Source organism: Cajanus cajan, chromosome 3 (assembly GCF_000230855.2).
Source record: "Cajanus cajan strain Asha chromosome 3, NIPB_CcT2T_4, whole genome shotgun sequence".
Classification (NCBI taxonomy): domain Eukaryota; kingdom Viridiplantae; phylum Streptophyta; class Magnoliopsida; order Fabales; family Fabaceae; genus Cajanus; species Cajanus cajan.
The window spans coordinates 25,350,436-25,422,524 of record NC_138519.1 but is presented as its reverse complement, the minus strand read 5'-3'; the positions used below and the strand labels follow the sequence as shown (position 1 = coordinate 25,422,524).

Here is a 72,089-nt window from a genome sequence, read left to right as displayed (position 1 = left end):
TCTAGTTAGATTGAAAACTGAACGTAATCTCAATGGCTAAAGTGAACCAGTATAAAAATTACCTGGTGTTCGTCTACCTCTTCTATTGCACTCTTTAATATTAGTGTTACAACTTCACTACTAAAAAAAAGTGAGTTTTTGATATATATTATTCAACCTTCCCTTCTAGTGTATGTATTTTCTCCACATGAATTTTCTTCTTTGATTAAGGAGGGACAATATTTGTTGGAGGCTCCAAGGTAGTACCCATTGAACCAATGGGGTTGTAGTGGTGGTAGCAATAACAACCTCAACTTTAATACATTCTTTTCGGACTTGTTGAAAAAAGGGAACATTGGCGCCAAAAGAAGCTATAATACCTATACAAAAAAGAAAGTCAAAATCAAAATAATAGTCAAGTATGTAAGGTAAATGAAACAAAGTGTACCTTCAAGGTATCGGTTGGGCTCAAGAGATTTAAGTAAATCTATGAATTGACAGCATGGAAGATTTTGGGGAAAAGTCTTTAAGAATGATAAGTTGAAAAGCTCTTCGACTGATAGGAAAGTTATAGGAAGTGTATTATAATGAAGTTGAATCTAAGTCCAATATAAGGGGAAATTGTTTTATTATCAAAAAAAATATAGAAATGGCACTTCAAATGTGTTCCTATTTTGAAAAGTCTTGCTTTGAAGATTTTATACAAAAAGGTTAAAGTCTTAGGAGTTTTTGGGAAGGAACTTGGGATAAAGAAACACTTTTGAATTACTCACAAGGCTGACAATAATAGTGAAAATGAAATAAATTAGAGATAGCTTTCACATGAGTGAATTAATAAAGACTCCAAAAAAGCTTGCATGACAACCCAACTATTTGAGTGAAGTTGGATAGGTGCAACGTTAAAAATCTTAATAATACTAGAAAAAAAGGATAAAAGGAAAGGTAATATCAAGTCTCAGGAAAGGCAGTCAAACATATAAAAAAATGTTTTAGTTTAGAGAAAGGTCTTTGTACAATGATGTAATCATGATCAAGAGAAGCATCGGTCTTACAACAATTAGCAAAAATTGGGAAAGGCTTCTCTTCAGTAGAAAAGGTGGAAATTTTTACAAAATTAACAATTTTCTTAAGATTCTAGGGTTGCTAAACCTAGAATTATAGTTGGCTACTTCTTTATGAACCCATTCAAACCCAGGTACTATTTTGAACTTACTATCATAATGGAGATCTAAACTCTTGTCCTTGGCCAAAGGATCTAAACTCTCATCCTCGATTGAAGGTTTTAAACTTTCATCTTCAGCCGAAGCGTCAAACTTTTATTGGTTTAAGTCTTTGGCTAAGGATGAAAGTTCATTAGTAACTTGTTAAGAAGAATTATCATTAGAAGAAGACAAACAAAAAAAAAGTAGAGAAAGTGGAATCAAAAGATGGAGATGAATAACTCATTTTAGTTGGGATATGATGAGAATAAAGGAGTCTTCAGACTAGAAGGTAAAAGACAAATTGAGAAGAAAGCACAGCCAAAAAGAATGTTCAAAAGAGTCCTTAGTCTCAAAGTAAGAAATTTGGTAAAAATGTATCTCTATCGATAATGGGGTAAAAGAATAGGTTGAAAAATCATATCCTTTCATTTTTCCTTGATCCAACGGGTATAAACACAAAACTTTACATATATCAAAAAATGTAACTCTTTGTTTTTCATTTTTTGAGAAGGAAATACAAAAAGGTGTAACAACATATTGAGTAAAAGATGACAATGTCAAAGGTCATAAATTAGATGTAAAGTTTAAGGATCAAGTAAGAAATGAAGCGGCTATTAGGTTTTCTTTAATTTTTGTTATTAATTAATCAATAAAAAAACTTTCAAAAGCATGGAGACCTACATACAAAAGGGACTTAATTGAAGGGTAAGGCCGAGGACTCCTCAGTTTACACCAAGGATCAAAGTAATCCTTAAAAATACAAAGACTTCATTAAAGGTATAATGATGGTTGATTGGCCTAGCATATGGGCACAAGCCCAACAAGATTAGTATAAATAATGATGTGTAAGAGAGACAAAGTAGGTTTTGTATTTATTACAACATTGATTACATTAATTACTTTAAAGTTGAGGATTGACTTAAGCATTAGAGTGTCTTTTACAAGTACCTCCCTATTATCTTAACAAATAAGTATATCCGAAGACGTTGCATTACATATACACAGGTAAAAACAATAGAATACCCTTAAGATATTCAATACTGAAGACTACGGAGATATGCAAGATAAGGGTTATAGGATAAAGATGTCAGAAGACAAAATTACTTATGTGTCCTCATGTAGGTACACGCTCTATTAGTAATATTAAATTATATATTTATTCAATCTTTAAACGTTATCAAGAGGATTAAACTACTTAAAAAATAAATCATTAAGGTTGGCTTAGTGATAAAAAGTTTGAATAAATACATGAAATCTTAGGTTCAATTCTTATTACTGTTATTGTAATATTTTCTATGAATAGAAAATAATCACATAAAGAAGTAAATCAATTCAAGGGTTTTCTTAAATAACCAATTTGAAGAGTGCCTCAAATATTTTTTAAATATATTTCTCTACAAACACTTGCAATAAGATAAGAAGGTAATAAATTTCTCTCATAAACTAAAATCAACTTCAAATGTTATAAAAACCAACTCCAATGGGTTGAACTGGAAATTAATGTTCTAACTGCTCTAACATGTAATCAATTTGACATGACTTGAATGATTTTTCAAACGAAACCCAACTCATAAAGTTTATCCACCTTTTCTTTTAAACACTTGAAACTTTATTGCATGTTATCCCATGTTTTCTGCCTGCCCGATCCACCCATGGGTTTTGATTGAGAGAGAAATAAAACCGATGTACATGTGGTAGCTTGAGAGAGAAAAGTATAACTTTTATAGGTTAAACATATATTTCAACCCCTATTCATGTCATGAAATCTAAATTTGATTTGTATATATAAATACTTATTAAATCAATTTTTGTTCGTTCAAGCATTATTAGTTAAATTCTTGTTGATAAGTTATTTTATAAAGATATATTTTTATTAGAGGAACATAATTTAATTTTATTCATAAAATCCTTATTTATAGAGAAGTTGTGATATAAGAATCAAATATTGATATTATTTTATAATAAAAATAAGGAAATAAATCTTAAATAACTAAAATAAATTAAATATAAATATTCAAAAAATAAATAAAAAATTTCAATCAAAACTAATTTATTCTCCTAAAGATATTTATATATATTTCCAACACTTGTTAACATACGTTGAATGTTAATTCTCTTATGCATTATTAACTTAACCTTTATGCATGTAACATATTCTTAATTAAGTACACATGTAATGTATTCTTAATTTATTCCTTAGTTGTAAGAACTAAATTTAAAATGTGCTACATGTATAAAGACTAAATATAGAATGTGTATAGGGATTAATAGTAATAAAGACCAAACCAATAACATTTACATGTATAGATACCAATTTAATAATTTTTATGAATGAGAACTAAATTAAGAATACACATACATACTAAATTATATATTAACCATTTTTATATTATTTTAATATAAAATTCTATATTAAATAATAGACTAAGTTATATAACCACTAATACTAATTGAGCCGATGATTCACTAACCTAATACTTTAAATTGTAAATTACAGATCCGATTTTTAAAACACTGCTTACATATCTTAATTTTTGAATGTATGAGTTTATTTATAACTATATAAAGGGGATACTACTTTTGGTGTCCACATTTTTCAAAACAATTATACTCTTGTGTTGTATTTTATTTTTTTCCTACTAATTTGTATTTACAAATAAAATAAAAAGATATAAATATAAAAAATAACTATCCACTTTTTTATATAAAAAAACACTAATTTATTTTATTTCTTTTCACGAAAGTGCAAAGTATTCTTTTTCACCTATTAGTTTTTATAAAAGTTTTGTATTTCAATTATTTTAGCATTATGAGTAAAACTCAATTCATTTTACTTTCTATGTTTGCATAAAAATATTTGAAGTTTATCTAATCATTTTTTTATCCAATCTAATTATTGTTTTGTTCGATTAAAATGCATGAAAATCGCAATGTATTTAAAAACATTGTTAATAGAATGATATTTTTCAACTGTCTTACTTGAAACAATACAATCCACATAAAAAATTTGTTACAATAGCAACTCATCTTTGTCTACATCAATTAAAAAAGAATTAAAAAAAATGAAATCATCATCGGACTCATTCACATAATGATAGACTTAAAAGAGATAACAGAACACCAGTTTGGATGAGAGACTATATCTAGGTCTACTTATGTTTATTTCAGCTTGTTTTTACGTTAGAATAATCTCATCCATACATGTGTGAGAGTTTACTCCATTAGATCTTTTGTATGGAACTATGTGTAATTTTTTTGTTCAATGAAATGGAAGAATATTTTTCCTGAATTAGCTTATTTTTCTTAGTTAATACTAGTGTATGGAACTATGTGTAATTTTTTTGTTCAATGAAATGGAAGAATATTTTTCCTGAATTAGCTTATTTTTCTTAGTTAATACTAGTGTAGTAGTAATTTGATCCTGGTACTTTCATTGCTACCGTTCATGACTTCCCAAAAAGAAACCAAGTCAAAACCTGCTGAGGAGGCCATGTTGCTTTTCACCGAAAAACTTATTGTCCTACAATCTCAGATGGACTAACAACATCACACCCAAGAGGCTCACCTAGGGATGGCAACAGGGCGGGGCAGGTACGGGTTTCATGATACTCGTCTCCGTTCTCGCGAGCCAAACTCATTCCTGTTCTCGTACCCGTACCCGTTGAATATGTAATTTTCATCCTCATCCTCGTCCCCGTCGAGTATCGGGTATATCCGTACCGGTACATGTACCCGTCAAATTTTTTATTTTTTATTTTTTTAAAAAATATAATATTTTTAAATTACTTTTTTAATTATATTATAATTAAATTATTTCTCTATCTCATATTATAATAAATAATCATACATAAAAAAAAATACTAAAATTCTTTAATATAATTAAATTGAAAGTGAGTATTAAATTAAAAATGGGAACGGGGACGGGGACGGGGCGGGTAAATACATACCCGTACCCGATTTAATATATCGAGTTTTACCCGTACCCGTACGCAGTCAAACCGAGTATTCCCCGTCAAAATTGGGATAGGTTCGAGTATTACCCGCGAGTACAGGTATATTTATCATCCCGCTCACCATGATTCACTCACCATGATCATGGCCACATTTTTGGAGCATTTTCCGTCCCAACTTTCACGCATATTCCCATAACCCCATTCCAGCAACAACTATCCCTATCCTTATAGCACCTATTTTCACATCTCAGATTTCATCCACTATTTCCCCAAAATCCTTCGTCTCCACCCCCATTTCCACCCCCCTTTGTTTTCTACAGGCCATCCTATCACTACCACTATACCCTCATCTAATTCCTTGGGTCCTTCATACTACTCAACAGAATCCATATCCTCCCCATCTTAACCCATGCCCCAATAATCTCAAACCTCCTAAACTACAATTAGCCACATTTGACAACCAAGATCCATTTGATTGACTTTTTCAAGCCGATCAATATTTCATACTTTAGCAAGTACCTTAGGAACAACAAGTGCCTATTGCAACCTTCTGTATGCATGGTGATACCCTAGCATGGTTCAAATGTATGTACTATAATCAGCAGTTAGCGATTGAGTATCTTTTAGTTGCACTTTGGAAATGTGTTTTGATCCTTCTTCATATGAAAATCACCAAGCTACCTTGTTCAAATTGAACGAGTTAGGTACTATTACTGATTACCAAGCTGCTTTTGAAAAACTCAATAATCAGGTAATTGATTTAGATCCGATAGCAATCCAAAATTGGTTTACATCAAGCCTTACCCTTGAAATTAAAAAGGAGCTCACAATTTTGAAACCACAAACCATTTCCTAGGCTATTGATTAGTCTTACTAAATTAGTTGAAGACAAACTTAATGACCCTATCACATAATTAGTAACACATGATAAACGTGTATGTAACACTCCAACTAGATATTTAAAATTACTGAAGCTAATTTAAAAAGTAAAACGATAAGAACACACAAAATAATTAGACCAAGAAGTAATTTTTTGTTACCAAAAGCCTAAGTAAATTCCAAACAAAAACATTTGCTTTCAAATTGCTATTTTACCTAACAATAATCCCCCATCTCAAATTATCTTCCACAATGTTTGGTTGTAAGAAAAAAAAAAGTAAATAAAAATAGAGTAAAAATTAATTTATTCAATTTAAGAAAAATAGTTAAGAAATAAAAAACAATAATATTAGAATTGTTTAATCTGAATGATGAAGAAAGAAATTATAATAAAAGAAAGATTACTATTTTACTATTCTAAAATTAACATACAATATATTTTTAATCGATTATATATTATAAAATTTTTCTAGTTCTAGGAATGGAACAGACTCGAAGAACTTGAGGAAGAATATGGAATCATGCAAGAAAGGTTCCAAAACGACTGTATTAAGATGAGAGCAGATTACAAGAATTTGACGAATGAATTACCATATCCTAAGCTAAGATCAGAGTTGCCATATATAGCAAAATTGAAACAACTAACACATAACAGATTTTATACAGCATGTTAACCAACTAATAGATTTTGATCAACCCAGTTTCTGACACGTGGCAGCCTAATATTTCCTAACATTGCCCTTCCCTTAAAAGAATCCTTGTCCTCAAGGATGGAAAGCTGGATATTTTTCTTCAAATCATAGTAGTATTCCCAAGTTGCATCCTCTAGAAGATGGGTGTTTCCATTTCCCAAGTTGCATCCCTCTCCTTCTTACTGTCATACGATCCAAAATAGTTTCAGGCTCCTTTTCAGCAAAATCGAGTTGCCCACATGTTTCTTAAGTTGAGACACATGGAATACATTGTGAACCTTACTGTGAGCTGGGAAGTCTAGCTTATAAGCTACAGTGCCAATGCAATCCATGACCCTAAAGGGACCAAAATACTTCGGACTTAGCTTAGCATTGCCCCTAAATGCCATAGACACTTGTCTATATGGGTGCAACTTCACGTAGACAAAATCTCCTGTCTTGAATTGTCTGTCACTCCTATGCTTGTCAGCAATCTGTTTCATCCTTTCTTTGGCTCTTTTAAGTGGAATTTGATTAACTTCATCATCTCTTCCCTTTTGATCAAACTCTTGTCCACCAATGCCACTTTTGATTCTCTTGGAAGGTAAGGAAGATTGATGGGGGTTGGCTGTCCATACATTATTTCATAAGGAGTAGCTTTAGTAGCAGTGTGGTAGGAGGTATTGTACCACCATTCAACTAAAGGAAACCACTTTGACCAATTGTGAGGAACATCCATACACATACACCTTAGGTAAGTTTCCAAGCATCTATTTACCACCTCAGTTTGGCCATCAATCTGAGAATGGTAACTGGATGAAAGCTAAACCTGGACCTCTTGTAAGGACATGAAATCTTGCTAGAACTGACTAACAAAAATGGAGTCTCTGTCACTAGTGATGGTACTAGGAGAGCCATGTAATTTAAACACATTATCCATATAAGATTGAACCACGTCACTAGCTGTATAAGGATGAGACAAAGCCATAAAATGTGTAGCTTTGCTCAACCTATCTACCACCACAAATATCACTTGCTTGCCAAACGAACTAGACAAACCCACAATGAAATCCATAATAATATGCTGCCAAATTTGTTCAGGAACAGGAAAAGGTTGAAGTAATCCAGGAGATGTTGCAGTGTCATATTTACATTGCTGACAAATTGAACATTGTTGGATGAACTTCTTGACATCTTTGATCAACCATTTCCAATACACAATAGCTTTAGCCCTCTTCATGGTAGCATTGATTCCTGAATGCCCTCCTCTAGCAGAAGTATGCAGCCACTATAATATACCATCCCTTAATGATGGATCATTACCAATTACTAATTTGCCCTTTCTCCTCAATTTGCCCTGCTGCCATTTATAATGTTTGTGAGCAACCGATCCCTCTTGTATTTCCTTGATCAACTTCTGTAAGTTAATATCGTTCACCCATGACAAGTGAATTTTATCTATCAATTCATATTGTAATTGATGAGTACATAAACTACTGCACTCAGCCACCTCTCTTCTTGAAAAAGCATCAGCAACTACATTTTCTTGCCTTTTTCTATATTCAATTGAGAAGTCAAACTCCATGAGTTTAACTAGCCACTTCTACTAGAAATCAGTTGACAACCTCTGATCCAATATGTATTTAAGGTTGTAATGATTCGTTCTAACAATAAAATGTCTATTCAAAAGGTAATGTCTCCATCTTTGAACAGCAAAGACAACGGCTAACAATTCCTTCTCATATGTAGACAGTGACTGTTGTTGTAGATTAAGGGCTCTGCTAATATAAGCTATAGGGTGTTGCTCTTGCATAAGAACTGCCCCTATCCCACAACCCGATGCATCAACTTCCACCACAAATACTTTAGAAAAATTTGGAATAGCTAAAACTGGGGTGCAACTGAGCAATTCTTTTAGTCTCTGAAATTTCAATTTAGCATCTTGAGTCCAGCTAAATCCATCTTTTTTCAACATGTCAGTCAATGGTTTTGCCACTACTCCATATCCTTTCACAAACCTCTTATAATAACCAGCAGGACCAAGAAACCCTCTCAGTTGTTTAATAGTCTATGGAAGAGGCCAATTGAGCATAACTTCTATTTTATTCGAATCTGTAGATACCCCTGAACTAGAGATGAAATGACCTAGGTATTCTACTTTATGGACAGCAAAATAACATTTACTCCTCCTAGCAAACAAGTATATTTGCTTCTAAGAGTAACTAACACCTGCTTAAGATGATCCAAGTGCTCTTCCAAGCTCTTTCTATACACCAAAATATCATCAAAGAAGACCAATAAGAACTGCCTTAAGAAATTTTGAAATATAGCATTCATTAATCCTTGAAAGGTTGCTGGGGCATTAGTAAGGCCGAATGGCATCACTACATACTCATAGTAACCTCCATGAGTTCTAAAAGTTGTCTTGTGCACATTAAGTGGATCCATCCTCACTTGATTATATTCGAATCTAAGGTCAATCTTGGAGAAGATTGAAGATCCATGAAGCTCATCTAACAAATCATCCACCAAAGGAATAGGAAACTTGTTCTTCACGGTGTTCTTGTTGAATTCCTTGTAGTCTATGCACAATCTCTATGAACCATCTTTTTTTCCCACAAACACCACAAGATTGGCAAATGGACTGCTACTATTTTGAATGACTCCAGATTTCAAATATTCTTGTACCAATTTTATCAATGGTATCCTTTTGGCTTTTTGTATACCTATAAGGTTTTTTATTAACCAGATTAGCTACATGAATCAGTGATATTTTGTGATCATGACCTTCCCTAAATGGTGGCAATTTAGTTGGCTCCTGAAAAATGTCCTCAAACTGTTGGAGAAGTTGTTCAATTGCAAGCGGTACTACTAACTGATCTGCATGAGTGGTGAGTGATTGCAACAAACCTCCCTCTTCCTCACAAAGTTGTAGTACTGAAATGTGTACTCCTGTAGCTAAAGCCTTGTCTAATTGTTAATTATTGGCAAACTTGATACCACTAGTAGATGCTCCTCTCAAAACATGTCATTTTCCTTTGATTCTAAATTCCATAGTCAACTTGTCAAAATTCCAGACCATCACCTAATGTAATCAGCCACTCTATCCCTAACACCAGATCACAGCAGCCAAGTGGAATCAAAAACATATCTGAAGTAAATGTTTTCTGCTAGATAGTCCATGTAAATCCTTTAACCATTGAGGAAACTGTTAGCTTAGAACCATCAGTTACCACCACGTGTATTGGCTTCTATTCCTCAATTCTACACCCCAATTTCTAAGCCATGTCAAAATCTAAAAAATTGTGTGTAGATCCACTATCAATCAAAATGTATATAGGTTTCTTTTGTTGGTACCCTGTAATTCTCATGGTCCTAAAATTTGCTACACCAGTCAAGGCATTAACTAAAATCTGAGGTGACCCCTAATCAAAATCAGCAACAAAGCTAATAACAGGATCTGCAGACTCAACTAATTCCTCCTCCTCCTCCTCAACCTCCAAAACATGCACCTGAAGCTTTTTGTGTTAAACTATGCTCTTGAGAATATGGCTCATCACAAAAATAGCACAGTCCCTTAGCCCTTCTTTCACTCATATATGCAGGTGTCAAACTCCTATTAGATTTGACTTTAGTACCATTTCCAACATTAGAACCCGAACTAGAACTCGCAATGAATGCCATAGGTTTAACAGTGAATGTAGGTTTGGATCCTAAAACTCCTTTTTGAGGCTTAGCCACCAAATTAGTTTGAGTAGAAGGGGAATTGGCAGCTTCATACATTCTCGCCAACGTAAAGGCTCTTCTAATAGTGGAAGGCTGAAACATACACACTAACATTTGGATTTCATTCTTTAAGCCCCCTAAGAAACAACTCAACATATATTCTTCACTAAGATTCAATCTATTAACAATGGAATCAAACTCCTCATGATATTCACAAACAAATTTCTTTTGCCTCAATCTCATCAATTCAGCCATTGGATCATCACACACCACCCCAAACCGCTCAATCAACAGCTTAGTATATTCTTTCCACGAAATCAAAGGAGAATAAGTTGCAGATCTAGCTAAAGTCGTGTGCCATTGTAATGCCCGACCCTCCAAGTGAACAATTGTCAATCTTACTTTAACATCATCAGGTGTATTATCAATTAAAAAATAATTTTCACATTTATATATCTACTGATTGACAGCCTCACCGAAAAAACGAGGAAAGTCTATTCTTGCTAATCTTGTTCTGCAAGAATAAGATGAAACAAAAAGACGTGCACCACCAGACATAATAGTTGTGGAAGGACCATGAACATCTTCTAAATTTTATTTTAACAATTCTTGAATTTGATCTTTGAGGGAATCACCAAGGGTTTTCTGCATCGCCCCAACAAGCTCCATTAAACGAGACTCTAATCTTGAACACATGCATTCTTCCAAATCCTTGATTGTCGCTGCATTACGAGCAGTTTCCGCCATTGGTGAGAACTCCGAATGGATCGTGAAGGCTGATACCAATTGTTATAAATTTTTTCTAGTTCTAGGAATGCAACAGACTCGAAGAACTTGAGGAAGAATAGGGAACCATGCAAGAAAGGTTCCGAAATGATTATATTAAGATGAGAGCAGATTACAAGAATTTGACGAATGAATTACCATATCCCAAGCTAAGATCAGAGTTGCCATATATAGCAAAACTGACACAACTAACACATAACAGATTCTATACAACATGTTAACCAACTAATAGATTTTGATCAACCCAGTTTCTAACACGTGGCAGCCTAATATTTCCTAACATTATAATTTAAAGAGTAAGTACTTTATTATATATTTATAGTAATAGTACAAAAAGTTTTCTTAATATCTGGTAAAAAAACAACTTATAGCGTAAATCATAATTTATAAGAGTAAGTAGTTTGATATATTTATCGTATAAAACAACACTAGCCTTTACGTAATAACTTTCTCGAGCAATTCATTTAATATATATATATATATATATATATATATATATTAAAGCTTCATTTAATGTATTGAAATTTTACGTAATCAATTACAGCATCACGTATACATGTAATTGAGAATGAATTTCTCATAATCAACTACTTTATGAACAACAATTGATTTAAAAAAATCCACAATCGATTACATTCTCCCCAAGCAGCCACAAGGTATAGGAAGAGGGGCAACAAGGTCATGAATGGGTTTACACGCGTATAACTCATTTCTAGTTTATTTCTCAATAAAACTGCTAAGAAATAAAAAATAGGTGAAACCCGTGCCTTTTTTATTTCTCAATGACAATTTCTTACTAAACAAAACAAGTAAGCTTATTTATCTACCTCTATTTCCCCGAACTAGACGGAGCGTTAAGGTAAGACTATAAGACACATCTTAACTTGAGAAAAATATTGATTACACTAATTCTTTGACTACAATATCCTTATTAAAAGACTTAGGGTGTAGTTGTAAATTACTTAGTATTTAGGCAACATAACAATAAATTATGGTATTGCTGTAGAAGAACAATTATTCCTTTATTGATATTCTTAAGTGACATATTTGCCTTGCCACAAATCAAAACTCCCAAATAGATAATTTGAGGGAATAATAAATAACCTTATCATATTACATGTTTTACAAATGAATCCATATATAATTAAGGCTACACAACACTGACATATAGAAAAGAGTAAATAGTGATGATAGAGAGCACAGTGATCTCACAAACCTATCACTATTGCTGGAGCTTGAGTACTGGGAAGGCAATAACATCTCGAATACTGGGAGAATTTGTCAAAAGCATCACGAGCCTATCAATTCCAAGTCCCTGGAAAGAATATCTTCTTTGTAAATTGCAGTTAAAAAGCTACAACAGTAAACAAAAACATTTCGCTATTCCAACACTGGGACAAATAATGCAACACAAATTAACATTATAATGCAGAAAAGTGAAAACATTAACTTGCATACACCATGTTTGTTGATTATTATACTTATTGTATCACTCATACACATGGTTAAAAATCCAGTAATACTTCATAATTCATATATTTAATACGCATGCTCTTCACTAAGAAATGATATAACCTGTTGACACATAAATTTAAAGATAAAAAGTAGACGCAAGTACACAATGAAAATCATAATTGACCTCACAATACTCTATTATGAAGACAACTTTGAAATGAATATGCTATAAACTAAACATGACTTTCCTTTTAAAAGATGACACTAATCTGGAATTTGACCTGTCATGAAGTTGATTTCAAGATGTGATCGCTGATTGCATTGGACATAAATCGTGCCTCTAATCGGTGACAATGTTAATACCAATAAAACTGTATTCATTCACATCAAGAGCAATCCCATAACTATAAAAAAAAGACATGCAGACAGATTACAATACCATTCCAGAAGCTGGAGGCATTCCATATTCCAAAGCTGTTAGAAAGTCATCATCAAGAGTCACTTCATACAAGTCATCATCATCTTCCATTCCATCCTTTTTATCATCTTTTGTTGAAACAGCTGCTCTCTTCTTTTCATGCTGCCTAATTTGATCTTCTAAGCGTCCTCTCTGCCAAGTACAAAAAATGCAACCAATTTATTTACCATCAAAGACTCAATCTTCCATAATTAGATTGAGACAGAGTTAAGTTGTCCACAAATAATCATTATATTTTATTCTTTTTCCAGACAAGTTGGCCTGAACATAGTCCATTCTCTATTTATCGTAGCAGTAGTAGACTAGTAGTAGTGTTTGGAACAGATTAACAAAAAATACTCTAATCTTCTAGCATATATTAAAATAAGCGCCAATTTGATTATAATACAGCACCAAGTTTGACTTGTTTCCTGCTTGAATGTCGTAAAAAATTTAAACATGATGCTCAATTTGTTATCCAATATGTCATCTATCTTGTTAAGGTGTCATTGCAAATAAAAAGGAACAAGACAAATAAAATCCTCTAAAGTAACAACCACACAAACCTTAGAATTTAAACTTAGAGCTTAACTCAATCCTACCAAATCAACTTGTAAGATGGGGGCAACCCAAGCTTTAATCAGTATTAATTAGGCTACATCTCTAGTTAGTGTGGGATCTCAACTGCCTAAGAGTTGATCCTGGTTGCTGCTCTCTACGATACTTAACTCAGCCTTTCTAGTTCCCCCTTATAGGTAGCCCTTTCTGTCCTAGGGTGACCTCAATTAAGGTGGCTTTCTGATGCCCCCACACACCCCTGGATATAGGCCTCAAGCGTGGCAAATTGACAATGCATGTTGCTCAACAATGGATCTAGGATAAGTTCTCATACCATATTAAAATTTGAACATAAAATCTAACTCAACTCCACAAAAACCTCAACTTCACAAAAACGGTTTATAAGGTAAGCACTGCTCCCAAGTTTTATCTTTAATTGATGTGAGATCTCAACCACCTAAGAGCTGCATCCCAATGGCTTCACTTTATAACACTTTCACTCAATCTTTTTGGTCAGGTATACGTTTCCAGTTTCTGGCCAAGGAGTGACTTCAATTAAGGCAACTTTCCAACAAACCTAAACCTACTTCAAAACTCACAAGAATGGTATTTTATATTCATCTTACCAGGGTATTATTTCCCCCTTTTTCTGAAGTTGTTTATGATGAGAAATAGTTTATGGCAAACACAATATTAAGTGTTCGGTCTAAAATCTACATGCAGATTCTATACGGAAAGTTTGAAATCTTTGGCATCTTACCTGATCTAAAGGATCAGTCAATTCAGAGAATGCATTGCCCAACTCACGACCACAAATGAAAAGTTCAAATCTCTCTGTCAAACCTGTGGATCTAATGGAGGATCAAGCGTAAGATAGAAGATAATATCTAGAGACAGAAAAGGTGTATACTTTCTTATTGAGTTTGGTTATGATGTCTTTTTTACAATAATTTATATCACTGTATGCCAGAAAATACGCAGTCAAAAATGAATATAAAAATTCTATGATAAATAACAGCTACCAGAATAAAGGAAAAGAATAGTTGGTCTATCTTTAAATCATAAACCCAGAAAATCCGAATTGTGTTTATCTTTTCATATTTGCACAACCTTCTCAAAATTGATGTCAACATGATGATGGAACAAGGGAATGGTTCAAGGGCAACAGAAAAATCATGGGAACATTTCAAGTTCCATTAATACTAAATTATAATGACAATACAAGAATAATGGATGATGAATGCTAATCTAGGAATAATTTCCTGAATGGATGGGATAATTCTACTGTGATGTGATGATGATGATAAAGGCAAAGCCCAATGATAATAGGAAATATTAACTTCATTCAGAAGTAGAAAGTTGTTAAAGAATGTTATACTCTTTATGGACCCTAAGGTCTAACAGACTAATATTTCATAGTAGGTTGGGCAAAAACACCTAAAATAACAGAAAATAACATTATTTGATATTTTTGAAGATGTTTCTACCTTCTGTGTGGTTTGGCCAGTGGAGATATCTCAATTGGATAGTCCAAAACAAATGTAGGTTGGATGAGCTTTGGTTCTACAAAAATCTCAAAAACCTAAATAAACAAAAACAATCTGATCAGTGCATGCAAGTAAAATTGACAATATAATAAATGCAGAAAGTGCAAAGGAATATCAATATATAGATCATCACCTCAAAAGAGCAAGTGTGATTAATTGCAAAGATGGTTAAATTTATCAAATGAAAAGAATAAAAATGTTCATATGAGGACAGGAGAAAGAAAAAAGGTGAAGCAAATCAACCTCATTGAGAACATGACCAACGGATTGGCAAGCTTCAATAGAACCTTTATCCTTGTTATCAAGATTCTTTCCGAGGGTATCCAGAGTAACTCGCTTTGCAACCTCTAGATCATTTCCCAATTCATTGAAATCAACCCCGGCAGTTTCTTTAACAAGGTTGTGCATAGTCTCCCTCCTCCAAGGTCTTTCCAGACATATCTCGACTCCCTGTACGGAATCATTACACCACCTTCAACAAACTTGTTATAGAGAAATAAATTTCAATAAAATGTCATCACTCATCAAACATCAGTGCAAGAGAACTGTGAGCGCAAACACAATAATTAGTAATAAATAATATAAAAAATAAAAACTTCATAAATTGAAGTGAATATAATACAGTTAGGATGGTGTAAAAAATTCTTTATCGCTAAAGACCATGTTGAGGTTCACTAAAAGCCAGTAAAACTTGCAATGCCTGTAAATTAAAAACTTGAAAGGGAATGAAAAGACCAGCTGAAATTTAAACATTTTTTTGTTCAAGCGAAGCCATCATTGAAGGAATTACATGAGAAGGGTAATGTCTGAAAAATTTAAAAATTCCATTTTAAGTTTTAAAGCAATGCATATACATAATATCCTCTATTGGCAGGATGAAAACAAAAGGGCAGCTGGGGAGAATGAGCAAATTTGAATGTAAAATTGTAAATATATATTTATTTGAAAGGAACTAATTTGATAGTATGTGCAATTAAAATTAGAAACGAAAAAAGAGATGTTAACATAAAAAGGGATATTCAAAAGTTGTACATAAACAGGGGACGTATCAAGTAAGAGAAAATAATATAAAATTTGTATAATAATTATGTACAAAATCGTTTTTTGTCTTTGTCTCTCTTTATCACATTATTTATTAATAATGAAGAGGAAATAAAATAAATTTTGTATTCAATGAAAAAAAAAGACTTTTTTTACTGAATAGATAAAACAAGATTGAGAACTTATTTACATTTTTGATAAAATGATAAAAAAAAATCAATTTTTAAAGAAAAAAGTTAATGTTATGGTTTCGGAATTTATCCTTGTTAGAGCCAGTATTTTATATTGCTTTTATATTGAGTACTCATATTCATTGTTAAGAAGATAACATAAACTATATAAATTTTGATAATAATGTAAATTGTTTTTCAATAACATTTTTGTTAAATTTGAATAAGGGATTTTTTTTATTATGTGCCTATAGGCACAAGATAAAACGTTAAAAATAGAAAGTTCTTATCACAAAAGAAAGTATTTATAATATCAAAAACACAAAAAATATTCGATACTTGCTTTTCTCAAGTAACTTAAAGTAATTAATAAGGTGTATTTAGTACTTTCATACAATGTGCCCATGGGCACATAATAAACAGCCCCTTCGATTAATAATATATTTATTTAAATTTAATCATAACAATCAAGAATCCTTTTTTATGTCAAATTAAACATTGATATACTAAACTATTATAACAATAATATGGAGGGACTCCTAGTCCTCCCTTGTCGCTCAAAGTCCCAAATATTTGCACCCAAAAATTGGGAGTCAAGGAGGGAACAGTATGAACCTTCCTCATTAAAAATCGAATAATAAACAATAAAGTAGCATGTTTTACTCCATTTACTTATGGAACCTCTGACAAATTCAATTCTAGGTTATATTTAGTAAGAAAAATGTCTACCTGATAATCAATGGAAAGCTTCCCATGAACTGCAAGAGCACATCGAGTGACGATCTCCTCTGCCAAATTCATCATGCTTTGATAATCTGAGTATGCTTCATACATCTAAAGTTTAACTAATATCAATACATAACAAGAACGTAATAGAAGATATAATGAGAATTATTATAAAATACAAATTGAAATATCAATCAATCATTGTTAAAACAACTAGCTTGAAAGTTTAAGCTAGGAAATGATTGGAGAAATGTTACATATGCTCACACCATGTACTAAAACTAACTAAAGATGCTTTGGGTACATTGTAAACAACAATTGGTGATCCATTTCAGGATTTGACAAAGTTGGTTGTCGACTAACTGACGCAAACCTTTTATTTGATCTTGGGACTGGTGATGTATAAATATTGGCAACTGTTAAGATAATTCTATAAGATATAGTCTAGATATACTAATTTATCTTCTCCTAATTTCTAGTTTAGTTTCCTTAGTCAGTTTTATCTAAATCCCTAAACTTTAGGGATTGATTATGTTTTATGCCTATTTATTTTATTGTACCTGCAACGATTTTACACTAGTGCAGATGTCACTTTCTTTGAAGATACACCATATTTTATTGCCACAGATGTGCCTCCGGTTGACTCAGATCTCCTCTCTCAGGTATTGCCTATTCCTCATTTTGATCATAGTGTGCCTCCTACCACACCTGCTACTTTAGAGGTATCAGATCCTCCCGCACTACCAGGGTCTGACCATCCTCTACACCGATTTGGAATAACCTATGAGCGTCGATCACATACTGTTGTTCCTCCCAATGATTCTTCAATTGAGCCATGTGATTCTACTCCTGCTTCAGTCTCCTCACCTACTCCGGCCCCACCTACCTCAGTTGACTTGCCCATTGCTCTTTGTAAAGGTAGTTGTTCTACTTGTAATCCTCATCCTATTTATAATTTTCTTTCATATCATCATTTGTCTCCTACCTATTATGCTTTTGGCTCTGCTATTTCCTCTATTACCATTCCCAACACAGTACAGGAGACCTTAACCCATCCAAGATGGCGACAAGCAATGATTGATGAGATGACAGCTTTAGACTCCAACCACACTTGGGTACTTGTCCCACCTCCACCTAGAAAATCTGTTGTTGGTTGTCGGTGGGTATTTAATGTTAAAGTGGGCCCTGATGGAAAGGTGGATAGATTGAAAGCTCGTCTTGTGGCTAAGGGATACACGCAAGTATATGGTTTGGATTACAGCGACACCTTCTCTCCAGTTGCGAAGATGGCCTCAATTCGTCTCTTCTTAGCTAGGGCTGCTATGAGGCATTGGCCTTTGTTTCAATTAGACATCAAAATTGCCTTCTTACATGGGGATTTGGAGGAGGAGATTTATATGGATCAACCTCCTGGGTTTGTTGCTCAAGGGGGATCTGGTCTTGTATGTAAATTACAAAAGTCCTTGTATGACCTCAAACAATCACCTCGTGCTTGGTTTGGTCGGTTTAGCAAAGCTATACAGGAATTTGGAATGATCCGCTGCGAGACAGACCACTCTATCTTCTTTAGACGCTCATCGACACATAGATTTATCTATCTTGTTGTTTATGTAGATGATATTGTGATTACAGGTGATGATCAGGAGGGCATCAAGGCTCTGAAGCAACACTTATTTAAACACTTTCAAACTAAGGATTTAGGTCCCCTACGTTATTTCCTCGGAATTGAGGTTGCTCAGTCAAAGTCCGGTATTGTTATTTCTCAGAGAAAATATGCCCTTGATATTCTAGAAGAGACTGGACTTACAGATTGTAAGCCAGTTGACACTCCCATAGATCCTAATGTGAAGCTTATGCCTAATCAGGGGGAGCCTTATCCTGACCCAGGGAGATATCGGAGATTAGTGGGAAAATTGAATTATCTCACCATGACCAGACCTGATATATCCTTTCCTGTCAATGTTGTAAGTCAGTTTCTTAACTCTTCCTGTGAGAGTCATTGGCTTGCAGTTGTTCGAATCCTTAGATACATCAAAAGATCACCTGGAAAAGGACTTGTTTACAATGATAGAGGACATACAAACATTGTTGGATATTCAGATGCAGATTGGGCAGGTGATGCAAGTGATAGGCGGTCAACATCAGGCTATTGTGTCTTCATGGGTGGTAATCTTGTCTCATGGAAGAGTAAAAAGCAAAGTGTTGTTGCACGATCAAGTACAGAAACAGAATATCGTGCTATGGCTCACACCACATGTGAGCTCTTGTGGCTAAAATTCTTAATTCAAGAGTTGCAGTTTTGCAAGGTTGGTCATATGGAACTAGTTTGTGATAACCAGTCAACTTTATACCTCTCCTCTAATCCAGTTTTTCAGGAGAGAACAAAGCATATAAAGGTTGACTGCCATTTCATCAGAGAAAAGATCCTCTCCGGTATCATCAAGACCTCCTCAGTTTGCTCCAAGGATCAACTTGTAGATATCTTTACTAAATCTTTACGAGGTCCTAGGATAACATATATATGTAACAAGCTAGATGCATATGATATATATGCTCTAGCTTGAGGGGGAGTGTTAATATAATTCTATAAGATATAGTTTAGATATACTAGTTTATCTTCTCCTAATTTCTAGTTTAGTTTCCTTAGTCAGTTTTATCTAAATCCCTAAACTTTAGGGATTGATTATGTTTTATGCCTATTTATTTTATTGTACCCATTCAGATTCAATAATAAGAATTATTCATATGTTGGGGAGTCTTTAACACCGGGGAGCACTCCACATAATGGGTAGTGAGTAAGTCACACAAGTGAGCTTGACACCACAACATATCCTAAAATCTTAAGGCATTAGGTAAGTGGGTCTTTCTCACTTGTATATTACTCAACATGCCCAACTCTAACCAATGTGGGACTTTACTTCACACTTGAATTCCAACATTCCCCCTCAAGTGTGAATCCCTTCCACATGGTCACGCTCCTCCTCAAGCGGAAGCTTTTTTCTTTCGTCCACGAGTATTTAATGGTGGCCTTACTTGCACTATCGTTGCACTTCAACGAAACACGTCCTCCACACCTCTAGGGAGATTTTCAGTACAAGGGATAATCCTACTTTTGGATCTCCTGCCAATTCCATTTAGGATCTCACTCTTGGATCCAACCAATACTCGTCTTAGCCGATGACCAGTCACTTGGTCGAACCACCGGCTCTGATACCAATGTTGGGGAGTCTTTAACACCGGGGAGCACTCCACATAATGGGTAGTGAGTAAGTCACACAAGTGAGCTTGACACCACAACATATCCTAAAACCTTAAGGCATTAGGTAAGTGGGTCTTTCTCACTTATATATTACTCAACATGCCCAACTCTAACCAATGTGGGACTTTACTTCACACTTGAATTCCAACAGCAACAAAGCATGATATACAGAATAACAATATTCAATAAAAAAATAGTGTTATAGAGCTAATAGAAATGGATTATTATCAGATAAAAAAAAATTAGAGCAGAGCTCCTTATAATTAAAGAAAAATCACTGAAAACAGAGAATAGAAATTAAATATGAAAACCAAGACTGTCACCAAGCTAGTGCAGTTGTCCCCTATAGCACCACCAAAATTTCCATACCCCCTTTTCTCTTCCACCCCCCCCCCCCCCCCCTCTCTCTCATGCAATGTTCTCTCCCCCCACCTGATTCCTGAATCTCCTTACCTCACATGCCACCTGTCTATTCTGTTATGACATTCTTCTTCTATGCTAACCTAATTTCCCACCTCCTGCCCTCTTCAGTTTTTCTTCCTTATTCCTCTCATAAACCAACAGCTAGTTGTGATTGGACCCAGGTTTCCTCTTCTGCTATGCACATGCACTATGGCCAATCATAATGGAAACTTACAAAGTTCACCTTCTAAATCTAAACTTAGATTTACCTCTATAGTTGTAAATTCAGGATTATGTCGAGTTGAAATTCCTTCATTTCTAAATATTCGACCAATCTCATATACTTTTTCAAAACCACCCACCTGCCATAAAGAAAAAAAGCATTAAAATGGTTAACAACTTCACTGGATCAATAACATCTATGTTTATCTAGCCAATTTCAAATTTATAGCTTGAAGAATTCCCCTATATGCCACGTTTAAGACACAGGATTTTCAAAATGTTTGCAGCTAAAATGAATGAAATTATCCTTAAGCAGAAAAGACAACATTTTCTAATTGTTAGTATTGTAAAGAGCAATATATCAGGATGCCTGTAGAATTTTCAAAATTTGATAAAAGAAACAAGATCTTGACTAGTAATCTTATTCATATGCACTAAATTCAGGGTGAATACTTAACCTATCTTCCTTTTTTAAACATAGCGTTATGCCCCAACTAAGGAAAACTATAAAGAGGCTAATCCCTCAATACTTCCTGAGCAAAAAGAGTAAAAAATAAATAAAATAGAATGCTTTTGTAAGCTCTTGTCAGAATTTAGGCCACAGAAGGCCTTCACAAATAACAAATATTTCAAATCTCACCAGCATTCTCTTTAGATGTAATTCAGTTGCAATTCTCAGATATAAGTCCCTTCCAAGAGAATTATGGTATGTAATAAACGGTCTGGCTTCTGCTCCCCCAGCTGCACCCTAATCAATGAAATTAATCAGGGGAAAAAAACTTCCATGTACAAATGCCAGACACCCTATATATCATATCAATAAAACGACAAAAAAGACATTTCAGAAAGTAATTACATCATTAATCACTTATAAACAAGGACCAATATTTTAAAGGTGTCAAGTTACAACTTTGACAAACTTCTTGCAATTTTTTTACTATATTCAAGGCACCAAACCAAAATACTCAAAATAAGAGAGTTAGTGAATTGCAACAGAAGCAAACACAAGAGCAACAAGACATTAATTAAATACCATTATACCATCACGGTGGCAAAATAAATTTCTAAAACAAATGGCTATTAGATAAATAATTAGCAATAATATCACTATAGTTATAATCAAATGTTTGGTACTGATTGATAATGAAGGATTCAAATAAATTCAGGAGATAGGCAAAACTAAAACAGAGGTATCTTGGGTTGCACTTATAACCAGAATAGTTGAATATTAGCTGTGTGAAAATCACAGCCAATAATGATATAGTCAACATTCAACAGTATAAGTCCGACAAGTTCCACAATGTCATTTAATTGAGATCTTATAACCCCTATATCAATTTGACTTTCAAGAGACCCCCTACAATGCATAAAAAATGAAAATAATCAAACAAAAAGATCATGCACGTCAAGCTTACCTGTAAGATATCAAAATGATTTCTGAAAGATCAACACTCTTTGCATTTTATAAATATTAAACAAGATAACATATATCAAACAACTAGCAGAGTCCCCAAAAATTGTGAACATACATTTTTATGTAAAAAATGTGTAGCCAGTGTAGGTACATTTAAATCAACAAACCTGCAAAACTGGAGTTTCAACTTCAACAAAACCTAAAGAATCCATTGTCCTCCGTATCTCTGATACAACCTATTTGAATGAATTGATTAGAACATTAATATAAATAAGAGTTATTTGCTCAGGCAATAAACAAGTGGAGAAGTTCTTTAATCTGTTTGAAAGGACAGAAGGTGAACCCATGATCTCTGAAACCAAAATTCTAAATCTTCTTTCAAATCAAAACTAAAAAAATATGTAATTAAAAAGAAAAGGAAAAAAAGTAAAGTTACACTTACAGTTACAAGAATTCAAGATAAATAAATGTTTACAACTCCTAAGCCTAGACATAATGAGCATGGTTACTCATACCCAATAGTTTTACCAAAGTTCTACACCAGACAACATGACAGCTATCATTTTTGGCTTTCTAGCCTAGTTTAGTTTGAAGGAGAAAAACATGAAAGAGCTAGACATTCTCTGGCTCACTCTAAAACACACTTCCCATGTAAGTCAAAGTGCAATTGTAACCTATTTATTATTGTTATTCACTGAGTCCAATTCCTACACACGTTTCACAAGAGAATAATATATCTCAATTATGAATCTACATTCTACAGTAAGTTATAATCTCTCTATCTCTCTCTCTCTCTCTCTCTCTCTCTCTCTCTCTCTCTCTTATGTATGAACTAAAACAATTGAATAAAATTGGTTTTAAACTCTTCAGTAAATAAAAAAGTTTGGAAGAGGAACCACCTTTGCTCTTTTACGGAATACATCTGCTACCTCTGGATTTGCAATCATATCTACATACCTAACCACGAGTCCACAGAAAATGGTGAAGAAACATTTTAACTTAAAGGGCTAGCCAATTCAATCCAAAATTGTACGGGATAATCAGAGATGACGTAACAAAGAATTAATAAGAAATAACAGTAAAAAATAAAAAAAGAAAGAATAAGATGTATGTTATACATCATTAAATAAGAAATAAAATCCATTAAATTTTTTTGAAAGATGAAGATATTCATTAGAGATGAGAAAGAACGAAGAACACAAGATGTCCTCTTACGAGTTACAAAAATAGAATATACTAGAAAAAGAAAAACAAAAAACTAGTTTAGAAGAATTGTAGTCACAGTCACTAAGAAAATACCAATTTATTAGTATATATCAGTAATTTCAATTAGTAAGGAACAAAGAAAAAAATATTAAAGCATGAGCTTACCTCTGACGATAACGTTTATCTATATCAGTTAGTCCATGATATTTGTCAGGCAGCGGGAGCAGAGATTTTGTAAGGATTGCAAAAGATAGAACACACACAGAAAGTTCTCCTAAAGTAAGACCAGAAAACACGTCAGAAGGTGGTCAATTATTTGATAACTATTGACTGGCATTCCCCGAAGGGCATATTTGTCCCAGCAGAGAAAGGATATCAATCGCAAAAGGTGTTAACTATTTGATAATCAGTTTGCCATTATCATAACTAGTTCCCAGTCACATGAAAGAGTAATTATAGGCATGATATATGCTAAAAATCTTCTGTAGAGAGACTTTAATAAGACAAGAAAATTATATATGAAACCAAAGATGGCTGAGCAAACTCTAGTTGAATATAATAAGACAAGTATCAGCATATCTTTTCAAACATTGTTTGGTTTAATTCACCTAAAGACAGCTTGAGACTTCCAATTTGAGTAAACATGTATACATTGTAACCTTCTTTTACCTATGAAAAGAAATACTTCTTGAAAAATAACAATGTCCCTGAACTCTCATCTTTGCTAACATACTAGAGTTTGTATATATATCACATCAGCAGCAAACTTTCAGCATCTCAATTTATATATTATCATAACAAGGGCATATGCATGTGAACTCACAAGCATACAAGTCATAGAATTGTTGCAAGCTCTTACCTTTTTGCACATTGAGATTGAGATAATAGAAAAAACAGATGGAAATCTGGGATAGATTAAAACTTTTGGAATCAAGATATAGCATGTTGCAAATGCAAGCCATATCAATTTACTAAATCCTATTTCTAGCCTCAAAATGAAAAAGAAAAATCATTTAATATTCCAATTACATAAATACCTTTTTCTGTGCGTTTTATTGTTCCTCTTGCACCTAATATATCACCAATATCAACATGCGCCTTCAACTGTTCAAACTGATCACCTATGAGTCTCTCCTTATCACAATAGAGCTGAAATCATATATTTTAACAACTTCAGTCAGCAGCTCTTTTTAGCATTTACTTTAATGAAAGGAGACAATTTCTACCTTATTTATGAATAAAAAATGCAACTAACAAAAAGACTCAAACACGAATGAAGATTGAAGAAACATGGAAACATATCATAAACTTAACAAAAGGCCAACATGTCGTAGTTCAACGTTATTGGTAAAGATTATGTAAATATTCTAATTAGGATTTGCCTCTTGTCAGGCTTTAGACACCATGAGAGAGAAAACCGAATGCATAAGTTGAATTTTGTGTTTAATTTACGCAGTGGAGGCTCTCAATTATAATGATCATAAATACAATGAATAATGGTTTCCCTAATTTACATACATACATACAGCTTACAATATATCAAAATATCCCTAACTACAATATTTACATGATGTCTAAATGTACAAAAAGCAACAAAATGCGTAAAAGAAAACCTGAATTGTCCCTGAATCATCTCTTAGTGTGAGAAAGGCAAGCTTTCCAAATGCCCTCCTAGCAACAATTCTTCCCGCAACAGATATGTGGTCATTCTCACTGTTTTTTTCCTCGCCATTTCCTAAATCTCTATAGATATCTTGCAGCTGATTAGCACCATGAGTTTTGTCCCATTCATAAGCATATGGATCAAGCCCCTTGCTTCTCAATTCTTCAACCTACAAAACAACCACAAAGGTTGTAAAAATTCAAAAATAATAAGCTCTTTCTCCAAAAGAGAAGACAATCTAAAAATAAAGACCATTAGTTTGTCAGTCCTCTGACAAGCAGTCAACGTCTCAACCAAAATCCCTCATATTGTCCAAACTATCCATGACTGAAGAAAGAAGCACCTATTCCCAGTGCCCAACCCAAACAACAATACTAGATATTAGCATATAACCATGCATTCATTTTGCATCATATTCCCTAGCCAAATAAAATTAGTCTTAAACTATTCCTTTTTTTTCCTTCCAAAAAATAAGTAAATAGTAATGCAAAATATCTTTACAGTGTTATCCAATTACAAACCGACAAATATGATAAGCTAACTTTCATAATAACTAACTTGAAAGTCATGCTATCGATGATTTCTGATTGGTTGTCAGTGCAATATTTTCTTAAACCAACCATGCATAGAAATTAAACTAAAAAAAGACAGGCATGGAATTCTCATTTCCCTTAAAATCAAATTTCCATGCAGCTTTTCCTATCAACTCCTCTCCATATTTTGCCAAAAACTGTAGACAACCCGAGAACAGAACAGAACAAAACAGATAAGTGGATAACAAAAAAGAAAAAAAGCTACAAAGCAATCAATATTCATTCCTACATGGAAGTTCAACGAAAAATCTCACAATGCGGAAGCTTCAAATTCCAAACTCATCTTCAATTCAGCTTCAACTCATCCCTCACCACACACACACGCACGCACACAATCAAAAGGAAACGGAACAAAACGACACCGTGCAAGCGACGCGAGAGGCACATACCTTCTTCAAGCGAATGGCTCGAACGGCTTCCCTGTCGGAAGTTGAAGTGGTGGACGACGACGGCGAGCTCCGGCGGCCGCGACCGGCGGCCCTAGTGTCGGCGGTGGTGGAAGAAGAGCACGCGCGGAGAACTAGCGTGCGAGGTGTTCGACGAAATGCGTGAGATTGAATGAAGTGCTTCAGTGGGTGCCATGTTAGATTGCACAGTTTTAGTGCTTCCATTCTCTCTTTCACCGCTGGGTCGTACCAAAGTATTGATTTATATTTTTGATTAATGGCGGAAAATTGTGACGCTAATTGGGGAAGGAACGGTTACAATATCTAAATTGTATTTTTTTTTAAGAAAATTTCTATGGTACCCATCTTATTTGAGAGGGTACCAGTACAGTTTTTTATATTTTATATTTTTAATAATTTATTTAAATAATATTTATGATATTTTATTCTTTCAATTTTTAAATTATTTACTCATTTTATTTTTATTTTATATATTCTAATCAGATATTTAAATTAAAAATTATAAGTATTTTCTTCATTTTTTAATTCTTTAATTTAATCTCTAAAATTAAAAAAAATTACAATTCATGAAACTTCACAAATTAAAATTTTCACAAAAATATTTTTGTTGTATATAAATGATGAGACAAAATAATAATTTAATATGATTATTCAAGTTTATAGATATCGAATTTTTGTCTTGTGTGATAATGATTTTAAGAGTTTTTTTTTTTTTTTCAACGAAAGGATTTACAAAAATTCTTTTAACTTCCTATCTAATTTGATTATTATTTATCATAATAAATTAATTATAATTATCATAACAAGATATCCAAAACACAAAATAGAGGTCTAAGTCTCATCACCATTATTAATCTTTAACTAATCTTAACTTGCAAATGACGTATAGTTCAAACACAGACAAAGAAAAAAAAATTAAAGAAAGTGAGATACATTTCACTCATGCTCCTAGTGTAAAATTAGAGTTGTCAAAACAGGCCAGTCCGACTCATGTGGGCCGGCCCACCTTGACCCACTTTAAAAACGAGTCAACCCAACCCGGCCCACTTTTAATTTTTTTAAAACAAATTTGGCCTGGCCCGACCCACCACGAGTTGGTGGGTTATATGGGCCAGCCCACCTGCCCACCAAAAATTAAAAAAAAATTATCAACAAACTTCAAAATTTTAAATTGATTATAAATTAACATAATAGTCATAAAATTAACATCATTAATAGCCATAAGTCATAACTCATCATACAAAATTAAATACAAATCATGATAAAAGTCTAAAATAAAAATTTTCAATATCCCATCATACAAAATTAACTACAAATCATACTTAAATTTTTATTGCAAAAAAGAATTGGTGGGTTGGTGAGCTACCCGGCCCACCACGGGTTCAGTCCGGGTGGGCCGAGTTGAGATATACCCACCTACTATAAAACTTCAAATTTTTTTGGCCCAGCCCGACCCATTTTCAAGGTGGGCCGAGTTGGCCCACGGGCCCCAGGCTATTTTGACGACTCTATGTAAAATAAGGTTGGACAACCTTTGTCATCATTGAGGTCGCGACGGGACTGTAAAAATAAATTTAAAAAAATGAGTCACCATGGTCTATAAAAATAGATTTTGGGTTCAAGAGTTGATTAACTATAATTAAGGTATTAACATCTTACAACGTTTATCATAAAGATGATTACCTCTAATTAATTAAGAAAATTATTTATAATTTTAAAAATATTTATTTTATGTATTTAATATGCTAACTTAGTTTAATTTTTTGAAGACCAAATTTTATTATTATTATTATTATAATAACATCCCATTTTTCATAAATAAAATAAAGCAACATTTAATAAAATAATTATATTTTTTACTTAATTAATTAAATTAATTGGGTTAGTAATATAATTATAATTTTTTTACTAAAATAAAATAAAAAGGGTTGTAGGTGAAGAGAGAGGAGTTTGGGTTAGAGTATAAATCCAATTTTATGGCTTATTAAAAATAAAAATAAAATAAGGGTAAAGTTTTTTCTTATGCGATTTTTTGAACCTCGAGTACTTGTAGAGGAGAGAGAACCTTGAGGAGTTTATTGGAGAAAGTAAGGAGTAGCGACTGAGGCTACGAAGGATGTGTTTGTGTTGCAGAATTGTCACTTGAGGTAAGAGGGGGGTAATGATGTTGAATTCATGGACACATATAAAGGATAAGGGTAGTGAGATGATCCTTAAGCCTCTTAGGTTTTTTTTATTGAAATTATATAGATGTTTTATGCATGAATTATGATGTTGAACTATGGTTTTACTTTATAATTTCATGCATGAACCTTGAGTGAATTGTTTGGTAATGAAATGGATTGTTGAGGGATAGGGTAATATGCATGAATTGAGGGTCATGGAATTGATTGGATGAATGAGTATTTTGGTGTTCTTGGTTGCTTTGTAAGTGTTGTGTATTTATTTTATCGTTTGATCAGAATAAAAGAATAAATGGAAGTGTTGTAGATGGGTTTGAGAGAACCCATATCGCGTAGTTCAATATTCTGCAAAGTGTAGAATATCTATGACAACACCGGGTGCACTTTTATGGCGCCAAATGTGAGAGCACAGTTTTTCGCGTTGGGCATGGAGAGACACTACAAAAAAACAAATTTTCAATAGAGATAATCCGTCGGTAAAAAGGAATATCCGTCGAAAAAAGAGAATTTTCGACAGATTCCCAATGGATTCTGTAATATTCATCTTTTTAAAGGGGTATTTTGTAATTTTTATTAATGGCATTTTCGCAATTTTATTAAAGTTTGAGGGGTAAATGGGTAACTTGGAACGGGCCGTTCCAAGCAATAAAAAAACACTAAATTTTAAGTTGGGAACGGGTCCAGAACGGGCCGTTCCAACAAGGAGAACGGGCCGTTCTGATTTTGGAACGGGCCATTCTGGAAGGAGCACGGGCCGTTCCGGAAGGAGAACGGGCCGTTTTGGATGAGTCTCGGAACGGGCCGTTCTGATTTCGGAACGGGCCGTTCCAGTTCTAAAACTTACGTAGCTTTTTCGGGCCCAGAACGGGCGTTCCGCTTTTTGGAACGGGCCGTTCCGGGTTAGGCAGGCAGAACTCTATAAATAGGGAGTTGGGGGTGTTGGAAAAAGGTGGATTTTTGGAGAAGGTCCTAAAGAGAGAAAGAGGAGAGAGGAGGAGAAAGAAAAGAGGAGAGAGGGGAAGAGAAATCCAGAGAAGGAGGTTCTGCCAGGGGAAAGAAAAGAGAAGGGAGAGGGGGAAGTTCTGCCCTAGTTTCGATTTCTGCTTTTCCAAGTAAGGGTAGTACTTATAAGACTTAATCTAGTATGTATGAGCATGATAGGGGTAGTATAACTTTTAATATGCTATTTTGTTTATATGAAGATTGTCATGTGTTTAAGTTGATGGTTATTTTAGGTGTTTAATTATTTGTTATTATATTGAATGATTTGACATGGTTATGGAAAAGTTTGTATGAAATTATGGAATATGCTATGTGTGTTTGGTTTAGAAAAGTAAATAGGACTTAGAGGGGTAAAGTTATGGTATGGATTAGATCTCTTGGTGAGATCAGGATATAATCTTTGGAAAAATATGGAATTTGGGAATCCCATGGTGAGGATTCCAATATGGAACTTTTCCAAAGGTTATCTGATAAACCACTTCAGATGTTAGGTGGATTCTGAAGTACTCCTCTAGGTATTCTATTTGCTACCGGTATGGGTCCAAGCCGAGTCATACCGATGGATGAGGTGGCCACGATCACCAGGGTTACGTGACGACGTAATCCAACTGTATATTTTCCATGAGAGGTTAGGCGTGAGACATGGGTTGATGACATGTTTCACTGTATCAACACTTGGTTTGGATGTGTTGAGGCCAACATTTGGTTTGGATGTGTTGGTTACATCATGGATTATACAGTGGTGTGACTTTGTTTTGGATGTGGAATATGTATACATATGGTATGGATTGTATACATTGGTTATGGATTCTTTATTATCATAAAATATGTATGCATTGGCATGGATGTGTATACATTATATTTTGGACTGGTCTATATTTAGCTTGGAAATGACTTGTTGGTCTGGATAAATACTGTGGATAAATATCTGTTTAATGATATTTTATTATGATGTACTATGATTGGTTTTATATGTGCTAACCCTTATATTTCCATGATGGACTGTGATGATCTCACTATGTGGGGGAGCAGATCAGGTATGAGGCCTTGGGATAGCAAGGAGTCTTTTGGATAGCTGCTTTGAGAAGTGGCTAGGTTTAGAGCTTGACCAGCACCTAGGGTGTCTTATTTTGATGTCTTCATGATGTTGTAATTATATTACCTTTTGTATTAATGTATAACCTTACTGAGGATAATGACTTTATTATAAAAATATGTTATATATTTTGGAAACAATTTTATATGTTATTGTATATTTACACTCTAGTGTAGCTGACCCTTGTTCTATTTTCTTTATTATATATTATTTTATTTTGGTTGGTTCTGGATGTGACGGCCTAGGGTGGATCGTTACAGATTCAAATCCATCGGAAAAAGGGGTCTTGAAAAAAAAATTGTCGGAAACAATTTAATCCGTCAAAAATTCCAATGAATGATTTTGTGGTAAATATCTGTTGGTAATTACCGATGGATGCATTTGTCAGAAATTATCGACAGATATCCCATCAAAAGTTTCATCGATATTGTTTGAAAATCTTTATGTGATTCTTCCACGACACTTCACTTTTCCGTGTGCTTTAACTATGAGGTTTTAATGAGATAAGCTACCGAAAAGTAGATGCATCTTGTTAGTATAGGTAGTACAAATTAATTCTTTTAAGTCATCCTCAACTATATAGTCTCATACTTATACAATCTCTAGATCTCTCTAGTTCCGGTGTATTCGGACTGTTATAAAAATATAATAATTTTATTATATTTAATTATATTAATCAATAATAATTATTATATTATATTTAATTAATCTTTATTTTGCATATATACTTACTTTTAAAATTAAAACAATCTACTTATTTCTATTTAAAATTTAATATTATGATACAATTTAAATTATTTATTATAAATTTAAAAGTTTAAATAATAATTTATATATATTTAAATTATTATTTTTATAATTTATAATGATAATGTAATTTATAAAATTATAAATATTTATTTATTACATATTTATAAATTAAATTTTAATATTTTAAATAAATTATTAATTAGCTTAATATATTTATTTATCTTAAATCTAAGATATAAAATTTAAAAAATGTATTTATCCTTGTTTTATTTTCTAATTTTCAACCATTAATAAAATACTAATTTAAAATCTTATATAATTATATCATAATATTTTCACATCAAATTTAAAATCAGATATTAGTTGTACAAAAATATCAATATCATATAGTAAATTATCAATAAAATTATAGTTAAATAATTTAAAATAATTAATTTTTCAAGTATATTTTTAGCAAATAATTTATTTCACAGCTAATCAATTTTTTCTATATTAATTATTAGTAAAATTTAAGAACTTTTAATTTAACAGTTGGATTGAGGAAATTCAAGATACACCATGAGTTATTGAGCTTAATAACTTTACCAATAATTATTTTGTGAGTCATTTGATTCCTTCTCTCTCTCTCTCTCTCTATATATATATATATATATATAATTGTCGGAAAACTTATATTTCTGACGAAAAAAAATCGTAGGAAAAATTATATTACTGACAGATAATTTTCGACAAATACAAATTTGTGAAAAAAAAAATTCATGGAAAAGTTATATTATTGACGAAATATTTTCGATGCATTTTTATTTGTCGAAAAGTAAGGATTTCCATCAAAAAAAAAATTATAAATGCTTATGTCAATTTTTTTTGATAGAATGGTACTAACGAATAATGTTTAGGGTTTAGGGTTTTACATGGAGTGGAAGATGCTCTCGTAAGTGTGGAAATTTTACTTTCTTTCTCTTATTCTTGTATCACTATTTCTCTTCGTTTCATTGCACCACTTAGTAGATGGATATATGTGTATGGTGGATTTGGGAATTTTGAGGGAGAGCTTTTTGTGAGAGTGAGAATTTGGGAATCAAGATCTTGGAGAGGGTTTTGAGATTGAGAATTTGAGATGAATGTGGATGATGTGTGGGTCGACGGGAAATTTAAGATGAGGTTTTTTTGTTGGAAGGTTGTTTTGTTGTTCATAGGGAAAATTTGGGTTTTTTTTTATTTCGTGAAAAATATAAGAGAAAAAAAATTAATTTGGAGGAATTCTTTTATTTTTGATGAGGGAGGAAGTTTGTAAAAAAAATTATAAAATAATTTAAAAGAATTAAATTTTTATTAGTTATTAATTGATAAATTATGGATAAATATAAATATTTTCACTATACTAATATTTATTTATAATATATGTAAATAATTAATATTTACAAATATTTAGATTAAATCAAGATTTTTTTATGTTTAAAATATATTTAAATGATTAATATTAATTATGATAAATTATTAATATTTTAATTTTGTATTAGATTAGTATTTTTTATAATACATGCAAATGATTGTTAGAATAATTTTGTAATTTTTTTATATATATGATAATATGATTAGCCAAGTTTTATGCATATTAATATTAACTTGTTGATGTTTAATTTTATTTTTATGTTAATTTATTAATCATTATTTTGAAGTTTATAATATAATTTAATTATTGATTGATATTATTTTCAAAATTCTATACACACATAAACAATGTCATCAAGTGAAAAATTTTCTATAAGAAGACTAGAAGGTGCTTTGAGCGATGATATTGGATGACACTTTGGATTACCTATAACAATGCTAGATACTTCATGCCATAACACTATCAAAGTTTAAGTAGATGACCAAAGAAACCCTTCTAAATAGGTTCACATTGCCTAGTAAACAAATTATGAATGCATGGACTCTATAGACAACAACATCACACCACAAAAAATGCAATGACCAATTGGTGATTCTTCCCAAATCAAAGAGTCTAGACTTCTACACAACATGCATAGCCATACTTGGATCACATCATTTTCAACTGCAACCTAAACTTACATGCTCAACAACATCACCATACCTCCTCATTATTACACAAATATCATCCTCATCATATCATGCATCAACATATCTCATCATCATACATCATATAATATCATTATCAATTATTTGTAACACATCATATTATACACAAACTCACACACATGTAGCCCTTCATCACAAGCATAGCAATTGTACATAGATAATAGGATCATCTTCAATTTTTTCAACTTTGACATTGGTCTTTATGAAATCTTCCCTTCCTATTATTTTCCAAGTCCTTAAGTACAAAAAACATGGTTGTTCCCAATAATTCCCTAAAGTTTGAAGTTGACGGTTTTCATTTGAAATTCAAAGCTTAGTTCCTAATTTATTCCTAACATTAGCAATCAACAAGTCATAACATCAACCAAAATCACTTGTTAGGTTCTTAATTTCACAACTGAAAAACATCATATCTAAAATCCTTTATGTTAGACAGGTAATTTTTTTGTTGAGTAGAATCCAAATAAATCTTTTTAGTTTGATTAACATTCACTACAAAAATATAAGTAATTACTGACAATTTTTTCTTTGCAATTTTCATAAATCGCCAAAAAATATTACATTTTGTGATCAAGATGGTAATCGCTATAAATTATTGACACTTTCTTACAATTTTAAATTGCAGGAATGGTAATCGCTACGAGTATTGCACTTTCTGTCTGTTTCAAACTGCCGTTGAATAATTTTTTTTATTTGGTTAATTATATGTGCCAGACTAAAATAGTTCTTTTATAAAATTAAAAAAATAAAATAAAAAACTTATAAAATCAATTTAAAAGAAATAAAAAAAACAATTTCTAACTCACGAATAAAATCCATCCGCACGAAGTCCAGCCACCAAAATCATTTCTCACAGAACCCGCACGGATTGAATTTCATTTTTCATACGACCCGCACGCAAGAGAAACACGATGAAATCCGCTAGGGCACGCCAAGGTTAGTGCATTTAGGTTTTTCTACTAGTTTTTCTGTTCTAGGTTTGTTTGAATGTTGTGTTGGCCTTGAAGAAATCACTGTCATTTGGATCTTCGAATGCACCAAATGGAGTTCATGTGCATGGATTTGTGAAATATGAATCTAAGTTTGAAGTTTGGATTAGGAATACCATGTTCATTTGTTCAAATTTTGGATGGTGGTGGTGGTGTCACTTTCTATGATTGATTGTTTCGTGTGTGTGTGTGCGCTTGTATGAATAATGTTTGAGATTTTAATTGGTGTGTGTTTGACCGGACAAACATAATGATTGTTAGTCTTTCACTAATTATTGTAATTATTATTAAAATATAAAGATTCAAAGTAGCAAATATATGAGTGGGGCTTGTTGGTGGCCCAAAGTTATCTTTCTTGAGATTAAGACCGAGTTTTGTGCTTGGTTTAATGCTGGAGTTGGTATGCTTATGTGTCCAGGGTCACAATGTAGATACAAGTAATTGCTCTTTTCAGTTTTCTACAACGTAAGCTATTTTCAGTTCAGTTCTTTTTTGTATGCCATATAGCAGACTTCTGTATTCCTTCTCGTATAAGTAAGAGTTTTCATTGGTTGTTCTTACCTGTTGTTCCTATATATATATATATATATATTAGGGATTCTTTTGTAAATATTGCCCTGTTCAGTATGTTTTCCCCGATTTTCTCTGCTTAAAGCATCTCTTGCAGTGGAACTAGGTCACTATGAATTGAATTGTATTCAACGTGAGCTAGAAAACTTTTATCCTCAAATTGATCAACAATAGAGTTATATAGAACTTGTACAATTAAATAGCCCCCTTGGTCCAGGAACAATATCATTGTACCCAATATTTTGTAAAGGTAGAGTTGAGTTCAACAAGACAACTATGTACATATGAGGTAGTTAAAGGCATCTCTAAGGAACTATACACATGATGATTTTATAGCAAGCAGCAAGATCAAAGGCAGTAAAAGACATGATGAGTTAACTTCCAGGAAGCAGCACAGGGTTCCGTAAATTAAACAACATAGCATAAGCTTGAGTGGTTAACTTGTATGGAAATGGAAGTAAAATTAAAATAGCCTGGTTGATCTTTCAGCTAATAACATGATGATTTTGGGATTAATCTAACTAGCTAACCCCTTAATTATTAGGAATTTAAATCTGATCCTTGTAGAATTGTACTTCTCATATTTTAAATTACTTATTTTTCCTCCAGCTTTAGATTTTATTCTCATTGATACCTCAAGTTATCCCAGGGCACATTATTTGCCTGCATGCTGGGACAAAGATTGCATTTCTATTCATGTTAGACCTATATGTATGCATATTTGGTTGAAAAGAATAATCAATTCTTTATAGTGACTCATTTTTCATTCCTATCATGTATAAACAATGTTCTAGTGATTGTAACTTTCAGAGGGATCGCATTATCTATAACAAACTCTTGAGGCTTAGATAGATGACTTCTTATTTTTTAACCTGCATTTACAGGTATTAGACACATTGACATCATCAAAAGAGCTCGTTGACCTTTTGAAGACTGTGGATTCCCTTTTCCATTCCATATAAGCTGGATCAAGCAAGTCAATGTTGAATAACTTGTACAGATATGTTCCTACTATCCATGAACAGTTGCAGGTGATTTGATATTTCACTTCTGCATTTACACTTTTCCCTATTTTATTGATCTTTCTATTGAATTGTTATTATTTGCATTTAAATACACCTTTTGACCCTAATAGTTGATTCTATACCAACTACTAGCTGCCCACTTTCTAAACTTTTTCATATTGTTGATGATGAGTTAAGTTTCTAACCGGACTAAAATTGTCTAGTTTTAGTGTGATGAGTAATAGCACTTACTTAGGAAGTAGGCCTAGTCACCTGTATCGACCCAGGTTTGGCAGTTGCTACTCTGTTATGGCACAGGATGGGGCCCACCGTGGAATAAGTAACACAAAATATCTTACAAAAGCATAAATCACTTCACTTGCTTCTGTCAATTCTTTCATGGTAGCCTTCTCATTCACATCAAATGTGGTGGTCATTTGCATGGAGAGCCTTCGGAATTCCTCATGAAGCCTCTCAGCAGTTTTAGCATTTTTATGTCTGGTCTTTCTCAAGGCTTCCTCTGCTTGGATTGCTCTTTGTTCTTGCTCAACTAAAAACAATATCCCCAACAGATTTTTAAGATGTATACTCAGTGCATTCTATTCAGGTCAAAGAGCTTGGGAGATTGGTTAAGTACATCTTTGTGATTAAATATAAGGTCAATCTTCACAAATCATAATTGTCTTTTTCTGAATTGGTCATGGTCATATAGAACAAAGTTTACTTTCAAAGTTTCCTGTGACTCTGAGTGAGAAGATTGGACTCACGCACAAATTTGGACCAAGGTTCAAATTTGGCATATCCATATAATCAAAACAATCATCATTAATAGAGTTGTGAGAGAGAAAGGTAGAAAGAGAGAGAGAGAAAGAAAAACAGAGGAAATGAGAGAAAGTATATGACAAGAGAATTGTAATTTCATTAGCTAGCTGAAAAGTGAGTACAATACAGGTATATATAGAGCCAATTTATATTGGTCTATATTAACAGAAATAAATGTATATATATATATATATATATATATATATTTTAGGTGTAAAACTATACTCCAATAATCATCTTTGGCTATTTAATATATGACCATCATAGTCAACTTATAATCACAGTCAACTATATTACATATATAATCATAGAGGGTACATATGCTAAAAATGTACAGCTATTTCTAACCCAAACTTGGTAACAACTACAATAGATATATTAAGCAAACTCACTATTTTTTTTTATACGAGGCCATTGAGTTCAAAAAAGAACCCCATCACTGTGTTAGACTTCCAAATCTTAATTTACTATGATTCAATATAGCATGTAGCATGGCACAAAATTAAAAACCAATGCCAAATTGGTGAACAAGAAGCCATAGTGTGAGTCCTTATTGGTTAGCTGAGACCAGGTTGAATCATTGGGAAAAAGGACCAATCCTTGGAGGCCCCTCCCTCCTTCCCTGCAACTTTCTCATTAGCCCACCAATCAGCAACTATATTATCTCTTCCATCTGCATTATCAAAATTGAATTCTTTAGCAGAAGAAAGAGTCAAGGACTGATCCTTCTCATGAACTGTTGCCTTATCTCCACCCAAAGTGGTTTCCAGTGGTTGATCATTAGGATTTTCAGCAAGGACTTGTTTGTCATCACGCTCAGTTTCTACAGAATTTTCTTCTTTGTCTGCTGTTGCTGCGTCATCTTTCAGTTTTGACAGGACCTTAGTCCATGCTGATGCTGCAGGCTTGTTCTCAAGAGATTTCAATACTTGTTGGGAGGATAATTCAAATGAAACCCTGTGGTTACTTTATACTAATCTCACTCAGGCGATTATTGCTTGGATGTGGAGACATTTTGATCTCAGAAACCCAATGATTTGAAAGAAAACCAGTTTGAGTTGTGGACCTTGCAGCATCTGGGGTCAAAGATCCAGAACCTTGGTTTGATTTTTGGTTTTTATAAGAAGATAGTTTATCTACGTTGAGAAGCTTAGGAGGGTCTGTTCTTTGGAAATCAAGGATTGGAAGTCATAGTGAGATATTTGGCAGATGAGGTGCCGGAAGCTGAGATGGCAGATCTTGGTGATATCAGTTGACCAACAGGACTTCCGGGATGAAACTGATAGGATTGGAAGTCATAGTGAGATATTTGGAACCTCTGAAAGGTTTCACCGTTCCTATTATTGGGGTCTAGTAGCTGAGCAAATGGAACCTCTGAAAGGTTTCACCGTTCCTATTATTATCTTTTATTGTGTTCTCTACATGTGTATTTCATCACCCGCAACTAACAAAAATATTTTTGTCTCAATTACTTTAATCACTCTTGTATGTTTTATGTTTATCTGTATACTTGATTTTCTTAACCATGATTTTTTTTATATATACATTTAAATTGAGTTTCAGAATTTTTGCTTATAAGTTTTATTTAATTTTAACAATGTGAAACAATACATAGAAAAGTTATTAATATCATTATAAATTTTGAAAGATGGTCAATCTTAAAATCCTGGGTACATAAATTACTTGGTGCTTACAAAGTTACAAAGAAAAGATGTCGTAGAAAAGGCAAGTAAAAGAGGAAGCAAACACACCGACAGATTGTTCAAAACAGTATTTTGTTTTCCGCGTGAAGCGACGATGGGATGGCAACAATCTCCACGTGTTATCTCCAAAGTCCCTTTCATAGTTTCATTAAATTCATCACAATTTTGTTTCTCTAGAACACACTTATCTTTTTATCTTTTTAATTTTTGTGCTTATGTAGTCTCAAAGAGGAAGCTCTAAATCATTTGTTTTAATTTCCGGTGTTATTATTATTATTTAGGTTCATCATTGATGGAACACATAAGGCAAAATCAAAGGCCTCCCAAATCACAGGTACTGCATTGTTAGAGGAATTGCTAAATGCAGCATAATTTCTTGCCTTCAGGTTGTCAATTGTGTCCACATAACTCTGTACACGACAAACCTATGTACAACGACTTAAATGTGAGCACCTTTCACCATCACTTTGGAACTGCATTAAATAACTAAGTGGTGGCAACTATTTTTGTATCGTCTACTCATTAATAAAAGAGGAGTTCTTGTATGAAAACAGTATCAGGAAACACAATCACTAATCCGAAGCTAAGATAATATTAAAAGAAAAAGTGAGAAAAAATAGCATATTGACAGACATTAAAAGATGTCACAATAATTCTTAGTCCAAAAGGGTGAAATTCTTACTTCAGAAGAAGAACAACTTTGACTGGCTTCTGGTATGATAATAATTTATTATGTTGCCTAATTAAATATTGATTGAACCATTAAAACACGATCTATAGCTCTTGTTGGTTCACTCTTTGGTGTTGTTTTTGAAACTTTGCAGGTAAACAGCTATTAGTCTAGTGAATTTGATGAGAATTGACAAGGTTCTCATGTACAAAGCATCTATAGTTTAGATCACTTCTTTTCATTCTTTCAGAAATATTATTTTGGGTGATTTAAAACAAATGAGCATAAATACATTTTATTCTTTTTATAGGTAAAATATCATTTATCTATTTAATTCATGTATGTCAATTTTTAATTAATTTATTTGTATACAAATTTAAACTAAAGCAGGTTCTTGTTCTCTTGGATTAACTAAAAAGCTTCTCCAAATTTACTTCACTTGCATTACCTAAGTGCTTCACCTCAGGTATTCATGATTTGTTTTAAAATTACTTATCTAATTCCTTTTTTTTTTATATATTTTAAATTACTTATCTAGTTTTCATTTTTATATATGCCATTTTTTAAATTAATTTACTTATCTAGTTTTCATTTTTATATATGCCACTTTTTAAAAATTAATTTACTTATCTATTTTTTTCTTCTTCTTGAACCTAGTCAGATGGATGTAGTAATGGATAAATCATGGATTGATATACCAAGGAATACAATAGAATATCTAGATGGATTAAATAAATTATGCTTATGACATTTTTCAAAATAACCCGATTCTGCTAACAGGGTTCATGCTAGTGTATCAAGATTCCAATCTAAATGCATTTTATTATTGCTTCATGTTTACTGTATATATTGTTGACCACGATGAGATTTAACATGAATGGTTAATCTATGCATTTGAGCATATATTTTTCCATTCAGTCCAAAATTTTAAAGTCCACTCATTGCGGGTTTTCCAAGGCTTGTACGGATCGGAAATCTCGGGTGTCAGCGCATTGTATCTCAACACACTCATAGTCTTATTGATTGCGTTGTACAATAAAGCACTTATTATTTTCAGGTAGCAAAGGTCCAGAGCCTGACCTTTTACTGGTTTATGGACCTGTGAGGAGCCATCTTGGTTTTCCTGCATGGAGACTTCCTTACACAGAGATCATGTAAGTTCTTTCTAGGAAAGTACTATTATTTATGATTAGATTAGTGCAGTTATCAAATGTTTGTTTATTGACATGAAGTGAAGCTATGCTTGTTTATAGAAGCTAAAAGCAGTAGCTCTGTTTCATGGTCTTCCTGTTCTGTATTAGGTTTTCAACTTGGAAGAGCCTGTTGAAGATTTATCTGAAAAATAAATTACTGTTGTTGCATACACTTTGTTTATTTAAACATTTTGTTTAAATAAAAGTGTTTTTTTTTAATTGAAAGATATATTTAAGTTATTTTCATGAAGTTTAGCAAGGTGGTATAGTTGGTTAAGTTCTTTTATTCTTATTAGTTTGGATCTAGGATTGAACCCAAATTTCTTGTATTTTTTATTATTTCATGTGAACTTACGTTGGAAATATAATAAGTAATTTGTAATCTTAATGAAAATTCTAAAAGAAGTCCGTAGTTACCTATAATCTTACCCTAATCTAAACTTTCACACTAAAAAATATATTTTCATGATAATTATGTAAATTATTATTACTTATTTGTAAAAATAAAAGTAACATGTTTACTTTTCGAAAGTTAAAAATAATAATTTTCTATTTTATATCTTTCTTCACACCATTCAAATTCTCACCCTCATTTTCTTCTTTCTCATAGACTTTTGCTTCTTCTCTTGATTCACTCTCCTTGTTTTTTCCCTTTAATTTTTATATAAATTCTTGTGATCTAATAAAAACATTTCCTTTCTATGTAATTTAAAAATAATTATATTAGATAGAAGAGTTTATAGGATGCAATTTATAGTATAATCATTTTAGAACATTTCTTTTAGTGAAAATATTTTTAATTTTTTTTTCAACTACTCAGTTCTATAGTTTATTGTTTTAATTTTAACTTTTTAAATTAAATTTATATCATATTTTAAATTTAAAATATAATTTTTATGTTAAAAATGTTTATCTATTAGAAATTTTAATTATAACATCATTTATATATTAAAAAATATTTATTTATTATAAATTTTGATTATATAAAATAGGCAAAAACCTTATTTTGGTCCCTTATATTAATTGTTTGTTTCATTTAGTCCCATTTTTATTTTTGGTTTCAATTTGGTCCCAAACTAATTAATTGGTTTCAATTTAGTCCCAAATTAATTAATTGGTTTCAATGTGGGACTTCCGTCCAAATTATTTAAACGGAGTTAACTTTTGGCCACGTGGATGCCACGTAGATGCATATGTGGATGTCACGTGGATGACAATTTTTTTGAAAACACCTGGACCCAGAACGCCCCGTTCTGAAACCAGAACGGGCCGTTCTGGTTGCACTTTTGGTGCGTTAATTTTGCAATTGAAACGAGCCGTTCTAGGTGCAAAAATTAACACACCACCAGTACAGCAGAACGGGCCGTTCTGGTTTCAGAACGGGCCATTCCAAAACTGAGAATATAATATTCTTGACTTAATTGTGTTTTTGATCGCTCTAAGTATTATAATTATGCAATTTTGATCCCTAAGGTTTTAATTGAGTAATTTCAGTCCTTAAAAGATTACAGTTGTGTAATTTTAGTCTCACAATTTTTAATTGAACAATTTTAATCTCTCAAATATCATAATTGTGCAATTTTAGTCTTTCTCATTAAAAATTTAATAATTTTAAAATTTTAATATATATATATATATATATATAATGTTTTAAAACTATATAATTGTTTGCTTATTTAAATTAACGTATATTATAATTTTTTTAATATATCAAATAATATATATTTATTATTACTAAATAAATAAAATTTATATATTATTAGTATTTTAATATTACTGATAAATTAATATCAATAATATTTTTACTATATTTATAAATAAACTAATAATTTGATAAATATAACTTATATTACAAAAATATAAATATATAAGATCAGATATATATTTCTAATTAATATACTTATATTTTTGTAAAAGTATATTAATATATAACAAGTTATATTTATCAAATTATTAGTTTATCTATAAGTATATTAATAATATTATTGATATAATATCGAAAATTATAATATACGTTAATTTGAATAGATAAATAATTATTTAATTTTAAAACATTATATATATATATATTAAAATTATTAATTTTTAATGGGAGAAACTAAAATCGTACTATTATTATATTCGAGGGACTAAAATTGTTCAATTAAAAATTGAATGACCAAAATCGCGCAATTGCAATTCTTTAAGGACTAAAATTATCCAATGAAAATCTTGGGGATCAAAACTGCACAATTGTAATACTTGAGGGATAAAAAATGCAATTAAACCAATATTCTTTATTAATTTTATTAAAAAATATAATAATTTTGAAAAATATTTTTTTATGGTAAAAATTTTAAAATTACTTATTTTTATAAAATACAATTGTCTTATAAATAGAGTAATAATTTTTTCTTTTTCTCTTCCTGTTTGAAGAAATATTTAAGTATCACTTTATAATTTTTTGCAACTTATTTAAAATTAGAGGAATAAAATGATAAAAATTAATAAGATAAACATAATAAAATAAAATATAAAAAAATATTAATATATTTATTTTATTAGATATAACAACATAATTAAAATATAATTAATAATATATATTTTATAAAATTATTAATATTTTATATATAAAAAAAGATGAAACCAGAACGGCTCGTTCTGAAACCGGAACGGGCCGTTCTGGTTTCAGAACGGGCCGTTCTGAGTCCAAGTGTTTTCAAAAAAATTATCATCCACGTGGCATCCACGTATGCATCTATGTGGCCAAAAGTTAACTCCGTTTAAATAATTTGGACGGAAGTCCACATTGAAACCAATTAATTAATTTAGGACTAAATTGAAATCAATTAATTAGTTTAGGACCAAATTGAAACCAAAAATAAAAGTGGGACTAAATTAAAACAAACAATTAATATAAGGGACCAAAATAGGGTTTTAACCTATAAAATAATATTTATGTTGTACAGTACATAAATCAAAATACTAGTTATACTATTGCCTTAAAAACATTTGAGAAAAAAAAAAAAAAAGAAAGAAACATCTTTTACAATTTCAAAAGAAAAAATCAGAGGAAGGATAGGTATAATTTGTTCAAATTCAAAACATAGTTTAACCCATAGGTGTGGATCAGGCATTTGAGTCCAACACTTGATTCTTCTCTTTCCCCAAACCCCTAAACCCTCTTTCTTCGTTTCAGTTCAATCTTTCCCTCTATTTCGATTGCAAGTTTCACCGCATATACCTGTTCGTTTGCCATGAACTCCATGTTGCAGTGGTAGCAACGACTTTTTCATGCTAGAAAGGAACTCGATTTGGACTCAGGAGTGTGGTATGCCCGAACCTGATTCAAAGTTTTGATCTTCATGAGTTAACTTTGCAACAATGATTTTCACTATTTCTTTATTGTTTTTAGGAATTTGGGGCAAAAATGATAGTGACTCAGAAATTTTTTTTGTTGCATTTGATAATGTAGCAATCCCTATTCTAAAAAAAACTTTTACACTATAAATAAACTAATTAAATTCTTTTTCATCTCATTCCTTTAATGTGTGCTAACTCATTGGGAACAAGTTCCAATAGAAAAATGAAATGTAAGTTGCAAAACTACCACCTTACTTGTTTTCCTTGTTTGTAGCAGGAGCATCCATGACTGAAACTACTCAAGTATATTTCCTTTTGTGCATGCATCTTCAGTGACCGTGAAATGGCTTCCAAGAGCATGAGGCAATCGAATTATCTGTGGTGGTTGTGCAATTTCAATTTCAATCCAAATATAACCTATCAACGCTTTTCGCACCTAAACAACACCATAGATTCGAGGCAATACCTTCCAGATCTCATTAGAAGCTTCTCAATTATTGCACATGTGCATCATGGCAAGTCCACCCTTGCTGATGGGCTACTAGAACCCTCTAGAACCATTACGAAAAGCCCTGGCCAACCTCAACATCTTGATAAATTGCAGGTACTCTTGCTGAAATTTTTCAATATTTTCATCTGGGTGTGTGTGTTTTTTTTTTTTTTTTTTTTTTTTTCATGTTTGAAGAAAAATGTTGGGTTAACTATGAGGCACAATGAGACAGTGGGTTGGTTAAACAGATTTTTTTTTTGAAATTTTAGTGGAATATGTTATAGTTTTTGATTTTTATTTGCTGTGTTGCTTAGTTGGTGAAGTTTGTAATGTCGTAGGTGGAGAGAGAAAGTGAAATCACAGTTAAAGCACAGGCAAAAACAATGCTCTATATGCATAGCATAAATAGTGATGATTGTAGTGGTGGAAAGGAATCACCTACTTCTTCGCCGAATGTTATTGGCACTCCTGAATCATGTTCACTAATCACAATTGATGTTGAGACACTCACCAGAACCATCAATGAGCACCCTTTCCCACTGCAACCCCTTCATCCTACACTTCTCCACCTCCTCCCTCCTTGCACCTTCAGCACTTCCCTTGTGGAAAACATTCTTGGGCGCTTGTTTGCTTCGCATTGCAATGGCCTCAAGGCCTTGGAGTTTTTCAACTACTCCCTCATCCATTCCCACTCACCCCTAAGTCCTGCTTCACTGAACATGACCCTCCACATCCTCACTAGGATGCGTTATTTTGACAAGGCTTGGGCCTTGTTGCGAGACATATCAATAACCCATCCTTCTTTGCTCACCCATAAGTCAATGAACATTATGCTTTCCAAAATTGCCAAATTTCAGTCCTTTGAGGATACCCTTGATGGGTTTAAAAGAATGGAGAATGAGGTGTTTGTTGGCATGGAGTTTGGAACAGAAGAGTTCAATGTGCTTCTTAAAGCATGTTGCACTCAAAGGCAGATGAAGGAGGCCAAGTCTATGTTTGCGAAGCTGGTGCCACGGTTTAGTCCTAATACTAAGTCCATGAACATTCTCCTCTTAGGATTCAAGGAATCAGGTGATGTTACTTCTGTCGAGCTTTTCTATCATGAAATGGTCAAGCGTGGTTTTAATCCGGATGGTGTGACATTTAATATTAGGATTGATGCTTACTGTAAGAAAGGTTGTTTTGGTGATGCTTTGAGACTTCTGGAGGAGATGGAGAGGAGGAATGTTGTCCCTACTATTAAGACTATAACTACTTTGATTCATGGAGCAGGGTTGGTTCGAAATATAGGCAAGGCGTGGCAGTTGTTTAACGAGATTCCTTTGCGAAACTTGGTTGCTGATACTGGTGCTCATAATGCATTAATCACTGCTTTGGTTAGAAATAAAGATATTGAATCTGCTTTATCCTTGATTGATAACATGGTTGAGAAATGCATTGAACTAGACAGTGTGACTTACCATACAATGTTCTTGGGATTGATGAGGTCAAGAGGGATTGAAGGTGTGAGTGAGCTTTACCAGAAGATGACTCAGAGGAATTTTGTTCCAAAAGCAAGGACAATTGTGATGCTTATGAAGTATTTTTGTCAAAATTATCGACTTGACTTAGGTGTATGTTTATGGAATTACCTGGTGGAGAAAGGGTATTGCCCCCATTCTCACGCTTTAGATCTTTTAGTCACTGGATTATGTGCAAGGGGTTTGGTGCACGATGCTTTTGAGTGCTCCAAACAAATGTTGGAGAGAGGAAGGCATATGAGTAGTGCATCATTTTTGATGTTGGAGAGATTTTTGTTGCAGACAGGTGACTTGGACAAGTTGAAGGAGCTTGACCAAATGATTAAAAAATTGCAAAGTGTCTTACCACCATCTAGAGGACACGCAACTGGTATTTCTACCTCTGGGTTATAGTGTAGCATCATTTAATTTCAAATCGTAAGAAGGTAAATGATTTTGATTCATGGTCATTCCTGATTGGGATGATATAGTTTACTCATGTGCCAAGGATAGAGCTAAAGTATTTGGAACAAAGAAAATGAAAAGAAAGGAGATCATAGTGTGACTATTGACTTAGAGGAATCGAGTTCTAGAGAAAAAAAAATACTAGCACAAGTAAGAGTGGAGAAAGAAGTAATTAGAGTGGATGATTTCCTCAATAAAAAAAAAAGTGGTTGAGTCATCGAAAGAATTTGTAGAAGTAATTAAAAATAAGATAGAGATAGAAAAAGTTGAAGAAGTTATAAATAAAGTATTGAATGAGTTGAAGAATATACCTTGTATCGGTACGGCTTAAAGCAATATTATATGCACTTAACCATAGTATGCTTCCTATCGGTTGTTGTTTTGAAGGTGTTGCTTTGTATTTTATATTTTCTATCTATTAGCTTGACTGGAAGGCATGTTCTTAGTTATTTTCTTGTTGAAGAGATGGCATTTTACTTTTTATTTTTATTATTATTATTATAGTAAAAAAATTAAAATGAGAATATTGTGCCTTGTTTGTTTTCTAAAATTTGTTTGTCCCTAAGCACATCTGAAAGTGTTTGTCTTGTAAACATAATTTTGTGTTCTAAAAGTTTATCCCTTGAGCACTTTAAGAAAATAGAAGAGAATGGGAAAACATATCCTAGTTGTTTCCGTTTTTTATTTTTAAAACACTTGTTTTGAGAACAATTTTTAAAACTTAATGGATTTTCGATGAGAAATGATGGCTGAATTGTGTAAAAGTATTTTATAGAATACTTTTAAAAAAATGAATAAAGAATCAAACAAGTCCTTCGTCTTTAGAATAGATGATCTTGAAGGAAATATTATTGTTTTTCATGAAATGTCTGACATAAAATTTTCCTTTTCAAATCGTCTGGAAAATTTGATTTGTATATATATACATATATTCAAATATAATAAGTCTCTAAGAAAATGGGCATTTTTGCCCATATTTTTTTAGTATATACTGTTTGTTCAGGAATTAGGAAAGTGATTTTCTGCTTCTGATGGAGTTATTTTTCTGAAGTTTATAATACAATCAATTGAATCGAGATATGTGTATAATTTGAATCCTTATATGTGGTTTTAAAAGTAAACTATGCTAATTTGTATTTTACTATGCACATAGGAAATTGATTTTAGCATTATGTGCCATTTAGAAATGGTTGTTAAATGGTGATGCTCTTTATTTTTGCGTCTTTTTTTTTTTTTTTTTTTTTTTTTTTTTTTTTTTTTTCCTTTGCTTCCCTGCATATAGACTAAGGAGAGGATTGTAAAAGAAACAACCAATCCATTTCCTTGCATCATTACATTACTCTTGCTAGACTGGCATCTAAATTCTCCCATACCAAGGCTCTTCAAATGTTTTGATTTCCTCTTAGTTATTTATGGAATGCTTCATCCTGTTGTTTGCTGATATGGATCTTATCTTTTTTAATGAGTTTAATTTTCATACATTGACGGTGTAAATTCTTTTACAAAATTACACAATTAGAAGTCACCTTAAAAATGACTTTGGGCTTGTTTAAAGAAACTTCTCTAGAGACACTTCTTGAAAGAAAAATAAGAAGAAAATACAAATGAGTTTTTCTATAAGTTAAATTTAGCTTATTTATAAGTTAAAAAATAAGATTTTAAAGAAACTAATATGAAACTTTTTACTAATTAACATATGCATAAGCTAATTTTACTTGATAAAAAAACTCCTTTTTTTTTTCTCTCTCTTGTTTCTCTCTCCTAAAAGTACTTTTAAAAAAATTTGTCCAAATATGCTATTTGAAAGTCATTATTGTAAGATTCAAACATCTTATCACACATGTCAATCTATGATTGAATAACAGTATATAAAACTCTTACACTATAATTAAATTCTTCATTGCATTCCTTTAATGTTTCCCAAACTCATGGGGAACAAGGTCTAATATGAAAATGTAATGTAATTTGCAAATCAACTACCAAACTGTATTTCCATATTTGCAACATGTGCATCCAATTTGTCCCCTTACTCTGGCACTAGCGAGCGGGTTTCTTGTCATATTTGTTAATGTAGTAATAACATTTTAAATATATTTGACAACGAGAGAACTTGCAAATAAACACGAGCTTATCCTAAATTTCTTGTTGTCACTGACCTGTTGTTTTCCGTTCCCATTTTTTGGTTTTTGTTGGGATACAGATGAGGTCCAATGTTGATAAAATAAGAAGATAAATAACTTATAAAGTACACACATATTTCAATGATTGAGAAATTTTTTGGGTGATAATCAAAAGTAAAATTGTGAGGACTTGGATCTAAAGTAGATAATATCTTATCACTATGGAGGATTGTTGGGATACAAATAAGGTCCCACATCAAATAAGAAAAAAAATAGCAACTTATAAGGTACAGAGGTACTTTAATGATTAAGAGGCGTTTTGGGTGATAACTAAAAGTAAAACCGTGAGTACTTAGACCCAAAGCGGATAATATCTAATTATTGTAGAGTTATGTGTGAAATAAATTTATAAAAAAAATAAATACCATAAAATAACCTCAACAGTTTTTTCACCTTGTTTTCTATTTTATCCTTTTATTCACACTCCCTTCCTTTCTCTTTTAACCATTTCCTCTTCCATCCCAAGTCTCACCCCCATTCTTCTCGTCTTTAAGATATATTTATTTCTTTTGTTTATTCTCTTCTTGTTTCACTTTCATTGTCTTTTCATTTAGTTTTTATATAAATCTTTGTTATCTAATAAACACATTTTCTTTCTAGATAAATTAAAATAATTATATTAAATAAAAGAATTTATAGGAAGTTATTTCTATAATAATCATTTTTAGAGAGTTTCTTTTATTGAAAATATTTTAATTTTTTCTCAAGCTCTTTAGTTTATTATTTTAATTTTTAATTCTAAATTAAATTTTAATTAAGAAACTACCAATGATAGTATTTTATGTTAGCTGAAAAGTATTCTTGGACAAAACCTCTTAGTTTTATTGAAGAAGAGTAATGCATTAGGGTATTTTATGAAAACAAGTTACAAGAAGTATGTAACAATTTTCACTTTCCTCATAAGATCCATGTATGCAAGCTCTCCATATATTTTAATGTAACTGTGAAGCAGTATGTGCTAATAAGATGAATAGGACAATACCTTTTATATTGTCAATCTTTTGAAATAGTTTGTGATATATAAGCAACAACCCTTATATATTTCAAAAGATTCTATGTACAATGGTTGGGGATGAAACATCAACCAAAATATATTAGGTAAGAATTGCTTCAGTCTTATGAGGACCTCTAAACCTAGGATGTATCAATTATCAAAAAAATTATATAATATTATAATGATACATCCTAAGTTTAGGTCCTTATGAAATTGAAGCAATTCTTACATAATATGTTTTGGTTGATATTCCACCACTGACCATTGCAAATAAAATCTTTAATAAATAGATAAGAGTTGATGCATGAATATCATAAACTATTTCAAAAGCTTGACAAATGGAAAAAAGTGTTTTCCTAATCATCTCATTAGCAAAGACTACGTCACAGTTACATTAAAATATATGGAAAGCTTGACACATGTATCTTATGAGGAAGTGAAAATTATTACATACTTCTTGTAACTTGTTTTTTTATAAAATATCCTTATGCATTGCTCTTCTTCAATACTAAGAGGTTTTGTTCGAGAATGCTTTTCAGTGGACATAAAATACTATCATTGTGAAAACTAGAAAATAGAAATTCACATTAGACAAACAGGGGGAACAAAAATCTAATCATGGGGAACAAAAACAATTAAAAGGCATAATGCTAACTAGCAAGTAATATCTACATATTAAAAAATAAAATGAGTCAAATTTACGAGAAAAACATTATAACCATCCTTTATAGTCATTTAGTACTTAGATATGACAACGACCCATCAACATCGATTTCCATTAGAGTTTCTCCACACTTATTTTAAAAGAATTAATAGTTATTAGCATCCAGAAAATAAACTTTCAAACAGGGGTTGGCAAATAGATGGATAAGATAATTTTTTAAGCAGATGATAATGGATCGGATAAAAATAATTCATTAAACTATTTAGATCCATTAAAAGTTCACAAAAAATCCAATCCATTTAAAGAAAAAAAAATCATTTAATTCATCCATTAAGGATACATATCCAATCCATCCATAAAAGATATTTTAAAAATTAAATAATTTTTATTTTTTAAAAATATTTTTTTTCACTTTTCTTTATAAGTCATTATATTCTTATATAATCTTTTAAAATTAACGAAATACTTTTATGTTAAAACAGCCTTTAAAAATCTCAATCCATTAAATATCTCATTATAATCCAATAAATTGTGAAAAAGTAGTGGATGAATCACTAACCATCCATAAAACTAAATAGATGGATTGAATTTGATGCATTATTTATTTTTGTTATAATTGATAAATTGGATGAATTTACTTATAGATAGATCGAATGAATGATGAAAAATGAATTCATTTACAATCTTTAATTTCAAATGACACCCTGAAAATAACTTATAACTATAATTTTCAATAAGGGCAAAAAACCAATAATCCACTATATTAGTGGGATAACATTATTTATAGTACCATAGTCATTTTATAGTAGCTATTTAACAATACTAGTGACTCCCATGAGAGCTCTTTAGCTTATTCCAATATATTTTTGGTGTATTTTTTTTTCTAAAAAAAATCTTTAACTCAAACTTATTCCAACAAGTTTTATTGTCAACTTTATAGCATAAGCTCTTATGCTTATTGAATAAGCATTTAATTAAGTTGTTTACCCAATCACTCCCTTTGATTGCAAGCAATAAGGGAAAATTAGCCACACATAAGATCACATTGTTCAAAAAAAAATAAAAAAGCAACAACAAATATGTAAAGGCTTATGGTCCTAATGCTTGCTGGTTACATCTCTCATTAGTTTACAAAGATATTTATAAGGCAAGGGAAAAGTTTGCATACCTTCTCTAGAATTTGTTTGACTTTGTGATTAACATCTCTATCTTTCTCATCCTAAAATAGAAATAGATATAAGAAAAATGAAAAATAATAAATTTTACATGTAATAAAACAAAAAATATAATTTCTTATTTTCCTTGAAGTCCTCTTGTATAGAAAAATTAGATCAGCATCTTTTGGGAGAACAAATGTGACTATGAATCTTGATTTTAAATGAATATCAAAGACAAAAACAAAACAAGTACCAATTATTGAAGAGAGAAATCCACTTGGCTCGGTGAGTCAAAGTCAGAAAATCAAGGCTTTTCAACCCAAATAAATAATTAAAAAAAATATACGAAATAAATAAATAAAAAATACACAAAATAAATTTTAAAAAAAACTAATCATCAAAGTAGGTGGTTTTTGACACGTAGGCATACGAAAGCGTAGGGGGGTAGGGCGCTTTCAGATGGTGCCTCCCCATCTCGGCGCCTTCAATTGAATGACGTGGCAAAAAAGTATAAAGCACACGGGCGTGTGTTTTAAATGGAATGCAGATGGCGCTTTTTGACACCGAGGCATAGGGGTGGGATGCAGATGGCGCACCTTCCCCCGACGCCTTCTTTTGCTGGTGTCATTAATGTGGATCATCTTGAAGGCTTAGTTATTTTTCCAACTCAACTCTCACCGTACATTACGTGAAAAACCACTGTAATTTAAGCATTTATGTATTTATTAATTTTTTTCATAAATTAAAAAATCACATCTAAGTATCCAATAATTTTACGTGTAGGAGCAATTTCATACACGACATAAACTGTAATTAATTGGTTGTACAAATAAAAAAGGGCATAGAGCCATTGATGGATCCACATATAGTATAGTGGGGTTTAGGGTTTGATATCATTTGATATATACATATTTTTTTTATTAAAAATAATATATTTTAAAAAATAAAAATTATATTTTAATAAAATAAATAAATATATTTAAATTATCATATGTATAAAATATAAATTTGAAAAAGATGTTTTTTTATTTGATATTTGTTAAAAAATTTTAAAAGTTTAATTATAATATATATATATATATATATATATATATTAATGCTCATATATATATAATATAATATATTGAAAAAAATTAATTTTTAATAAAATAAAATTTGTAGCATTTGTTTTCTATTTATTGTATACGTTAATTAAAAAAATTAAAATAAAAAATATTGAAAGATTTATGTTCTATTTAAAATTTTTAATATAAAATATATTTTAAAATAAATTATCATCTAAAAATATATATTAGACATTAAAACATGTTTATGTCATAAATAAAATAAACTTGATTTTTTTTATAAAATTTAATATATTTATTTTTATGTTTTTATTAGTGTTAAATTATTATAAAGTAGGTCTTTCAAATTGTATTCCTAACCAAATATTTAAAAAATGTCTATGATAAATAAATAAGGCATACATAGGATAAGAATTTTTTTTAAAAAATTAAGTTTAAACTTATTAAATTATAATATAATATAATTTGACCTAATTTATTTCATATTTAATTATAATCATAGATATAAGAGCTTGTAAAAAATAATTATGATATATTTATATTTTTAAAAGTTATATGTAAAATTTTTAATATTACAAATATATAAATAAATATTATCCCGCTATTTAAAATTTATGGATCCGTCATTGCATTGAGCTGATCAACACTTAATATATATGACGTATTCTCATGGAAATTAATATTTTACTCAATTCCAGTACGCACGCACGCCTTGGATAAGTAATTAGCTTCCTACCAATTTAAGGCTTATATAATTACTGCCACTTAGTTCATTGGCTGCCCTTAAACATTATTCAACTTTTGCTTTATATTGTGTCCAGTGATTACATGCCTCAAATTTTAGCTTTTTCTTTTCAGAGTTAAGATTCAGTTGCTTTTGTCTTTGCCATGGTTTAACAATTATCATTTTTTTTTTTTTTTTTTTTAAGTAGTTAGCTAATAATATACTTTTTAATTATTTTATTTTTAATTGATATAAGATTTTAATTTTTTTGTAATAAAATAAACTAAAATTTATCTTAATTTTTTTATTGGTCATTTTTAATAATTATTTTTATAAATACTTTTTTAATGATTATTATTTATTAATCATTAATATTTTTTTAGATAATAAAATAAAAGTAATTAATTTATTATTATTAATAGTAAATTTTGGTAGAGTAGAAGTGCGTTAGAAATACTTTTGATAGGTTTTTTTTTAGCGAAAATAAAAAATATTTTTTTAGTAAACGTGTGATACTTTTAATTTTTTTATATAAATATTATTTATTTATATTAAAATAATTATTAAAGATAAAAAACAATGACATTAGATTAGAAAGATAAGAATCATACAGAAATATTTTATTTTATCAAAACAAAAAATGGTTCGTTTTTTATTGAGAAATTTAAGAAAATCAAATGAGAAATAGCTAGTATAAAAATTATGTATATAAATTGATTTTTAATTTATAGAATAATCTTGATCTATTTTACCTTATTTTTGTAATATAACTATTTATTGAGAAATTTATGGAAACAAACAATATAAATATATTAACCTCCTTTTTTGCTTCCTCCGTAATTATCCAATACCTCGAAAGCCCTCGTCGTTTTATAAAATTTGTAGTCATCTTTTATGAAATGTAAATTTTTTGGTGTGTTCAATATGAATCTCGTGGTGACTCAGACCCAAACCCTCAAGGGTAGAGCTGGGCTCATTGTCCCTTTGTGGTTGATCATGGGCCAAGTGGCCATTTCCATTTCATGGAACTGAATTGAATTAGAAGGCAGGTGATAAACACATCCTCCATTTTTATATAAATACATCCTTTTTATTTTATTTTAAATATATAAAATTTTTAAATTATCTTTATTTGCACTTCTCTTCTTTTTTTCTCCGTGCACCACTCTTCTTCTTCCTCCTGTGCACGCACACCTTCTCGTTAGGGTTTACGCTTCCTCAATCCTCGATCCTCAATGGGGGTTCTCGTTCCGCTCTTCTTCTACGTCGCCGCTTTCTTCTGCACCATTGCAGCTATCGCTTTGGCCGTTCTTCACATCTACAGGCACCTTCTCAATTACACTGAGCCCACCTACCAGCGCTTCATCGTTCGGATTATTTTCATGGTCCCGGTCAATCACTTTTTCATTTCACCGCTTTCACTAGGGTTTTTACTAATTCCACTTTATTACCTGTCATAAATCCAATTGCTTTACTTCAGACCACTTTTCAACTTCTCCACTTTCATCATCTTAATCTTAAAAAGTGGAAATTTAGCTATTTCGTTCCGTGCCAACTCTATTTACTGTGTGTTTCGGTGAGAGTGTGAGACGTGTTAAATGTTGTTGCAAACTTGATGATGAATTTGTAAATTTGATTCTGGTTTAACTCGAGTTTCAAACATGAAGTGCGGTGATCTATGTTTGGAAAGTTTTGTCTCTAAAGCAAGTCTGTAGTGAAACACAGTATTAAATTTGCACCCCTACTCAAAAACTATATTTTTTTTATTTTTCTTCCAGTCAAGCTTGATTCTAGGAGATAATAATCAAACATGATAATTTTTTGTTGCAATCCCATTTCTCAATTCCAAAAGCAAGTTTAGGGAGCATGGAGACTCCTTCAGAAATGTTGTTACTGCCTGTATTTGATATGCGTGAAGTCTGAGTTCTCCTGTTTATTGTCAATTGCAGTTACCAGCGCATGTCTAGTTTGTGTGTTTCTTGATTTTTTTTTTTTCTGGTTTGCGGAGGAGAAAGAAGAAGAAAGGTGTGCGTGCGAAGGAAGAAGAAGAGAGATGTGCGTGCGGAAGAGGAAGAAGAAGAGAGGTGTAAAAAAAGAAGAGAGGTGCACGGAGGAAAAAGAAGAAGAGAGATGTAGAGAGGAGAAAGAAGAAGAGAGGAGTATGTGCCGAGGAGGAAGAAGAAGAGAGGTGCATGGAGGAAAAAAGAAGAAGAGAGGTACAAATAAGGGTAATTTAGAGATTTCATATATTTTAAAAAAAAGAGGGTGTATTTATATAAGAGAAATTCTCTGGTACCCACTTATTTGAGAGGGTACCGGTACAGTCTTTTATATTTTATATTTTTAGTAATTTATTTAAATAATATTTATGATATTTTATTTTTTTAATTTTTAAATTATTTATTCATTTTATTTTTATTTTATATATTTTAATTTATTTGTAATAATATTATTATATATTTAAATAGTTTAATTTTAATAATTTTTTAACTATATTTTTATTTTTTCACTTAAAATTTTTGAATTTCTATATTTTAATTTTAATAATTTTTTAAGTATATTTTTTATATTTTTGTCTTAAATTTTTGAATTTCTATATTGTAATTTTAATAATTTTTTATTTCTACTATTTATTAATTTTTTTACTTTTTTTTAATATTTTATAATATTATTAAAATTTTATAATTTTAATTTCTATAATTTTATCTTACTTTTTATTTTATAAATATAATTTGGATTATTCATTTTATAATTAAATTAATTTTTTAAAATCTTTTATGAGTTTACATAGAAAAATGTATTGAAACCCTCAATCTTTGAGGATACCGTACCAACTCTCTTTGTATAAAAATGGAGGTGTGTTTATCGCCGGCCAATTAGAATCAGCAACAGCCTTGGATTTGTGATGATGCGAGTCGGAGAATGAGGTTGAATCAATCTCATAGCAGTGTTGGGCGTCCAAATCGAATCTTAAAGGTGCAGGGAGAAGGTGGGCCATCTGCATTCCATTTAAAACGCATGCCCCTCCTAAGCTTTATACTTTTTTTGCCACATCATTCAATTAAAGGCACCGTGTCAAAAATTACCTACTTTGATAATTAGTTTTTTTTAAATTTATTTCATGTATTTTTTTATTATTTATTTGGGCTGAAAAGCCGAAAATCAACCATGGCCAATAGAAATTTCTAAATGAGGTGCTTTCGTTATTTGATCCACAAATTAAAATGTTCAAATACTAATTAATTGGAAGCTCAAGGTTCTCGAAGCTGAGAGCAAGTCAAGTAACAAAGTGTTACAAGACAAGCATTTTCAAATGTGCTTAGGGACAAACAAATTTTAGAAAACAAACAAGGACCAATATTTACATTTTCAATTTTTGACTATAATAATAATACTAATAACAACAATAATAATAGTAAAATGTCATCTCTTCAATACGAAATAAATAAAAAGAACAAGTCTGCTAGTCAAGCTAATAGATAGAAGATTTTAAGACACACAAATTAGAGTACAAAGCAACACCCCCTTTAAAACAACAAATCCCATAAAAGCTTAAGTACATTAGAATCTCACCAAGAAGCATATTATGGTTAAATACACATGATATTGCAATAGCGATTGTCCACGTGAACAGTGATGCAAAGGAAAACTTCTAAATCACTCTTGTACCTACAAAGGGGGTACACCAATGATCTTCTCGTAGTCTGAAGGCCGAACGAGTGCTCCAATCCGATGTGAATAGAGGGGTTGGTACCTGCAAAAGGCACTCCAACGCTCAAGTCAGGACAAGCACAGATATCTAGGATAATTAATGAACAGTGACATTACCTTTTGACCTGAGCTATTTATACTGACATTTATGGGCCTTGAGCCTTATGGGCCCTATAGCGTATTTATCGTATTAGGGTTTAGGGTTTAATCAAGTAATTATCCCCTAAGCCTAGATTAAGTGTTAAGTGATGATGGGCTGATTCAGGTGGCCGATTGGCGTTCGGCTACCTGATTCTTTCATTTGGTGGCCGATGTAGGAATGACCAAACGTCCCTACCTGTACAACTCTCATTTTTGCCTCAAATTCCTACAAACAAAAAAGAAATAATTAAAAATACAAAAAAAGGTGTTTAATTTCACGATTCCAATCAAACTCATAAACAGTTACAAATGAACACACAAAGATCATAAATAAAGAACTCAAGTAACAAATAATACCACTTTAATTATTCTATTTTATCATTTGGATGAACTAATGTATTTTTTTTTCAATTATGGTATTGGTAACATTTGTCAAAAATTGTGATCACATATTAAGTGAGGATTCTTTTTCTAACATGATTTATTTCATATTCAAGATAAGAATTCAAACATTAGACAATTTAATTAAAAGATATAAGTAAATGTTACTACTTATGCTGACCAGTGTTAATGATGCACTAATGCCTTGAAGTATTATCCCGTGTCTCACTATAATGAGAAAAAAAAAGGGATACATATTGCCAAAACCAAACACCAAGAATAAGGGAAAGTAAAGAGAATAAGGAGAAGAAGATAAGAGGAAAAGGTTCAAAGTGCAAGCTAGCCATATTTTTTGCATCAACTTGTAAAATTGGTTACTTTCTTACCTACACCATCATCATTCCACACTCACCTTATACACCAAAGACAAATAAACCAACCTCATTGATCATACAAAACTATGTTCTTAATTTGTTTTAAATGAAATTCTCAACCTCATCACAACAAAGAAACTTATTGTGTTTCTATGACAAACACTCCTACACTTTTTCTTGTGCTACAATTCTACTTTACATGGTAGATTTTTGGCATCGAGGAAAATTTGTGCATCACTTTGCTTCACACATATGCATTCATTGGAGAGTGATTTATTGATTAGAATTTTGAGCATGTTACATAACATATAGTAATATGTAATATCATGAATCCATGTTTAGAAAATTCGTGAGCTTTTTTCATTTTCAACATTGGTCTTCCTAATAATAGATATTGGTATTTAGCATGTAATATGTTACATCATGAATCCATGTGTTAGAAAATTTGTGATTTTTTATTTTATTTTACTTTTTATTTTTATCATTTTCATCTTCAACATTGGTGTTGATAATGACAATTATTGTAACAGTAGTGCTAATATTTATGGGGATTGCGTCCCAAGTCATACTTGATGTTTGTTTATCAGAGAGACTATTTAGGAGAGGATCAATGGTTGAGAGGGGTGCAAATGGTGGAAGAAGCATGTCCATGGATGAATTGGAGAAGCTTTCATGTTATGATTATGTTGCCAAAGGCAACATAAGCAGCCTTGTTGATTGCGCAATTTGCTTTGAGAGCCTCAACACAAGAGATAAGTGCATATTGTTACTTATGTGCAAGCATAGTTTTCTTGCTCAATGTGTTGACTCATGGCTTCTAATGCTTTGTTTGAGAGAGAGGGAGAAATCAAAGAGAATATGTGAGAAGTGATTTAATAGGAAATAGGTAGAAAATAGAGTGAAATTTGTAGTTGTTTGGTAGAGTGAAATTAGGTGAGAAATAATGTGAATTCGATATTTTAAAATTATATTTTATACAATTGAATCTTTATAAAATAATAGTATTCACAATTACTATGTTTAAAAATTAAAGTAAGAGATAAATGAAAAAGAAATGAAGTGGAAGTTGATTATTTTTATAAATAACTTTGTTTAAAAATAAATATATATTTTTATAAGCACTTTTTTATTTGAAAATAATAAATAAATACACATATAATTTATATATATATATATATGAAAAAGAAAGGTGCATATGTGGCCAACAATTTTTATATGAACAATGTTTCATGAACAATGTAACCCATCATAATTTATCTCAACTTTTCTCCTATTCCCTTATACCAAACACATATAATTATTCAATTTACCTTCCTTGAAATTCCATACCTTTCTCATCCATTTAGCTGATAACAAACACAATATAAAGATACCCTTATGTCCAATTTGCAAGTGAAATGCTCATTCTCATAGTGGAAAAATTGTTATAATAACAATGATTACTTCATTGAACCAAATGGTAGGTCTAGGAAGAGCTAAACTAACACAAGAAATTAGTTAGGGGACAACATGGTACAGTTGAGACAGAGCCTAGAAAATGTTGACATAGAAAACCCAACAACATTAAGAAGTCACAACTCACTTGGAAAGGAGTAGAATCAATCAAAGGGATCTAACTCGATTAAGGAGGGTGTGTAAGCATTGTAAATCCTTTGATACCAGGTGCAATTCTCATGGATCAAACAAAGAGAAAAAAAAGTAGAATCAAGAGAGTATACATCTGGAAATCAAAGATATCGGTCACCACTTTGCTTCATGCAGAAAAATTTGCAGCTTTGTGAGAGGTAGCTCAATATGAGTATTGTTGAGATATTTAAATAACAATGGAGTCTTCTAGTACTATCACAATTATTATATTCTTTTGTCCTATTTATTTAAGTTTTAATCTTTTTAATTGCCTATTTTTTAATCTTTTAAGAACAAAGCACCTCAATGATTGTTTGGTAGATTAGAAATGTTATAGTAAAACTTTCTTGAGTAAAAATAAATTTCACTCCTCCTCATTAAATATTAGTGTCATTTGTAAATATTTATTATTTTAGTAATTATTGTTTTCATCATCAAATTAGTTATAACAATCAATAATTACTAAAATTGAATGTGAACAACACCAACAATATTGTTAATATTATACCTAACTTTTGTCTAACTATTTTGGGGGTAAACATTTTTTGACAAACATATTTTTTTGAATATTTTAAAATTAATGTTTTCATTTAAACAGTTTAAAAAAAACTGTAAAATCACTGTAATGTGACCATGAGTCCACAAATTCACATCCTAAAAACAATATGCTCGATCATCTTTCCTTCTTAAAAGATTTCACAAAATGCTTATTGGAGCTAATACGAAACATTAATTTACTAATTTCTCCATCTCAAATTGTATCTCAATTTTAAGAGTTTTAAATTGCATACCAACCACTAAATTCTAATTCTTGAATTTTGTGGATAAGAAAATATGTTAAAAATTTAATTATTCTCTTTTGTTAATAACCTTATTATTGAACATTTCACCTAAGTACCGGGTAGTTAACAACAACCGCACTCCAATTCTTTTAATAAACATATAATCAGATCAAATTATTTTATTATCATAATTAATATAACTAATAATTTTCTTACAATGTGTACTCTACATCAATTGACATTATTTGAGTAAGTACATTGAGATCATCCACTGATGAGAAAAATCAGAAGACAGTGAGCGAGTACATCGAAGTCACCCATCGATGAGAAAAAACTCGAGACCTGTCTGGGGAACGGCAATAGTATAGCTTAAGATTTATTTGTATAGCAATGATAATTATAATTTAGCACATGCAACATGTGATCTGATTTCCCTGTGTTGCTCAATTATTTAGTTATTTAAATCGTAGCTAAATCAATTGTAAAATAACTTTCTCCAATTCATTGAAAACATAATAATAAAATGGAGAAAAAAATTGTTTATGCACTAAAAATTTAAAAAGATTTTACATGCTCATATAATCAAAAGTTGCTAAATATTGATATCTTTGTTAATTTTACAGCAAATGCCTCAGAAGTTATACTTACCATGATTTTTAATCAGTTACCTGCGAGTGCATAGAAATTAAACTCAAGAAAAATGTCTAAAACATATTCTTAACAGAAAGTAACCGTGTGTGTATACAAATAAAATAAAATTCTATGGAACTAACACAGGAAAACATAAATGTGCAAAATTGATAACAGAAGCATGATGGGCACACGATTCAGGACCTTCTCCCTTCATCCCCATTGTTCCCCCTCTTCCACAAGATGAACAGCTTGTGGCTACAACAACAAAGAGGTCTTAAAACACCATCTGGTCTTAAAACACCATCTATTGTTCTTTCTTGAGAGGCTGGGAAGATTTTTGAGCATCCCCTGTTGACTGGTTGATGCTAGCTTTGGCCTCAGCAAGAAATTTAGGATCAGGCTCATGTTTATCTGCAGGCTCTCTCATTGCCAAATATATGTAAAATGCTATGACTACATTAACAGATATGACAGCAAGAAACCCGCTCACTAGTGTCACAGAGTAAGGGGACAAATTAGTTGCTCCTGTTGCAAACAAGGAAACACAGTAAGGTGGTAGTTTTGCAACTTACATTACATTTTTCTATTGGGCCTTGCTCCCAATGAGTTGGGAACATTAAGGGAATGCAATGAAAAAGAATTTAATTATAGTGTAATAGTTTTTTATATTGTTATTCAATCATAGATTGACATGTATGATAAGATGGTTGTATCTTGTAATAATTAATTTCAAAGAACCTATTTGTACAAACTTTCTAGAACTACTTTTAGGAAAGAAAAATAGAAAAAAAAAATGAAATGATTGTCTACATAAGGTAAAATTAGCTTATGCATATGCTAATTTGTAGAAACATTTTTCTATTAACTCCTCCAAAATCTTATTTTTAACTAATGCATAAACTAATTTTAGCTTATGAAAAAACTCATTTCCATTTTCTTTCTTGTTTTTCTCTACTAAAAGTGCATCTGGAGAAGTTTATTCAAACAAGCCCAAAGTCATATTTAAGGTGATTTCTAATTGTAAAAGTATGAAAAAGAAACTCATTGAAAAATGATAAGAGTCATAAGACCCATATCAGCGGGCAACATGATGAAGCATTCTATAAATAACTGAGGAAATCAGAACATTTGAAGAGCCCCCATAGTGTGGGAGAATTTAGATGCCAGTCTAGTAAGAGTGCAAAAGACAAGTGAATACTGATTAAAAGAGTAAAATAATTGCTTAAAGAATTAAGCTGATCTAGTCAGCATTATGAAGCACTGACTTCAAGCACAGTAAAACTACAATTTTGGAATGTGCTTAAGTGCTACAATGGTTGAGAAAAGTCATTGCCCTCTGTCACATGAAAATTAAAAAATAAACTGATCTCTATTAATTTTTGGCTTATTACAATTCAAACAACAGTTTCTGGTTATAATGGGGTGTGAATGCCTTAATGGCATACTTGGTTATCTCAATAGTCAATACCAGAGGTAATGTAGTGATGCAAGAAAATGGATTGGATGTTTCTTTTACGATCCTCTCCTCAGTCTAATGCAGGGAAGAAAAATAAAAGACAAAAAACAAAGCATCACCATTTAACAACCATTTCCAAATGGCACATAATGCTAAAAACAATTTCCAATGTGCATCGCAAAATACAAACTATCATAGTTTACTTCTTAAGACCAGAGATAAGGATTCAAATTATACACATCTTTCATTGCATTGATTGTATTACAAACTTAAAAAAAATAACTCCATCAGAAGTAGAAAATCACCTTCCTGAACAAACGGTACATACTAAACAATATGGGAAAACTACCCATTTTCTTAGAGGCTTAGTATATATGTATATATACAGATCAAATTTTCCACACGATCTGAATAGGCAAATTTTATGTCAGGCATTGCACGAAAAAGAAAAACAATAACATTTCCTTCAAGATCATCAATTGTTAAGACCAAGGGCTTGTTTGATTCTCTTTTCATTTTTTTTAAATGTGTTTTATAAAATACTTTTACACTCTTCAGCAATCATTTCTCGTCGAAAATCAAAAGTTCTGAAAATTGTTCTCCAAACAAGTGTTTTAAAAATAAAAAAGGGAAACAACTAGGATATGTTTTCTCATTCTCTTCTTCTATTTTCTTCAAGTGCTCATGGGATAAACTTTTAGAACACAGAAATGTGTTTACAAGACAAACATTTTCAAATGTGCTTGGGGACAAACCAATTTTAGAAAACAAACAATGCCCAATATTCTAATTTTCAGGTTTTGTCTATAATAATAATAAATAAAAAAAACAGTATAATGCCATCTCTTCAACAAGAAAAAATTGAGTAGAACACGCACGGAAGTCAAGCTAACAGATAAAAGATATAAAACACACAAATTGGAGCACAAAGCAACACCCCCTTCAAATCAACAACAACCCATGAAAGCTTAAGTGCATTAGAATCTCACCAGGAAGCATATTATTGTTAAATGCATACAATATTGCAATAGGGATGGCCCACATGAACAGTGATGTAACGAAAAACTTCTGAATCACTCTCATTTTTGCCTCAAATTCCTACAAACAGAAAAGAAACGGTAAAAACCACAAAAAAGAAAGCGTTTAAATTTCATGATTCCAACCAGATTCATCATCAAAGTTGCAAATGAACTCACAAAGATCCAAACTTTGAATCAGGTTCGGGCATACAAAAATTGGGCCCGGCCCGGTCCACCACGGACTGGTGGGTTAAACGGGCTGGCTAACTTAATTTTAAAATTTTTTTTAAAAAAAAGGGTGGTGGCGATCGCGGTGGCAGACGCGCCGGGGCGGTGGCGGTGTTGGGTGGTGGGTCACGATCACGAAGAGAAGACAAGATGGTGAAGCAGTGAAACCGAAAACCCTAATTCCTTTTCTTTTTCTCCCACCAAAAGTCTCTAACCTAACCCAGTAAGCACTATGCAGTATGCAGTAACCCTCCCTGTGTAGCGTCTGACATTCGCCTGAATGAATAACTGGGCTGTGGGCCAAGGCCCAGCGATAGTGTTTTTTTTAGTGGGCTCGTGATCCAGTTAGACTCTTAACAGGTTCAACTCGGATGACTCCGGATTTAAGTAGAATGAGTTGATTTTTCAAAGTTCTAAAATATGTAACTTTTTTTAGTTTAACTTGGCGAGATTGGTAGAGAGGAAAACAATAGATAAGAAATAAAATAAAATAAAAAATTAAAATAAGTTAAAATGAGTAATAAATAGAATAAAATTTTGATTATTTGATTGAAAAGAAATATATAAATATATATATATATATATATATATATATATATATTATATATATAAAAATATATATATATTATATATATATATAAAAGAGAAAATAAAAAAATTAAATAAATAACTAAGAAGATGGAATCCTCTCACCTTATTTTTTTCTCAACTCGGCGTGTTTGGTAGAGATGAAAAAAATAAAACAAAATGAGTAAAAATGGATAATAAATAGAATAAAATTTTTGATTATTTGTTTGAGAAGAAATATAAAAAAAAATATGAGAAATAAAATATATATATATATATATATATATATATAAGAAAAGAAAAATAAATAAACTTAAATAAATAATTAATAAGGTGAAGTTCAACATCTTTTAATTTCTCACCTTTTTTTTTTCCAACCAAATAATCGTACTTATTTTTACTTTCATATTTTTATTCTTTATACCTTAGTTTTTATCCATTTCCTCTCTTAATTAAACAAGTGAATAGTGAGTGAGATTCACTTATGAGTTGTAACTCGTTTCAAATTGGAGATGAGAAAGATTTAATCGAATGGAAGAAAGAGGATCAAAGGATTAAAACGCACCGTCTGGCGTCTTGGACAGCCATATTGGGCAGGCCTAATGTTAGGTCGTAGATGAGAATCCCCAATTACTTCTTATGATTTTTTTCGTAAATTTCTTATAACAAAAATATATGGAATTTTTATTATTTAACTTATTGTTCATTATAAATATTTTATTTTATATTATTAAAATTTATAATAAATGATTTTTTGAATATATAAATTATATTATAAAAAATGTATAATAAATAATTTATGTTGTGATATAAAATATTTTAATTATTGGTAAATAATTGTAAAAAAAATATTAAAATTTAAATTATAAATAAAAATTAACATAATAAATTAAAAATTCTAAAAACAAAAAACTTCTTCAAACATACAAACACTTCTATTTAATATAATTGTTTGAAGAGAATTAATGTTAAGGTTTTCATTAATGTGTGCATGTGAGGGTTAAGGTTTTCATTTTAATACGCTAAGCCTTTCTTTTATAAATCATATTATGTGTATTGTGATTTAATGAGAGAGGAGAACCTGAGACAATTAGAGAAGAGCTCGGAGATCAAAACCCTGATTTTAGTGTACATTAAGATAAGGGAAAATGAGAACAACACTTTGAAGTGTGGGTTAATTGTTGGGTAGTGGAATTGACTCCTAATCCCTAGGTTATATGCATACGTATGTGAGTAAGGTATTAAACCCGAACCTAGTATGAATCTACCATGTATAACTATTGTGTTTTAAATGATATATGCATGTGACTATATGTTTGATCTATGAGTCATCTTTGTTTATGAATTTATGAGTGTTTGTGGTTTCCAAAGGGAACCCTAAGGAAGAATACAAAGAAAATTATTGAAGAAACAATTGACTATAGTAACTACTGATGATAGAATAGATTAATTAGACTTTAGATGCCCCTTTACTTTATTAATTGTGAGATATGGGAAATTATATGTTAGAGAATTGCAAAGTATGCAAGTTTCTAAGTAGATTCCCTCAAAGCGAGAACTTTCTCGCTCCAAGTGAGCTTATGCAACCAAGTCTAGCTTGTCCTTTGACTTGACTTGCTTAGAGTGAATTATGATTGCCTTGAGCATAATTCAGTTGCTCAAAAGGAGCACTTACACACTTAGAGCAAGGAGATGTGGTGATTCAAGGGTGTTCCCTGACTATGCTCACTTGAAGCGAATTTCTAGGTGCTCGAAGTGAATTTTCGTTGCTTAGAGAAAGCCTTGGTTCTTATTTTAAACTTACTTGTTTAGAATTGGTTGTCAATATGATGTGAGATGAAGAATCAATGTTGATTATTGTATGTTGATTAATGAACATGAACAAAGTAAAGTGACCTATTATATTGTAAAACATGTGAAATATGAAAAGTTCTAGTGATCTTGTAAAGTCTAAGTATAACTTCGTAGCATTGAGAATTGTGATAAGTGTTAGGAATTGTGAAATATTAATCTAAGTGCATGTGACTTGCGTGAATATGCATAGAGTTGTGTGTGTCATTCATCATAAGTGATTTTTTTTATGGGTACGATGCAAAATACGCCACTCGAGAAGCCCCCTTGTGTAAAATCTTGGGGATCAATCCTCGGAGATAGTTTGGTTTGGAAAGCCTCAATCTCACCCGTTGTGTGCATGGAGCAAATCTTGTGCGACTTAGTTATCCTGAAGAGACCCAAGTAATATGTCCTTCTAGTGTAGAGTGTTGTGATAGGTTGACCTAGCATGTACTCCTGAACTACTTAGCCTTTAACCAGTGGTAATAGTTTTACTGGTACCATATGCATATAGATAAAAGAGTTTTATTTGAACATGGCATATTGTTTGCATTTGAGTTATAAATCTGATTTATGTGGTGATGTGGTGAAATATGAGTTGAGAATTATTGCTTTAATTATTGCAAGGTCATGTATGGATTAATTATTGATAAGCTTATGTATTTTCCATATATGTGTATTGTTTTTGTATGGCTACCCAACTTTTTCTTACATCGGTAGTCAGAGTGAAATATGTTCTCACTCTCATATATTTCCTTGTGTTTATTTCGATATCTATATGTAGGTGATTTTCACTTTGGAGGAGTTTACTTGAAGGATGAGAATGCTCTAATTACACATGACATCAAGGTTTACATAAGAATATTTTCATGTTCTTTTGTAATAGGGATTATAGTTTATTTCTTTTAAAAATGTTTCTACAATTTCTTGTAATAGTTTGGTTTAGCATTAATTCTTGAATTTAGAATTTAGAATTTAGAATGTGGTACATTTTGTCTCTATTTTAATTTAAATTATTTAATGAAGTATTTGCTTTAAAAATTATATTATTATACATAAGAGTTAGAGGGTGTCACATCCAATATGAATATGAAAAGGAATAAAATAAAAGATAATGTGATAAAGTTAGTTTAAAGTGCATTAACTTCCACATACAAAATGAAAACAAAAATTCAATAAAAAATTGGTTTAGGATAATAAATGCGTGACATTAGTACTAATATATATATATATATATATATATATATATATATATATTAATTCCGTTTCATATAATGTATAATATATACTTATTTCTTTTATAACTTATACATATAATATATACATATACTTGATAAAAAAATATAAATTATATTGAAAATTGTGTTTGGATAGAAAATTTTAAAATTTTAAAGATTCAAGATTTTAGGGTTTTATCAAAGTGTTATAACTGTCCATAGTAGCTTTCTAATTCTATTAGAGGTTTCTCCACCATAACATCCCTAGGACATAGGTAGATGACCTATGATATCTTCACAATATACACTAATTGAATTCTTCATTTGTCAACTGCAACACTAGACATCCATCATATCTCATCACATAACTCATAGTAATTAAACACATCTTACATCTATATAACTTCTCATACAACATAACATTATACATCATACATTATATATTATTATTACTCATACTATTTATTCATCACATATTATAGCATTCGTCATTATAACATAATTATCATAACATCATCGAATCTCAAACATCATAACATTATACACTATCATTATTCATATCACATATAGACACTTAAAGAATAAAACAACTCACCAATATAACTCATAAATTATATCTTCTTATCTTAAGCTTCTATAACATTGTGTGGTCTAAGTGCATTATCTAAAGATGTACATATGCTAATAAGTTGATCTTAATTTTATTAGAAAGCTAAGATAATTATCTACAACTTTTATGTTGATCTTAAGAGTTGATTTTTCAATCTACTATATTTTTAAAAAGTATAAAACCACAATATTTAAGCCTAACTTTGACAACTTGACTTTTGCTCACTAATTTGATCATAACATAAGTTATAGACCTCATTTTTGGGTGTTTACAACATCATTGAAAAGCTAACGTTTAAGCCTACAACTCTTATGAATACCATAGAACCTAATTTGGTCATTTAAGAGTGGTAGACTCCCAATTTTGTCTCGGGTACCCAAACTAAGGCAAGAAGATTTTGAAGGCCCAACATGACATCAGAATGGACCAGGAAACCAAAAGGCCTGAAAACCCTAAAGTTGAATTAGGGGCCCAAAACAGGCCATTCCTGATCTGGAACGAGCCATTTCAAGCTTCCGAAATGGCCTGGAAACCCTAGGTCAAAATGGATCGTTCCCAATCTGGAACAAGACATTTTGACCCAGTTTGTTACGAGTTAATTTCAAATCCAGAATGGACCATTCTAGATTTAAAAATTACCCATAACAAACTAATCTAGAACGGGTTGTTCTAATCATCGGAATGGGCCGTTCCAACATGAGTTGAGGCTATAAATAGAAATTCGTGAATAGTGCTTTGGGGGAGAGTTTTGGATTATTGAGATCTCGTATAGTTGATATGTTCTCTCTTTCTTTCTTTTGTATTTCTTGAGTAAGTGAGGTTATTTATTAGTGAAAATGGTTGATAAACGCGCCTTGACTCTATAATAGAAGAATCATTCAATAAAAGTTTGCTTCAAAGGTATTTTTAGTGATATCATCTCCTTTATTTAAATTGTTATATATATATATATATATATATATATATATATATATATATATATATATATATATATATATATATATATATATATATATATATATATATATATGAGTATACCATAAATGAGTAATAATCATGTAGACATTTTACCTTCAAACGCTTGGGGTTAAAACCCCTATTTCTATAAGTATTTGTAATAAATATATCATGTGAATAATCAATAAAAAAGGGATAAATATCCAAACTATTATCCTTTATTATGCCAATTTCGTCATAAGATATCGAATCAGGGCGTTGTAGGGTGCCTAACACCTTCCTGACACGTAACTGACTTCCGAACCTAATTCTAGCTATGAAGGCCATTATTGCAATTTTGAAAACCTTTTCTTTTTCTGATGTTTTGAGTAAAACATTGGTAGCGACTCCTAAGAACCTTTTTTCTTTCTCAAAAACCATTGATTAAGGATTAATCTGGCTTTCGAGCATTCCTTAACGGATGAGATTTTCAAACAGAAGTCCAAACCATCTGCGGGCAGGATCGAAATTTTTTAGGTTTCGACAAATGGTAACTCCACTAGGGATGTATGGCGAGGGCCAGACCCATATAAATGATGAAATTATCAAAATAAGAATAATAGTTTAAATATTTTCCCCTTTTCCATTGTCTATTATGTATATATTAACTTGATTGGCTTTAATATATGTATGTTTGAATTTCCCACCTGTTTGAAATAAACGATTGTACACAAATAAACAAAGTGTTATATTCTTAGTTGGTTTGAGCTGGGGCCATGAATGCACTTATCATTTTAAATGTACAACTAATTTGGTGGGACCATTAAAGAGGAAACTAATCAAATAGAAATATCAAAAGACGCATGGCCCCATTCCAATTACTGAAAATATCCCTTTAAGTAACCCTCTTATGATAAGCCTTCAATACTTTATTTAAGTTTTAAACAATTTGGACATGCAATCAAATAAAGTTGATTAATGATTTTATTTTGCTCATTAAATACAGTATGAAGGTGGAGCAAAAGATGGTGGTAAAGGACAAAGTATCTACATCTCTTAGTATTGTGGGAGGCTCGACCGGATTTTGGGATTATCATCACTCTTTCGACAAATTAAGAAGCAAAAGCCACATCTTCTTAGGTTTCTCTTGATCTCCCAATCTAGAAGGAAGCTACTACATAAGCATTTCTGACTTGCATACCACTTATGAAGTAAAATATCTAGACCGGGTTGAAGCAAAATCATCAAAGAAGATGTCATGCTCAAAATAGAGTTGGAGTCATTTAAAGAAGAAATTTCAAAAGGAGATACGCAGAAGAATTGAAGCAAAAAAGAAAAAAGAGAGAGACTGCTTCGTAAGAACACCGTTGGGGGGCTGAAACATTAAGGGGTTGAAACAAAAGAACTTTACTTGAGAACGAGGAAATCATGAGCTTAAGGAGTTGAAGAAATTAATGTTAAGCATCCTTTACTCCTCCAACTCATTATCAAACCACTCCTAACTGCATCTTTCTTCTCCAACTCATCGACCTTGTCGATAAAGTTAAGAACTTTGGTAATAACCGAAACAATGGTGAACTCGAAGACCCCATTTCATTGACGATTAATTCTAACGGGGATAATAAGAGTGAAGAAGAATCTGAAAAGAATTGAAGGTTGAAAATTGCAAATTGACAAATGAGCAGGCATGTCTATAGAGATATCAATCAATTACGAGTTTCCCTAAGCTGCTATAATATTGTCAAAATATATTGAAAAGTCTTGTATAATGAATGTTCTTTAAACAAACAAATCAATAAGAATGGTGTTTGTTGAATTTCACAATTGTCTTTGCATTCTACCTTGCATTTCATTTAGAATAATACACCTTCCTTGTATTTGAATAAATAATAATAAAAAGGGAAATCTAATTTGTACGCGTTAATAATAAAGTCATTGGTAATCAAATGTAAACCCGACACACCGAATTGGGATACATTTAACTTAATTGCGTAATAGGACGAAGGGCAAGGCATGCCTAGATTGACAATTCAAATATTGAGTTATTTTCCATAGGGAAGAAGCAAGGCAATGCCATGGATCTGCAACGTACAAAAATGGATTCATTAAACATTATTGGGATAAAAGGAATGATTAGGATGAAGCTATGCTCCTAAGGAATTACAAGACAAACCCTCTAAAGAAAAGAAAAAGAAAAAGAAGGAAGAAAGATGAAAGGAACTCAAAAAGTCCAAACAACCTCCTATGACACAAGATCCTCCAAAGCATTAGTATTTGAGCAAGTGGAAGGATGGCTTTGATAGACGAACCAACCAGGCCTCTCTATGGGGCAACCTCTTTCTACGTCTTTGTGTACGAATCACGAGCTCAGGGCATACCTAGGCCCCTCGAGTTACATAAAAAGGCACACGTAAATCCAAATATTGTTTTAACGCCATAATTTTATCTAATTTATTTCATCTCTTTTTACTCTAAGCCTCATTAAAATGAAGTTAGCAGAAAAACACACAGAAGGGGGGTTGAATGTTTATGCGTACAAAGGGAGATTTTTTTTCAACCGTTTTCGCAAGGTGACTCTTTTTTGTTCAATAAAAATTATTTGAACACTCAAGAACTGTGTGAAATTTGCTCAAAAATATTTTCAGTCTAAGAGTTTCATCGTCTGATCAAGAAAAATATTTCTTAAGATAATAACCTAAATATGATTCCCGTCTGAAGATAGTTGTAATGAAAAATAAGTATTAGACGAAAATTTTTAGTATAGTATGTCAGTTAAATAAAATTGCGTCTGAAAAATAAACAAGAAGTGCAAAGAGTTTTTATACTGGTTCGCTCGACATGAGCTATGTCTAGTCTCCTTCAACCGAAGGGTTCCACTAATCACCACGGATTACAAGTATTCTCAACCACTTCTGCCTCATCAACTTCACTCGTCGACGCTAGTATTCTTAAACCACTTCTGGTTTCCCAAGTATTCTCAACCACTTCTGGCTCATCAACTTCACTTGTCGACGCTAGTATTCTTAAACCATTTTTGGTTTCCCAAGTATTCTTTCAAGTAGCCTCTTCAGACTTTACAACAAATGAATGTTTTTGAGTGTGTTTGTGACTCTCACAAAGAGGATAAGGTAGTTTCTACACTCACTAAGGTACGTAACCTTAGTTTTACAAAGGTGTGTGTTTGAGTGTGTATTTTATCTTGTAGAGAGGATATGATATTCTCAACACTCACTAAGATACGCTATCTTAGTTTTTACACAAATATGCAAGAATGTACAAGAAGAGATGTAAGTATGTTTTGACACTTTCTTTTGCTTATTGCACATTGCTTCTCTGTTTTCTCTTCTATCTTTTGTTGTGTCTTGATATTTATAGCCTCTTGATAAATCTGCTCGTTGTTTGAATTTGAAATTATCTATTGGCGCAGAGCTTCCCGTTGGTGCAGATAGAAGTTTGTTCATGGCTATGTAGATCTTCTCATTTAATGCGTTTGATCTTGCATTAAATGTTTGCTTGTTACGTGAAGTCTTTCTGTGTAGTTTGTTCACTTCAATGTCTGACTTGAATCATGACCTAGACATATTTGTTCTCTTTTCGT

The 72,089-nt window shown here is 31.5% G+C and overlaps 3 protein-coding genes across 15 annotated transcripts; 1 reads left to right on the top strand and 2 right to left on the bottom strand.

Moving 5' to 3' along the window:
• Positions 1–12,193: 12,193 nt before the first annotated feature.
• On the bottom strand, positions 12,194–26,592 carry OVA5 (Lysyl-tRNA synthetase, class II). Its single transcript, XM_020361666.3, has 14 exons — positions 26,299–26,592; positions 25,267–25,485; positions 24,691–24,802; positions 23,819–23,927; positions 23,347–23,404; positions 22,615–22,683; positions 21,674–21,781; positions 21,081–21,173; positions 17,154–17,258; positions 15,457–15,663; positions 15,154–15,248; positions 14,427–14,517; positions 13,091–13,261; positions 12,194–12,511 (listed from the first exon to the last, which is right to left on the bottom strand). Exons 1-14 carry the CDS (start codon positions 26,518–26,520, stop codon positions 12,419–12,421), a joined length of 1,752 nt encoding a protein of 583 aa, XP_020217255.1. The 5' UTR covers positions 26,521–26,592; the 3' UTR covers positions 12,194–12,418.
• A 7,640-nt stretch (positions 26,593–34,232) lies between these two features.
• On the top strand, positions 34,233–46,686 carry LOC109800636 (Tetratricopeptide repeat (TPR)-like superfamily protein). 13 transcript variants are annotated; one of them, XM_083070719.1, is made up of 9 exons: positions 34,264–34,383; positions 34,855–34,901; positions 35,891–36,037; positions 38,817–38,869; positions 39,596–39,671; positions 40,263–40,359; positions 43,577–43,708; positions 44,015–44,344; positions 44,569–46,686. In XM_083070719.1, exons 8-9 carry the CDS (start codon positions 44,084–44,086, stop codon positions 46,141–46,143), a joined length of 1,836 nt encoding a protein of 611 aa, XP_082926845.1. In that variant the 5' UTR covers positions 34,264–34,383; positions 34,855–34,901; positions 35,891–36,037; positions 38,817–38,869; positions 39,596–39,671; positions 40,263–40,359; positions 43,577–43,708; positions 44,015–44,083; the 3' UTR covers positions 46,144–46,686. The 13 variants fall into 13 exon arrangements, 12 of the variants coding, with proteins under 12 accessions (XP_082926849.1, XP_082926847.1, XP_082926844.1 ...); XM_083070723.1 differs by lacking the exon at positions 34,855–34,901 and having other exon boundaries at positions 34,233–34,383; positions 43,653–43,708; positions 44,018–44,344; XM_083070721.1 differs by lacking the exon at positions 34,855–34,901 and having other exon boundaries at positions 34,233–34,383; positions 43,653–43,708.
• Positions 46,687–60,693: 14,007 nt separating this feature from the next.
• Positions 60,694–63,591, bottom strand: LOC109800858 (Vacuolar ATPase assembly integral membrane protein VMA21-like domain-containing protein). The gene is made up of 3 exons (XM_020361767.3): positions 63,278–63,591; positions 63,071–63,179; positions 60,694–61,150 (listed from the first exon to the last, which is right to left on the bottom strand). The coding sequence occupies exons 2-3, from the start codon at positions 63,162–63,164 to the stop codon at positions 60,930–60,932; spliced, it is 315 nt and encodes a 104-aa protein (XP_020217356.1). The 5' UTR covers positions 63,165–63,179; positions 63,278–63,591; the 3' UTR covers positions 60,694–60,929.
• Positions 63,592–72,089: the final 8,498 nt, after the last annotated feature.

Excerpts from the sequence above, each read along its gene's own strand:
- OVA5 (XM_020361666.3), bottom strand. The coding sequence starts at position 26,520 with ATGGAAGCACTAAAACTGTGCAATCTAACATGGCACCCACTGAAGCAC. Across the intron at positions 22,684-23,346 it reads TATTCCGTAAAAGAGCAAAG|GTTGTATCAGAGATACGGAG; the intron begins GTGGTTCCTCTT and ends TCATTCAAATAG. Across the intron at positions 21,174-21,673 it reads TACATCTAAAGAGAATGCTG|GTGGGTGGTTTTGAAAAAGT; the intron begins GTGAGATTTGAA and ends TCTTTATGGCAG.
- LOC109800636 (XM_083070728.1), top strand. The coding sequence starts at position 44,084 with ATGGCTTCCAAGAGCATGAGGCAATCGAATTATCTGTGGTGGTTGTGC. Across the intron at positions 44,345-44,568 it reads AACATCTTGATAAATTGCAG|GTGGAGAGAGAAAGTGAAAT; the intron begins GTACTCTTGCTG and ends GTAATGTCGTAG.
- LOC109800858 (XM_020361767.3), bottom strand. The coding sequence starts at position 63,164 with ATGAGAGTGATTCAGAAGTTTTTCGTTACATCACTGTTCATGTGGGCC. Across the intron at positions 61,151-63,070 it reads TAACAATAATATGCTTCCTG|GAGCAACTAATTTGTCCCCT; the intron begins GTGAGATTCTAA and ends TGTTTGCAACAG.